We start from the raw sequence: 72,089 nt of genomic DNA, 5'->3' as shown, positions 1-72,089 counted from the left end.
TGTGTATGTAGATGACATTATTTTTGGGAGCAATGAAGAAGCTATGAGTCAAAGCTTTGCCTTAGTCATGCAGAAAGAATTTGAAATGTCCTTGCTAGGAGAATTGACATATTTCCTTGGTTTGCAAATCCAACAAAAGGAAGGAGGAATCTTTTTATCTCAAACCAAGTATCTCAAACAGATTTTGAAGAAATATGGTATGGAAGATGCAAAACCAGTATGTACACCCATGGTCACAGGATGTAGCCTTAGTGCAAATGATGAATCTGTAGCAGTACATCAACCAACCTACAGATCTATGATTGGAAGTTTACTTTATTTGACAGGTACCCGACCGGACATCATGCATGCAGTTGGAATAGTTGGAAGATTTCAGGCAAATCCGAAGGAGACTCATCTTCAGGCAGTGAAGAGAATTTTCAAATATCTTCAAGGGACTCAAAATTATGGCTTATGGTATCCTAGAGATACAGATCTTACACTTCATGCTTATACAGATGCAGATTGGGCCGGAAGCGTGGATGACAGGAAAAGCACAAGTGGTGGTGCGTTCTTTATGGGTCCCAGACTGGTATCTTGGTTCAGCAAGAAACAGAGTTCAATTGCCTTGTCTACAGCTGAAGCGGAATATGTTGCTGCTGCATCTTGTTGCACCCAACTTCTTTGGATGATGCAGACTTTGCAGGATTTTCAAATCACTTGTACACCACCAATTCCCATCTTATGTGATAACACAAGTGCAATCAGCATCTCAAAGAATCATGTTATGCATTCGAAAACCAAGCACATACCAATCAAGTACCATTTTCTCCGGGAACAAGTACTTGAACAGAAGGTCAAGTTGGAGTATGTTCCTTCTAAGGAACAAGTTGCTGATATTCTCACCAAACCATTGCCCAGGGACACTTTTGAATACCTCAGGCAAAAGCTGGGGGTTGTTGATGCATCATCTTATTGTTGAACCTTTTCTAATTGATGGTACAGGTTCAGGGGGAGCATATAATGCATTGTTGGCATTATGGAGGATGGTCAGAAGGAGATCTTGGAAATAGCTGCAATATGTCTCTATCTCTTTCATGGTGGATTATGGTTCTTTGTTGCAGATCTGGTTCATTTTCAGGGGGAGCATGATCTTAGGGGGAGCATACCCCTTTGCCCTTGATGTCAAAGGGGGAGAATGAAGCTGAAGTTTGTGAGGTTGCCATCAAGTCCAAAGGGGGAGATTGTTGGCATTATGTTTTTGGTATCGCTATATGTTACAGATGTTGTACTTGATGGCAACTCCCGTGGAAAGGCTCTCATTTTGTTAAAAATCAAGAAGTACGCAGGAAATCAGTTCAGAAGGTGCGTACCTGCAGGTACACCATGCAGGGACCGCGTCCAGATACGCAGGCCAGCCGTTCAGGAGGTGCGTCCCCCCAGTGCACACATTTCAAGGCAGAGAAAAGCACACGTGGGGTTTCTTATGTTTTACTCTTGGTATTTAGCCGACGGTATTGGGTTATTATGGTGTCAGCTCGTGGTATTGTTCCATGATTTTAGGAGGAGCTTGCCTATATAAAGCAAAGGAGATCACTTGGCTAAGTATCTTTTTGCAATTGAATATATTTAGATCTGAAATATTGGGTTATGGTCTTAAAAGCTTGATCTATATGAAAGGGAAGTTGAAGGCGAATCTGTGAAGGGTGATCTCTTGAGCGCATGATTAGATCTGAGAAACTGTGCCACTCTGGTGGACTGCCTATTCGGCCCTAATCCGAAGGACGCAGGTGTTTAACAGAAGAGCTGCGTGGGTACGCAGTACAGAATCAGGAGATCTGCGTGGGGACGTAGAGTAGAAACAGGAGACCTGCGTCGGTACGCAGAGAAGAAGAAGGAGAACTGCGTGGGTACGCAAAGCGACTAAGGTTCAGGTGCGTCCGCATAGTAAAAGTATGCGGCGCGATAGTATTTTTGGGTGCGTGCCTGCAGTAACAGTACGCGGCGCGATAATGTATCTGGGTGCGTACCTGTAGTAATAGTACACAGTGCGGTTGAAGGAACAGTGCGTGGGCACGCAGTGCGGCAGAAGGATCTCCGCGGGTATACGCAGGGAAGCAGAAGGTGAACTGCGTAGCGACGCAGGCCACAGAAGGGAAAACTGCGTATCTGTTCTGTTGATTGAATTTTTCTGTTGATAAGGTGTTCTGGGTTAGTTCTGTTATCGCTGATCTGATAACTGTAGTGGATTGTAACTTTTATGTACTTGATGATCATTTGATGCTTTATGAGAAGAAGTAGGGGGTTGTAGCTCCCTTCCAGAAGAGACTGGAAAACGAGAGAGAGAGAGAGAGAGTTGTAGCTCTCTGCAGGTTGCAGCCTGCGTACTGGTAAAGGACTGCACCAGTACAAAACCATTGTAAAAGAAGTTTCTAATTTGAAAGAAGATAGAGACATATTGCAGCAGGTGGTTTTCACCCACATTGGGTTTCCACCTTACATCTTGTGTTCTTTGGTGTGACTATCTGTTTTTCTTTGTTCATGCTCATTATTTTATGGTACTGACATGCAAAAATAATTCAAAGAACAAATAAGGAAGATTTATTAAAAGAATTAGATAATACTGATTCACCCCCCCTCTCAGTATTATTTTCAACAATAACTTTCTCTCTCAGCATCAAATTTGAATTTCATATGAAGAAACTAAAATTGAGAAGATTGTAGTTTTTCATGTATCATTTTTAGGGTCAAATGTCAAAACAGTGACACATGGTACTTCGTATAAGTTTGTTCTACTGAACCAATCTATAATCTCGTCATTGTGGGATATTGGGCATACATATTTCTTAAAGAGTACAATCTTGATTTTACTTATGGGGTTGTAAAGAAGACTTAGAGTGATACTACAGAAAAAAAAATTCAGACCTTGGAGATCTGAAATTGCAAAGATAAAACAGTTTCAATATTGAGCTCCTAAAAAGCAAGAAAAAGGTGTGTATTTTTTTAAAATTTTGCATAACTTTTGTTTGAAAAATCAGCTTGAAGTCATTCAAAGGGCATAGTGAAGAAATATATATCATTTTTGATTCCAAAATTCCTTCAAACGAAAAAATGGACACACCTACTAAGAAACCATAAATGTCTTCTATGACGCATAAAGAAGAGGAAGAAATGCAACTTGATATATCAAAATTACGAGACCAAGTGCAACAAATTTCACTCTCACAAAGAGTAACAAAAAATGAACTGGAAGGTAAGATGGATTGTTTGAAATCTGACATGGAATACATGATGAATGTCAAGATGGAAGGTTTAAAGGATGGTTTAAAAACAAAAATGAAAAGGGACCTGGAAGGTTTGACAAAGTTGCTACAACAAATTCTTTCTAGTCATGACAAGGTACTCCACGAAAATCATGATGAGGATAAAATGAATACAAATTATGATTTTAGAGACTCCCATAGTGGGTTTAATACTAACCACATTCCAAATATCGATATGAGGAAGTTTGACGGTAATGATCCAGTGACATGGATACTACAGATGGAGCAATTCTTTGATCTAGCAGATGTGTAGAACACACAAAAGGTACACATTGCATCTTTATATTTAGAACAAAATCAGTTTGTATGGTATCGATGGATTTGTTCTCATAAATCAATTATCACTTGGACAATTTTTGTGGAAGAATTTGTAGCACATTATGAGGATACAAAGAGCAACACCTTCTTTAGCCAATTGATAAATCTCAAACAAAAGGGTTCAATGGTAGAGCACATTGAGGAATTCCAAAGATTGAATATCAAGGTAAATGATATTCCAGAGGAGCATATGATTGATGTATTCATAGGGACTTTAAAGGATAACATCCAACATGAGGTTCGCCTTTGGGAACTTGATTCATTGGAGAAGGCATTCAAGGTGGCAAGAAAAGTTGAAAGAAAAATTATGGAAATGAGGAAGTCTACCACTCACAGTTATAAATATGGAAGTGTTGCTACTACTAGCCTTCCAAAACCTACAGGGTTGAAACCACAACAATTGGAGGAAAAAACAGAAAAATGGGTTTTTTATGGTTGTGATATAAAATACACTAAAGGTCATAAGTGTGTTGATAAGAAGTTATTTTACATAGATTATGAAGAGGAGGAAGAAAAGGAACAAGAAGCATAAAAAGAGGAGGATATACACCAAGAAACAACCCTAGAAAAAGAAGAAATGAATTTGACAATATCTTGTAATGCATTAAAGGTAATTACCACTCCCAAAACTCTCAAGATAGAAGAATATATCAAGAAGAAAAAATTAATAATGTTGATTGATTTGGGTAGTACCCATTATTTTATTCATTGTAAGATAGCCAAGGAATTGAATTTCTTTCTATATCCAACACCAGAGTGTCAAGTGATGGTTGCAAATGGAGGAACTATAAATTTCTCTAAAAAGTGCCATAATATCAAGCTAACTATGGGATAATATGTATTGAATAGACCAATGCTTTCCATTCCAATGGGTGGTGCTGATATTGTACTAGGAGTCCAATGGTTACAATATTTGGGGATAATAGCTTTGTAGGTTTTAACCTCGTACATAAATTACTTGCATACGAATTCTAAGAACAAAAACTAAACAATGCGAGAGCATAACACATAAAACACATATACACATAGATTTTCCCCTGGATCCCAAAATCGGGACTACCAGCATGATTTTTCATTATGTTCCTTTCAATGTTATAATACATATTTATACATGCCAAAGCATCCAATACCATGGACCGAAAACCATCGTGCCCAAAACCATATGCAAAAACCATGCACAAAAACTTTTAATTTTCAAAAACCTTCCATGAAATTTTTTTGGGAAGGAAAATAAATTGAATTAAGGGCTATCATAGTGAAACTATGGAAGATAATCAGCTCCAGCAGCATGAAAAAGCTTTTGAATAAAGAACAACGAGGTGTAATTGCACAATTATGCTCACTAGAGGTTCAAACATCGAAATCATATATTTCTCCATATCTCCAAAAAGTATTGGACAATCATTCCAAAATTTTTGAGAATCCCAAAGGCTTCCCACCAATTCATGATTATGATGATGCTATTCACTTGATTCTAGGAAGTGTTCCTTCAAACATCATACCTTACAAATATCCTTTTTCCCAAAAGAGTGAAATTGAACATATGGTTGTAGAAATGCTAGGTAAAAGGTAATCTTAATATATCTTCAAGGTAAAAGAAAATCACAATAGCCTTAAATAATTTTTGGAACAAAGATAATCTTTAAAAGAGTAGCAAAAATGGGTCACAAATATGTTGGGTTATGACTTTGAAATCATCTACAAGAAAGAAAAGAAACATGTTGTTGCATATGCACTCTCGAGAAAGGATGACGATTTGGAAGCATTGCTCTGTGCCATTTCTATTATCCAACCTGATTGGATAACTGAAGCAAGGGATGAATGGAAGAATGACGAAGAGGTGTGGACACTTATTCAAAAGTAGTAGCAAGATCCTAGTACATCAGATACATTTATCTAGAAAAATGATTCATTATGGTAAAAATATCAGTTATATCTCTGTAAGAATTCCAAACTCAAACACAATATTCTTTTGGAATTGCACACCTCCTCCTTAGGAAGGCACTCAGGATTTTTAAAAACTTACCACAGGGTCAAGAAATATTTATTTTGGGATGGCCTTAAATCTGATATTCAAAAGTTTGTAGAAGAATGTTTGGTTTGCCAACAAAATAAATTTGAGACAATTAAGATCCCAGGTTTTTTACAACCTTTATCCATTCCAAGTCAGTGTTGGGAGGAGGTCTCAATGGATTTTATCACAAGTTTACCCAAGTCTGAAGGAAAGAGTGTTAGCATGGTGGTAGTTGATATACTTACCAAGTATGCACACTTTTGTGCACTATCTCATCCTTTTAAAGGCAGTACAGTTTCTATTGCATTTATGGAAACAATTCAAAAGAAAAATGGAAACCCAAAGATTATTGTATGTGACATAGATCCCATTTTCATTGGAAATTTTTGGATGAAATTATTTTCTTGCCTTCGTACACAATTAGCTCATAGCTCATCTTATCATCATCAACTTGATAGGAAAACAAAGATAGTGAAAAAATGTTTGGAAGAATATCTTTGTTGCTTTGTATCTAATAAAAAAACACAATGGGTCAAGTGGTTACCTCTGGCTGAATGGTGGTATAACACTTACTTCCATACTGCAGAAAAAATGATGCAATTTATGGCACTTTATGGATATCATCCACCATCCATCACATCATCTTTAAGAGAAAATTCTAATGTTCAAGTTGTGGAAGATCACATCAAGAATCAACAACAAGTTCTCCATATCTTAAATGATAACCTCACTCTGACACAAAATCGAATGAAACAACAAGCAGATCAACATCGTTGTGAAAGAATTTTTATGTAGGCGACTGAGTATTTTTACATCTACAATCCTACAAACAAATGTCCCTTAAGCAAGATAAGAAGGATAATAAATTATCACCCAAGTATTATTGTCCTTATAAGGTGTTGCAAAAGATTGATACTATGGCATAGAAAGTGGAGTTTCCTACATCTTTCAGAGTACACCCAATTTTCCATGTTTCATGCTTAAAGAAGGTTTTTAGTGACAAGCTCCCAGTTTAAACAGTATTTCCAGAACTTGAAGAAGAAGGAAAAATCATATTAGATCTTGAACTAGTCATAGAAACAAGAACTTAACAACTATGGAATTGATCAATTTAAGCGTATCTCATTAAGCGGAAGGACTTATCCACTGAATATTCCACATGGGAGGGTGATAATTTTATATAAAAGCATCCAAAACTACTCAAGCGTTGATGAAAACACTTTTTCGAAGGAGAGGGGCATGTTATGTCCCTATAATACTAGTGTAGCCCCCTATTGTTATTGTTGTTTCCTTACATTATTATTTTAATGTAGGTCCCTTAGACTCCTATATATACTAAGGATGTATTTTCATTTGTACCATCCAAGAATTGTTCATTTATGTAATGTAAAGGAGGTTTCCCCCTTGAAGAGGACAATTTTTAAGTCGTTGATCTAACTCTTCTTTTGTTTTGTTAGCTAGTTGCATAACACCTAGTAATTGGAAGAAAGGTTTATACCAAACCTTACTTGCATTGCTTGTCTTTAGGAAAGCATTTCCATGGATTTTATGGGAGGTTTACCAACAACTAGAAAGGAACATGGTTACCTATTTGTGGTAGTTGATAGATTCATAATATGTGCATTATTATGACCTTTTAAAAGATAATTAAAAGGATGAATAGGCATGGTGCGCTTTGGGATACTAAGGATCATCATTTCATATAGGGACACCAAATTTGTTAGTGCATTTGGACTATGATGTGGGAGCTGATGGGCACAAATTTGAAGAAGTTTACAACATTCCATCCAAATAAAAATAGGTAGACATCAGTAATCAACAAGAATTTGGTACAACTTTTGAAGGGTTGCAATTAGATGCATTTGAAGACCTATGATGAAAAATTGGTCTATATAAGATTCTTATAATAAAGCAATTCAAAATTCTATTGGTAAGTTCCCTTTTGTAACTTGCTTTGGATATTTTCCACCTTCACCTTTGGATGTTGTATATGGATATCAAGGAAGAGTGAGAGAGGACCTCATAGGTGACACATTAAGAGTAGAAAAAAAATGTGCAAAATATTAGATATACCCATTTGCAAGTATAGGAGACAGTAAATAAGTTATAGGAAAAATATAAGTCCAAGTAAGATCAACATAGAATAAAGAAATTGTTAAGAGTGGGAGAAAAAGTGATTAAGGGACCGGGCGTTAAGGCCATTTGTGAACTTAGGGAATTCACTTAGGTGAGCTTAAAGCCCCCTTGCTCTTACTTAGACAACCTGGACCCGGGGGAAGAAATAGAGAAAGAATTACATATATATAACGACTTTTCTCATTTCGTAGAGAGAGAATAAGGCCAAGGATACCCGTACATAACTACATAGAAAACCTTCCATTAGTTCACGAAGGAAGAGGTATCAATCTGACGTCAACCCTCCATTGAAAGGGCCTTGCAATGACCAGACATGCCCTCGAAAGGCCCTTCGAAAGGCTCTTCTTCGCTTGATCATGGTAAGAAGATCAAGGCTTTGGAGTATGGTCCTTTTAAGATATTGGAAAACATGGGACGTAATGCCTATAGACTTAGTTTATCCCCATACATGTGCATTTACTTAGTAGTGGATGTGGAGAATCTTAAAATATTTGAGCCTTACATGTTGGTTAAGGGGAGGGGAAAGTATAACCTTCCATTGAGTACTTAGCACCAAATTATCAAGTAGATTTTGTAGATGACACAATTTTATTGAAGAGTTACGAAACTACAAAATAGGGACAACATGACCTTTAGCAGATTTGGTTGAAAGGATAAATTACAAACAAAATGGCACTCCAAGGAGAAGGTAGATGCAAAATTCCTCACCTCATTTAGTAAATATTTTAAGGACTAAAAGCTTCCCTAAATGGGGAGGTGTGATTCTAGAATAGATCATTATATTAGTTGTTATCTATCTAGATGCTTTCATAGTGGAAAAATTTGGAGGATTCAACTTGCAAGGTCATTTTAACGTTGGTTCCCAGTTTGGAGAATTAGGGTTTGAAACCTTTTGGTGCCATTTTAAGGATTTAAATGATGTTTTTCAGAGTTAAGAAAACTCTCACTTGCATCATAACCTCTATGAATATGTTGTACACTAAGAGACCGAGAATCATGTTAAAATTTTGTACACAAAAGTTATGCCTCCTGCAAGTTGACCCGCCATGTTGACTACAATGGTATGAGAGGATGTCATTTCAACCCCTATTAGTCATGCATATGGGGCTAGACACATTTGGAATTTCAAGAAGACACTAGAAGGTCCAAAATAATCAATCCAGTTGAGGTTTAAGGGAGTTAGATCTTACCCCTAGTTGGTTATCGATCTATGTTAAATACTAGTTTACTACTAGGAGGAATAAGGGTTCCATTCTATGCTACTCTATTTTGTTCCATAATTGAGCATAACATGTGGGAGTGGGAAATTAGAGAGAAATATAAAGGGGTTTAATATTATATCACAATGTTTTAAGCCATGGATCTCAGGTAAATCCAAAGTGAGTACCTATTTTTTTGTACTTCCACATTTTCCATACTAGAGATATAGGGGATTCACATTGTTGACAAATATTTTCACACATTCATTCATTAAAGAGTTTTTTTAATTTTAGAGGGGTGGGTAGAATCATAGGTATTTTGAGGTATAAAAAGGGTATATGATAAAAATAGGGGATATTTATTAAAAATGAGGTTATTTTTATTAGAAAAATATATTGGGAGGAGGTTCAAAAAAAGGATTTTGGGAGGTTTTTATCAATATATAGTGAGATTATGGGTACTATTTAATATATCATGGACGTAGACATTATGAAACCAATTGACTAAGTGGAGACTTATGACAATGAAAAAAGAGAGAAAAGCAACCTCACCTTCTAACTGAGTTTTCTTTTGTAATGGATTTCCAGGTGAAAAAATATCTATTGTGGATAGTGTGCGTATTTCTTTCTATTCTATATTTCTTGCATTTCAACAAATTTATTCATTTAAGAATAAAAAAATAAAATAAAGAATATGAGATCTAAAGGGAATTAACATTCATAGTAAATATTTTAGAAATTTTATTAGATATATTGCAATGAATTGTTCTAGTCGAATATCGATAGTAGTTTCTCGATGAAGAACAAGATAAACAACATGGAAGATAATAAGCTTCCTTAGTATTTTTTAAACTCCAATGGAAACCACCTATAACTAAAGTGGGGTTAACATAAAGATGTTGATTCTTGGCTAAATCATTGGGTAGTAAATGGATAGGTTACTTTAAATAATAATGCTAATGTTTAATATATTATACCAACTAAATTTAAGTAGAAATTGTGGTGCAATAAAGAATCAGAGGATAAAAGAAAATTAAGATACTATAAGGAGGTGATCAAGCCTAATCTAGAAGATCACATGTATCTCTCTATTTTGACTAGTGTAAGGAAGAAAACAAACATTGCTAAAGTAAGAATAAAATCTCATGAGCTCACAGTGAAAAAAAATGTTGAACAATTATTAAAACACAAAAAGAAATTGTCATGTTTGTGGCACTAAGAAAATTGAATATGAAAATCATTTTCTTAAATTGTCTTGGGTAAACCCACATTAAATAATAACTTCAAAATATCTATTACAATATCGACCTTCTTAACCTTTTATCTCATCAAGAATATGGACATTTAGGAACACTTCTCTTAAAGAAAACCATGTCATTCCTTGTCTCTTTTAAAATCCAATAAACTAATTTTGATCTCACTTAATGTTAATCATGAAATTAAAATATGATACTCCTATTTGTAACGTCATTATTATGAAATAAAAATGTCATTGGCTAGAAATCCATAATAAAAGGACTAAAAGCTAAGCTAGGTTGAGGAGATATCACTCAACAATGGACCAATTAAAATATGGTACTACTATTTGTAACATCACTATTATGAAATGAAAATGTCATTAGGGGTAGAAATCCATGCTAAAAGGACTAAAAGCTAAGGTATATTGAGGAGATATCACTCAATCATGGACCAATTTGTTTGTCTCAAAGTCATAGTGGAGGAGTGCCATAACAATAAAATTGATCCGTTTTGTTTTTTCACTGACTTCAAAAAGGATTTTGACATTGTTTCTAGGAAAAATCTTTGGAAGAGGCTAGAAAAGATAATGGTTCCTCTCAAGTTAAGGGTTGTTGTAAAAGGTTGTATGAGAAAGTTATTACCAAGTTTAGGCCACTAAGGTCTAGTTAGAAGAAATTGACTGCAATATCATAGTCAAACAAGCATTGTCCCTTGTCCCATACCATTTTTGGAATATACATTGATACACTAGAAGAGCATTAGGAAGAAGCAAGTTGTGTTAGCCCCATGCTCACTAGTATAGTCATAACTCTTTTCTTTTACGTTGATTATATTTTTATTTTGGAGAGGAGTGCTTGTGATCTTGGAAAGCAACTAAGAGTCCTCCAAGATCTTTGTTCTGAAATGAGCAGGACTCTTGATACTGAGAAAACAAAATTCATGATAATTAAATACAAAAAGGTCACATGATACTTTCATATTTGATGATAGCTTTGAGGATATTTCATATAAATATCTTATAATCGATACCCATAACAAGATCAAGTCAAATCGAATTATAGCATTGAGAAAAGGATAAATGGAGGATGGAAAACTTATTATGAACTTGAAAACAATTGCAAGTTATAATTTTTTTGGATATGGGATATATACTAAATACATATACACAAAAAAAGTTCCTCTTTGAGACTCTTGCCACCCCTATTATTTTGTATAAATGTGAAGTTTGTGGATGCAATATTTCCATAGATTCATGGAGGAAGATAGAACAAATCCAACTGTGGTTTACAAATTACAATCTTAATATTACAAAAAATGCAACATATCCCATCCTCCTCATCAAAGTAATATTTTCCCCATTGAAAGCATGACTATGACTAGGTATCTTCTGTATAAGAAAAGGTTGAACAACATGGAAGACAACCGGTTTTCTAAAATTGTCTTTAACCCTAACCAAAAACCACCACCTTCGGCTCATGTATGGATAGCAAAAGGATGCCCAATCTCGACTATACCATTGGAGGATAAAGGAGGAGATTATTTTGTAGAATAAGGATAATATTGCTACATCAAACTTTTAAGAGAAAATTATGGGGGTGATAAAGAGTTAGAGAAAAATAAATAAAACTAAGATAATATAAGGAGGTGATCAACCCAAATCTAAAAAATAAAACATATCTCTTTGTCTTGACTAGTGTAGAGAAGAAAATAAGCATTTCTAAAATAAGAACATATTCTCATAAACTGATGAAAAACACTAAGATTATCTAGCTTATACTCACATTAGATCGAAATTTCAAAATATTTTTCACACTACCAACCTCCTTGATTTTTTAACTTAACAAAATTATGGTGATATTGAAGAACTTCTCTAAATATTTTTCTAGCATAGAAACAAAATTATAAAAAGTTCTAAGTAATATCTTACTTGCTTAAGGTCTAATAAACTATTTAATTCTTAGTGGATGTTAATCATCATCGTCGTCATCATCATCTTAAAATAATTTCAATATTTTTTTCAGAGAAAAAAGACACACAAACACACACACATATTCATATAGTGGAATATATACATTGTTGCATTTGCATTCATCTGCCGTTTAAGGCTCTTGGTATAGAACTATACTTCAGAATATCCTAAAAAAAACTTGTATTCAAAATACAACTCCTGCTTCTTTCCAGCTTTAATTCTTGATAAAAATGGGATAACATCTACAAAACTACCATTAATAAAAACTGAGCAAAAAGAAGATAACAGTGGGGTGATAGAGAGAGAGTTACAAACATGTGTCTATAGATACTAGCTCTTCCTCATTGTTGTATTCCTACAAGCCCATAGAACCCGAGGGGAGCTCTATGCTTATTTGGAATGAGCATTTTGCTTCCTCATTTATTTCCCGTAGTATATGCTTATAAGAGATCCACTCTAAGGACTATGATCAACTGATTAAAACCAATATTTTGGACTGTAGCCCTTTTGTTGGCCCGGTTTATGACTAACTTGGAGTCGCTAAGTACCTATAGTATAGTGATATTTTTCTTTCTTGCTATTTCAAGGAGAAACCATAGCCTGATGAATTTTGTCTTATTGTTGGTTCCCTTGTTATGCGAATAATGACATTAAAGAAAGTGTGTTTGGTTTATATATAGGACTACGCCAACACCATGGCGAAGCAGATGTCCCTGGCTAGCTTCATCAAAGTAGCTCCATGGAATGTTATAATTAAGCTCTAACATGTGTTGCACAAACTATAGAGTCAAAATAATTTCAATATATGTTCTCTATCTTTTCTTTTCTATTTATTAAATTATATTTTAAATATAAATTAATCAAAATTAATCTAACTATTTATAAAAATGTAATCTAACTAAAATACATCAAAATTTTATTACAATTACAAGTTTGAAATTTATAATTTATATAATTCTAGTACCAAAAGTATTTTTAAATAAATTAAATTCATTTATACATTTAAAAATATAATTTAAATAATAAAAAAATACAATCTCATTAAAATTAAAATTATAATATTAATTTTTAAATTAAAAAACAAAAACTTATAACAATTACACCGTAAAAACATAACTCAAAACAAAAATCATATTCATTTTCCAATTTAATTCTAACCTAAATTTAATTTCATTATCATAACTACATCTAATTTTAATTTCATTATCATAATTGCGGAGAATTTGATTATATGGTTTGATTTCCAAATATACCAAATAAAATAAAACAAATCATTTATTTATTTGATTACAAGGTCTTATAATGTTCAAACAAAAATAAATAAATAAAACTACTTAGGACTCGGTAGAACCGATTCGTTATGACGAGTGATGAACACGAAAATTGTAAACAAAGTTCAGTGCAAACATAAAGGAAGGCGCAAAAGTCCACGGCACAAAAAATCATAGGGCCCTTTCGGAATTATATTTGTGGACAATTAAGTAAAACATTATAATATAAAATAATAATAATATTTTCAGCGAGGTCAATAAAAGCTAAATTTGAATATTTGTAAAAATAAAAAGTCAAGCCCTTTATTATCAACTTTACAAATTCAAAAATAAATATTTTAATTATAAATTTTATTATAATAAGATAGCATTTTTATTGTAAAAAACTGATGCTTGTTAATTACGTCTCTGTAGGGGTGATCATTGATGATGGTGATGATTATGGAAGAAAGATGGTGGTATTAACAAAATAATAAATTGTTATTATGGAATATAACAATATTCATGCTTCATTATATATATATATATATATATATATAATTTTTATTTAATTATTTGAATGTAAAAACATGTTTTATAATGCATATAATAAATATTTTAATAATTATATAGGGAGAAAATTATTTATTAAAAATATAATTAATTAAATATAAAAAAATCATGTTCAAAAGTGTGACTGAATGTAAATTCTGAACTTTTACAATATCTTGATGTTCCATTTTTATTCTTCCTCCTAGCCTAATTTACTAAGTGTCTTAATCGGTTCCACGAACTGATTTTGGGCACAATTATTAAAATGCCCTCTCTTTTAATACATACATATACATATACATATACATATACATATATATATATCATTGAATACAATGTCCTTGAAAACAAAACTTCGACACTAGAAAATATTTGGAATAGCCATGTTTAAATATTTGGACCTCCAAATCAAAGTAAAGTTAGTGTGGGCCCTATGTAAAACAACTTTTTGCCCCCGGGACCACCCATAGTAGTTTCTGGAACTTCAAAGGAGTGATGTTGGGTTGAATATTGACCATTGATTTTTTAGTGGGTAGTTTAGAAATACCGCCTTGCGAGACCACATTTTGGGTTAAACTTCGAGCATCTTGACCCACCGTGATCACATTGGATTGGAGCAAGAGTGCTATGAACTGTCAATTTTCTTGGCAAACCTGCTAGACCATATATCTTAAGGTTTAAACCGGTCATTGATATTTGGTAAAGAATGTTCTTGATCGCAGAATGATGGTGGATATCTCTCAGAGATAGATCAAAATTGATAGATACAGTCCAGAGATCATAGAGACAAGAAATGATGTACTTTCCTCCGAGTTTCTTTGATTACCAGTTGAGAAAAACTTCCTTTACTTTTGTTGAAACGAATTCGGCAATACCACAAACATCACCATCGATCAGTCCTTTCCGTTTACACACTTCTCAAGGTCAACATATATAGTTTGAGTCGAATTATATGTCGTATCAAATTGAAAGTCTGATTTCTCTATTTCGTAAGATCGCTTTGCTTCATTGCTACATGGAAGTAGTTTTTCTTTTCCCTTTGTTTTCACATCAGTGACCATATGAGTGCTTCCCTTCTCAAATTCATTGAGAATAGCATATACGGGCATGTCCGTTGGTACCCTCGACATTCTCCTTATTGAAACAACATTGACAAGGGTCTTTGTTTCAGGATGAATTGTTATAAAGGCATTTCGCCAAGAGAAGTTTTGGGGACTCCCTGAATATACAGGAATACGACTTTGGCCTTATACCAAAATATTTCCCATTGCTTTGTTGGAAAGGTGGAGGAGACAAAGCATAAATAATTCACACATAAAACACAAGTTGCAGCTCTTCTATTGATCACACAAAACATGATACTTACAATGAACCTGGTGAAGGGTATTTATCCCGACTAGAGACTTGCCTAAAATATCTGGACATGCAACCACACACTAAAAGTTTTTTATCACTTAACTTGAGTTGTCTCAACACTCAAACGCTCAATTATTCAATCACTCAATTAATTGACTCTCTATGTTTAACCAACTCTTCATGTAGGAGTAATTATCTTGTTTTAACACTCCCCCGTAATTACGACCGCTAAACTAAAACATGACTCATGATAGCTCAAACATGCCTACTGGTCTATGTCTCAGTTAGGCTTACAACACCCAAGTTTCTTCTATGAAACTCAAACTCATATTTTGCTAATGACTTAGTAAATATATCAACGAGTTGATCACTAGATTTACAGGGCTTCAAGTTAACTTCTCCATTGCTCACAAGTTTTCTAATAAAGTGATATCTAGTATCAATATGCTTGCTCTTCTAATGAAACACACTATTCTTGGATAGTGCAATCGCTGAGGTGTTGTCACAATATATTGTTGTTGATCCTTGTTGTTTCTGCTTTGGTCCATCAAATACTCTTCTTTACCAAACTGTTTGACATGTTGTTGATGTTGCTGCTACATATTCTGCTTCTGCTGACGAAAGTGTCACAATGGGCTGCTTCTTAGATGTCCATGAAATCACACCTGAACCAAGGTGGAACACAAAACCAGAAGTGCTCTTCCTATCATCCAAATTTCCCACAAAGTCATCACAATCTCTAGTTCCTACTATGTATCTCAAAATTCTTTTTCCTACACTCCAATGTGTGTCTTTTGGAGTCTCCATAAATCTGGAAATCAAACTCACTCCTTGCATGATATCCGGACTTGTAGCTATTAGATACATGAGGTTTCCAACCAATCTTTTGAATAGAGTTGGATTGACATATGATCCTTCATCATCCTTGCTTAACTTTGTACCTATTGCAACTAGTGTAGGGACAGGTTTGCAATTTTCCATCCTGAATCTTTTCAACAAATCTTTGGCATATTTATTTTGACAAATAAAAATTCCCTTTTTCAGATTGCTCAACTTCTATGCCAAGAAAATATTTCATGAGACCAAGATCTGTCATCTCAAATTCTTTCATCATGGCTGCTTTAAATTCATCTATCTCAAAATCACCTGTAAAAATCATGTCATCAACATATAAGCAAACAATCAAAATCTATCCATGCTCATTTACCTTTGTGTACAAGGTAGGTTCAATGTTGCTTCTGCAAAATCCATTCTTAATCATGTAGTTGTTGATTCTGCTATACCAAGATCTAGGTGCTTGCTTCAGTCCATAGAGCGCTTTCTTCAACCTGTAAACTTTCTCTTTGTTACTCTCAACTTCATATCCTGGAGGCTGTTGCACATAAATTTCTTCTTTTAGAATTCCATTCAAGAAGGATGATTTCACATCCATTTGATATACTTTCCACTTCTTTTGAGCTATTGTGGCTAGAACTGCTCTTACAGTGTCCAATCTAGCTACCGGAGCAAACATTTCTCCAAAATCTATTCCCGGTTGCTGTGAGAATCCTTTTGCTACAAGTCTTGCTTTAAATTTGTCAATTTCACCTTTCTTATTCAACTTTGTCTTGTACACCCACTTCACTCCAATGATATTTTTGTCCTTTGGTAAATCAACCAAATCCCATGTATCATTCTTTTCAATAGCTTCAATTTCTGCATCCATGGCTTGCACCCAATTTTCATCTCTAATTGATTCTTCAAACGAAGAAGTTTGGAATGACAATAATGCAAAATTTAAACTAACATCCAAATCATCATAAATATCTTTCAAACTTCTCATCTTTCTCTTACCATTGCTTGATTCATCACTTGATTGATTGTTAGGAGAATCTTGATCTGTTGATCTGTTTGAAGATCCATGCTACTTTGAAAATCTTGGAGTCCTTGTTGGTGTGTCTATGTTTGGTGTCTTCACCTATGATTCTTGATGCTCCTTTTCTACTACATCATCTTCTTACATCAATGGCACTTGTGCATCAACTGTTTTATCTACAGTTCCATTCCACGACTCTTTCTCTTTGAACACAACATCTCTTCTAATTATGGTCTTCTTTGTGACATGGCTATACAATTTGTAAGCTTTTGATTGCTCACTATAACCAGTGAATATGCATTTTTCCCTTTTATCATCCAATTTTCATCTTCGCTCTTTAGGAACATGTGCATAAGATACACATCCAAATACTCTGAGATGAGATATGTTGCAAGAAATACCTGACCATGCTTGTTCTGGTACTCTATTCATCACTCTATTTGTAGGATATTTGTTGATCACATAAATAGCACATGCAACTGCTTCTTCCTATTACTCACTAGACAAGTTTTTGCCTTTCAACATGCTTCTTACCATGTTCACAATTGTCCTATTCTTTCTCTCTGCTACACCACCTTGCCGCAGTGTGTACCTGGTTGTAAATTGTCTTTTGATTCCATGTTGTTTGCAGTAATAATGGAATGCCTTTGAGTCATATTCTTTCTACTATAATCATAAAAGAAAGTGAGGAAGTAACAACTTCCACCTTTCACCAACACTTTGTTCTTTCACGTCACATTTTTTTTAAGAAGTCAAACTTTGGTACTACGCTAATGCTTCCACACTACACTACGCTAACAATCTGTATTATTAGAATGGTATGCGTTAAATGCCGTGCACGATAGGGAGCAACATGTTAATGATTTAATGCATAAGGAATACATGGAACTAGCGTGCATGAAAAACAAGGTAAGTCCAAGACGATTAACGCGGCCCTATGTTACACCTTCAAACATTATAACGCCCTGTATATAACTATAGGATGCGTTAATGCTCAAATAACGAGAAAAAATAGATTTCTCTTCTCACACAAATTGTTGCTAATCCATTCTCCCTTGCTCTATGTAACCTCGCTTTGATACTAATTTGTTGGAAAGGTGGAGGAGACAAAGCATAAATAATTCACACATAAAACATGAACTCCGACTCCTCTATTGATCACACAAAACATGATACTTACAATGAACTCGGTGAAGGGTATTTATCCTTTTCCAACTAGCAACTTGCCTAAAATATCTTGACATGCAACCACATGCAACCACACACTAAAAGTCATCTATCACTTAACTTGACTTGACTCAACACTCAAACACTCAATCACTCAATCACTCAATTAACTGACTCTCTATGTTTAGCCAACTCCTCATGCAGGAGTAATTATCTTATTTTAACATGCTTCCCAATCTAGCTTTGAATCTGCATCCAAATAAAAGGTTAACTTAATGGGTGTCATAGCTTCCTCAACAATTTTCTTAGTGAGATCAAGTGCTCCACTTATAATAGTCATGTGAGAGCTCCCCTTGTTTAATTGCACTCATTGTGTCAAAGTATGCAATGAAGGACCTTCGATATTGGATAGGCAATAGGGTAACAAAAGAGTATAAGGATGCGCACAAGCCACAAAAAATTTTCACCAACAGAAAGTTTGTGTTGTGAACATATCGCTTGTGGAATAATCCCCCCAAAAGAGAGGACAAAAATCACTGATAAAATTGCAACAACTACAATGTTGAAGATCTTTTCCAAATAGACAAGAAATCCTCCATTGTCGTGGCATTACATAAGAGTAGTGTCTCCAAAAGTTGATGTTGTTTTATTACCACTAATAAGATAGCATCAGTTTCTCATGGTCCAGAACCTGAGTCACCTTCATCATTCATTCTCAAGACCACTGAGAGTACTTGAATTGCACCCCATCTAATGACATAAACTATTTCTAAAGTGATTGTAATTCTAATAGAATAGCGAGGCCATTGAAGCAACTCTAAGAACATACCCCAATCCCAAAGTTTAGAAAATAATTTGGGCTCTAGATGAAAAAAATGATAAGATGCCCATACAACATCCAATCAATGAAAAGATTATATTTTCATCATAGAGACGGAGTTATGAAGTTGGAGAAGTAGGAATGGAAATATCCTTTGAAGTAATAACTGAATCAAAATCACTGGGTTGATTTACACTGAATTCCAATGTATTAGATCATTTATATGCTCTCTATGGTGTTTTGTCATTTGGCGATAAGAAGGCGAATCAGTTTGGTGGTGTCAACTCTTGTATAGTTGTACAAGATTTTGGAGCTTAGCGTGGGCTTTTCCCTTGGTCCCTTCTCTGTTGGCGCAATTATATTTGCTTTGGAAATTTTCTGGTGCTTATATTGTTGGAGGCAGATATTATATATTGACACGTTGAATAAAGGTATCGTGGGATCCTCCAAATGCTTTATATGTAAACCTTACAAAGAGAGTTGTCATTTGTTAAGTTTTCTCGTTAGTTACTGGATTCCGATAATAATGTAGCATGGAAAATAATCTTTGAGATTAGCTTTAGGTTTTAAATCACTATGCTCTTTAGAAAAAAATTTGTATGGGTTTGGTTCAATGCTTACAAATTTTCTTGTTATGACATTGAGAAGTATACTCTGCACCAACCCTCTATCCCACTCTATTCAACTGAACTATGTTTTTTATTTTATATATAGGATTTTTACATTAGCGATCAACGCATTGTGCCAAAACAATTTGTGAAACTTCCTTTTGATACCTTGTATAAGTGTTGGCTCTTTATATCTATAGGAAATTGAGGACGCCAATGTGACTTTTAAAAGTTATTTTTGGCCTCAAATTAACACTTTGCATCACTTCATTTTTTCCTTTAAAAGAGATTATAAAAAAGTTACAAGCCATCAGTAGCTAGCTATGCTATGAGCTTTTCACTAGGAAAACCCTAAAAAAAAAATTTAGTTAAAATATTTGGCTAACCAATCTTTGATACGTTTACTTTGATACCTTTACTGAGCCGGATTAAGCTACAACATCTTTGCTTCGGCTACGGATAACGCTTTGCATGCAAAGAGCTGAAAATCGTAGACCAGTGGCCTCTGGTTGGGCATGGCGTCAAACCAAAATTGCTCCCTAAAATTTGAAATCACCCAGTAGATTTATTTCCCAGATTGTCACTCTTTATTGAAAACTATAAACCAAAATTAAAATTGTCGGAATTTTTCACACTGAAAAAGAGATGCTAAATTATTGAGCTTATTTATTTACACTCGCTAGTTGCTCAGGTATATGAAAATTTCCAAAGCAACCATGAGAGTAAAATTGTAAACGAAATGATTATTTTTGCATGGCTGACTAATGAAACCAAAAATAAACCTATACCGGGCCATAAAAACTTTGTCAGAAAATCATATCTATAGTTGGAAACTACCAATATGTTGAAATCTGCACTTTTTAAAAACTCAGAAAAATAATATTCCATGAAGTCTGTCACTGGATCTTCACCAGTTGATTTATTTCCTAGATTATCACTCTTTATTGAAAACTATAAACCCAAATTAAAACTCTCAATTGTTGAGCCTATTTATTTACACTCGCTAGTTGCTTAGGAATATGAAAATTTCCAAAGAAACCACGAGAGTAAAATTGTAAACGAAATGATTATTTTTTCATGGATGACTAATTAAACCCAAAATAAACTTGTACCGAGCCATAAAAACTTTGTCAAAAAAACATATCTATAGCTGGAAACTACAAATATGCTGAAATATGCACTTTTAAAAAACTCAGAAAATTAAGATTCCATGAAGTCTACCACTAGATCTTCAAAGGAATTTTTTATTTGTGTCGGCCTTTGCACAAACTTCACTTTTGAGGTTTGAATGCCAAAAATATGATTTCTATTTTCTACTGACAACCATTTAGGTTGAAAAGAGGAATCCAAATTTAGTTTCCCATAATGCTGATGTTTTTCATGCATTGCCAGCTCTTGAAAAAAAAATCCTCCTGCAACAACACTTGAGAGACTGTATTAGTTCCTCCTTTATTCACAAAATTACTAAACCTACATTTTCCTATAAAGCATTTCCATTTTTTTCTTGGCAAACCTTCTTGTCTTCAAAAATACTTTTTCTTTCCATATGATAAGAAAATTTTCCACAAGCCCATAAATTATCTTCAATTTCCTGTGCATAAAGAAACATCTGCTCCAATGTACAAGGCCTCCTCTCCTTGAGATAAAAGCCCAAGCCAATAGGATGATCCTTTGAATAATACAACATAGTGGCAACTTCAAGAGGCCGAATTTCTTTTGACATGTTGAAATAAATTCTCTCAAACCTCCTATGAAACTCAGTGACTGATTCACTGCTCTACCTCTATATAGTATATAATTCCAATAGGCATTATTCATGTGCCTTGTGTTGTCCCCAATATCTAAGAAAAATCTCCTAAAAACATGGCCATGAGCTAATAGAAATTGCCTTTAGATGTTGGAACCATTGTTGAGCATCATGCTGATGGACCTCTAAATTAGACATAAATTAAGGCCCATGTCTATGAATTAAACATAAATTAAGGCCCATATGACTATGAATATTGGGCAGTTTATGAAGATTTGGAAGTCGAGATAATTTAGGGACTTGCTCCCTACTATAGGAGGATCAATATTAAATAATAAATCAACAATATATTATGGAATTATGGCACAGATTGTGGAACTCCAATGATTGTGAAAATCTAGGAATGTATTCCCTCCCATTTAATGCAGATTCCTAGTATTGGGAACTAGATCCACTAATCAAGGTATTTTGGTAGGGAAAGCTTCCTCCTTTCATGAGGAATGATTCATAATCAATTTTTATAAGTACCAAGTCAAATTTTCCTCCAGGGAGATATTTTTATTAGCCTTCTTATGGAGAGAACTCATATTTCTGCAACTCCATTGTATTTTCTTGTAGGGATGTAATTGTATTGATGAAAATAATAAAGATTGGTGTCATGTTCAACTTCTAAATCTTGTTATCCTCCATAGGTCTCTGATTTTCCCTAGGTTTTGCCATCCCAAGAGCCTTAGAGCCCTTTTGTATCATTTTCTTTTCTTCTCTTCGCTTCTTATTCACATGCATCTCTTATTCTTATTTCTTTCCATTTTTGCAATTAGTATTAATGGTTTCTTGTTGTAGGATTGGGTTAAATGGTTGTTGTAAGTTCTTTTGCAGGATCAAAAGCATCATTTCATCCTTGGAAAAGCTTTGAAAGGTCATAGTAATCATTAAGATACTTGGATTAATCTTCTTATTCCCAAATTTAGATTTCTGGAACTCCTTTTTAGAAAAGAACAATAAATTTCTGCTATTTTTTAGAGCATGCTAACAATCTTCAATCGAGTTGGTTCCACTTGAATTATATCAAAAAAACATTGTATTTAATAACAAAATTTACCCCATTTCATTTTCACTTGATTAGGTTAGGCATTTGATAGATTTACTAGCTCACTAGTTCTTGAATTTCTGATTTTTAGACAAAGTAATTTTTCGTTATTTAATGAATATTTCCCATGTATAGATAAATTTGTGGATAGATGCAAACAATAATGTGTGTTGTTGCAAGAGATTCTACATTGCAGGGAGACCTCATCTCGTTTGCCTCATCCAAGCCTCATCCACCCATGTCGCCAAAGAAAAATTGCCATTTCCATTGAGCAAACCTACCCATCTTGAAGCCCTTTCTTGAGTTCTAGGTAGTGTCCACCACCTCCAGGCCTTATTCCTCCATTAGCCACATTTTCCAAGCTCCATTCCACCTTCTAGACCACTTCCACACTTTCGTCCTGCTTTTTGTATTAAAATAGGGGATCTTGTAGACGTCCTGTAGGAAAACTTGTAGTGGTCTGTTTTGAGCCTAAATTGAGAAAAATCATCACTAAAAGACAGGATTAGCCCCCTAGTTTCCCTCTAAGACATCTGAACCATTGTACTCCTTTTCCTCCACACCTGTCTCCCCTGCCAAAGAACCAAGCAAGATTAGCATTTACATTTTTCAAGCAAAAAAATAAAAAGGAAAAAGTTATTTTATATTTATTCGTGCACACAACAGTTAGCACTCTCTATATCAGATTCCATGCTCAGTTAGTTTAAATTATCACATGTGATAATTAGGGTTAATTTAGGTTTCTTTTACATTTAGTTCATAATCTTCATGCAATTAGAATATGTTTCTTTCCTTGTACTTTATTTCTTGCAATAAGTTAGGGTTCCCATTTCAGTTCATTTTCTGCAATTAGCTTAGGGTTTAATTTTAGTACATGCACTCCATTATATCATGACAGCGAAGGAATGACACATTGTATGTTGAACATATAGTGTCGATACCTCTTAATTTTGTACGAACCGCAGGTTGATAATTAAAGTCGGTAGCCTTGGGAGTTGCAACATTCTTGTTGCAATATCGAGGCTCGTCACTTTTGGCGCTATTGTCAGGGAGTTGTCAAAGTATGCATTGTTTTATTCCTTAGTTGATTCATTTCTTTTTACTTTTTGCAAAAAAAAAAAAAATACTTGCATTAGACATATTTCATTTCAAAAATAGAAAAGTGCATTGCATTAGTGTTTTCATTCAATCATAATAACAAAAAAAATTCCCAACACCAACCCACCCCCCATTTGATCACGTGGTGCAGTAAGAGCCACATCACCATTCACTTTTGCAGGTAGAAGAAGAAGATGACAAATATTGTAAAAGAAATGGATGGAGATGATGACAATGAGGAAGATCCTCTCGGATTTCCCATTCAAGATGCTGATGGTAGTGTGCACATGAAGAACATCCCTCCATCTTTTGTTCCAAAATTTCATAGTCTAAGGTTAGAGGATCCAGAAACCTTTCTCTTTGAATTTGAAATTTTTTGTAGATCTTATGATTACTTATTAAAAACTCAAAAATTGAGATTGCTTCTGGCAACATTGAAGGATAGAGCTCTTAAATTGTTTATGAGTTTAGAGACTAATTTAATAAGATCATGGAATGATATGAAAAATATATTTCTAGAAAAATATAAAGATCATGATCTTAAGGAATAAATATTTAGAATGAATCAAAGATAAGATGAGAGTCTAGAGGATCTAATAGAGAGGTTCATGTATAATGTTAATAGGGAAAAACTACATCATTTAGGATTCGACACACTAAAAACCCTCTTACTTAGAACAATTATGGATGAGTGGATTGATCTCCTTGATCTCATGAGTGGAGGTGATGTATACCAACTATCATTTGAAGAAATTTGTGAAACATGCAAACACATATCAAGAGAAAGGGCAAGAGTAAGTAAATCAACATCAAGATCGGTAAGTCAAGCTAAACTTGGAAATTTGTTTGATGATGTTAAACATAAATTCTTACCAATCTAACCAAACAAGTAGAAATGTTAAGAATGCAATATGAAGAAAAAGAAGATGTTGATATTTATGTTGTCCATGCAGCATCACATGATGTTAAATATTGTCCATCATTACCAAGGTTGAAGGAAGTTCACCAAGAGGACAATGAAGTAAGTCAATTGCCAATGCAACTATGTTATGTAGCTCCAAGAGGACCATGGTCGCCTATTCAACCTAGTATGATGCAAGAGCCTAATTCACAATTTCAAGGTTATGCATATGCACCTCAAAGTAATTGGAACACACCCTTTCCTTGGAAACATTGGCTATCTCATCCCCAAAACCAATCTTGGCAACAAGGTTGGCAAGGAACTTATGGGAGCCATCTACAATATCCTCAATATTTTCCTCAATATCCTCCATACCCAACTCCGTGTTATATTTGCCATTCACCTCCACCTCCAACACAACCCAAACCACATCCATCTCAAATATCCACTGCCAATCAACTACCTGTACCACTATTTCCAAACCCACGCATTGAAGTAGCTCATCCCACTTACAATGTTGAGGTACAACACTTCAAAATATCCCCTCTTGATCTCAATGGTATTCATCTCAGCTCAGGAAGAACATTACAAAAAAGCGATTATCTTGATGCCATTGAAGGACAACATGCAGAAAAAAGAATATTCAAAAGAGAAGATCAAAGAACCATGGGTTGCACTTAATGAGAGCAGACATCAAAATTAGAAATTGAGAAAGCTCCCTCATGGCTACCATCAAATCCTCCATGAATTCAAAAGAACAATCAACAAAAAGAGGAAGATTTGAAGGTCATGGTAGAAGAAGACATGAAGAATGATCCAGATAAGCAAGAAAACCAAGGACATGAAAGTTATATTGAGGTTTGGTTCAAGAAAGTCACTAAGTTGCAACAATACTCTCTTCTTCAATCGTGCTTGATATCATGAAAGTCAAAGCATTTGATCACTCAAATCTAGTTACATGTCAAGTCATATATCGCAAGCCTACACATCAGTTTTTCTGTCATCTTGATGTGGACATGGCTCCATTGGAAGTATTCTTATACTTGGAAGTGATTTTATTTTTCAAGTAGGGTAGGGTAGGGCAGCTCAAATTGGCTCATTGATTGAAAACCTCCAAGAGGCAGTCAATGGGTTGGGAAAAAAGAAAAGAAAAGATCCTAAGTGAAAACCTCCTTTGGGGCGCCTAAGCAGACCTACTATTTGAAAATCTCCTTGAAGTGGCTAGTAGGCCTAGAAAAGAAAAGAAAAGAAAAAATAATAAATCTTTGCTCCATGTGTCTCTTTGATGAATGCATGTACTCTCCAACAACTGCAAGCAACAAGAACAAGTTGGTACCAAAATAAAAAATTGGTCAAGCCTAGTCAAAAGAAGTCAAATTTTGACTTTCTCCCCTTTTGCTCAAATGCTCCAACAAGGCCAAGGCCATGCAAATCAATCACCCTCATATATTTCCACCATGTACCTATCATTCTCAAGCTTTTCTCATTCAGTTTGCTTGTTGTCCAAAAAAACTACACGAATGCTCTGTTTTACTACAAGAAATAAAAATACATAGAGCAGAAATTTATTTTTTCCATAACTTGAAAACCATGCATCCATTTTCCAAGATGTTTCATGGAGAGATGCATATGGATGACATGCTCAAGCAATTTTAGAAAATTCCAGTACACGGTTTCCAAGAAATCTGCCTCTATCACCTACAACCATTTTTTAATTTGCTCGACATCCGTGCATCCATTTAAAATGATGCTTCATGGGGAGATGCACATGGATGATGGTAACATGCCCAAGAAATTTTAGTAAATTCCAATGCACGGTTTCCAATAAATTGGCCTTCATCACCTTTAGCCATTTTTTAGTTTTTTCTCGAGATTCGTGCATCCATTGGCCAAAATTTTTTTTTGGGGAGGTGCAAAATGATGATGGCCACATTATTATGTTACCTGGGCCACCTTTGTTTTCCTTCAAGTGAGCATGCCAGGCTGATTTGGGAGGCACACTACAGTTGGGTCACAGGACACTTTGGTGTGGAGAAATTTGTGGTTGTACTACAAAAGTACTTTTACTGGCCCAAACTCTTACTAGATGTTGGGAAATATATCAGATCCTACGCCATTGCCAAGCCAACCATTAAGAAGCAAGGTCATTAAATCCAAGGAAGGCCTTTTCAAATGGTTGGTTATGCCCTTTGGGTTGACAAATTCCACGAATGCTTTTATGAGGCTAATGAATGACATCTTGCAGCCCTTCACCAACTCGTTAGTGATGGTTTATCTGGATGACATCCTCATCTTCAACAAGAGTTCGAAAGAACACTTCCAACACATTCGACATGTCCTTCAAACCCTTCAGTAGCACAAACTATGTGCCAAGTTGGAGAAATGCACCTTTGGCATGAGCCTGATCCAATAATTGCATTACATAATAGATGAGCGTGGTGTGCATGTGGACCTAAATAAGATCCAAGTTGTTCGGGATTGGCCAGCCCCAACCACACTAACAGAGCTTCAAAGCTTTTTGGGCCTTGCAAATTTTTATCGGAGGTTCATGTTTGGATTCTCCCAAATTACTTGGCGTTTGAAACAGATTAATAAGGGAGGGGCGAAAGCAAATTTTTCCTAGTCCGAGTCCCAACAAAAGTCGTTCATTGAGTTGAAGCACTGCCTCTACTCTGCATCGGTGCTCACACTACTAGACCTGCAACATCCATTTGAAAACGAGATAGACACCTCAGACTATGTTATTGGGGTAGTCCTCACCTAGCACGAGCATCCAATGACCTATCATAGTGAGACACTTTCTGATACAATTCGGAAGTAGCCCACCTATGATAAAGAGATGTATTCCATCATGCAGGCCATCCCATAGTGGAAGCACTACATTCTGGGGAAGGAGACGGTCATCCACACTGATCACCAACCTATTTAGTTTATATAGACATAGGGGAAGTTGCAGAGTGATTGCCATGAGAAGTGGTCTACATATTTGCAACAATTCCACGTAAGCATTAAATACAAAAATGGTAGCACCAATCATGTTGCAGACTACCTCAGTCGGCCCCTAGTCGCAACATTGACTTTTTTTCTCAAGCCTTGTGGTCATGAGACATTTGGATGGCTACAACTATACAAAAATGATCCAGAGTTCACCTCAACATGCCAAATGCTAGTAGATGGGAAGCAAGTTCTTGATTTCCACCACCAGGACACATTATTATGCTACCTGGGCCACCTTTGTGTTCCTTCAAGTGAGCATGCTAAGATGATTTTGGAGGTGCACTACAGTTAGGTTGCAAGACACTTTCGTGTGCAAAAAACTGTGGTTGTACTATAAAAATACTTTTATTGGCCCAAACTCTGACTGGATGTTGGGAAATATAACAGATCCTACAAAATTTCCAATCCAACCATCAAGAGGAAAGGTCTATACACTCCTCTGCCTACTCCCAACCAGTCATGGGAATCCATCTCCATGCACTATATGTCTGGCCTCCCTTCTACCAAGCATGGTAATGACTGTGTATTTGTGGTCGTGGACAGATTTTCTAAGATGGCTATATTGGCGACCTGCAACAAGAGTATCATCGTAGAGGACACTACCAAACTCTTCTTTGAACGATTATGGGTACATTTTCAGATCCCACAGACCATTATATCATATCGAGATAGAAGGTTCCTGAGCACATTCTGGTCAAGCCTCTGGACACTATTGGACACCAAGCTCACCAGGTCGACTGCCTTCCATCCCTAGAATGATGGCCAGACGGAGGTCGTCAATAGGATGATAGTGCACATACTCCACATGTAATACTCCAAGCATCCTTGAACCTGGGATGAGAGTCTTCCATATCGGCAACACAATTATAATAGATCTCTCCATAGATCGACTGGTCACAGTCCCTTTCAAGTTTGTCTATGATTTCAACCATTGTGTTTGTTTGATGTTATCATGCCTCACATGACTACACAGACATAATCCACACATGTATTGTCTGAGGTTGATAAAGTGACCATAATTATTGAACGCATCCAACACATCTGCCATTAGGTTCATGACATCCTGCAGAAGTCAAATGCCAAGTACAAGGAGCAATATGATCAACGTCAGGTGCCACACAAGTTTCAGGTGGGTGACAAAGTTTGGTTGCATTTGCAGAAAGAATGCCTTACTGGAACCCATCGAAAGCTCATACCACTCTGACATGGTCCTTACACCATTATCAAGGTTGTGGGAGACAATGATTTTGAGCTCATATTACCCTGATTCCTTAGCCTGCACCCAATGTTCAATGTGGACCGCCTTCGGCCATACTTCCCACCATTATGCGACACATCAGACATTGCAGAACAACTCACACAAACAGAGTTAAACCTAGACTACATGGAACATGCCACAACTGATCGAATTATAGACACACAGGTCAAGAATACTCAAGAGTAGAATATTCAATAGTATCAGGTTGTCAAAGCTAGCCAACTCCTACACCAAGGCAAGTGGCTCATCGGGGACCAGGTTCAACAAACATTTCCTCACCTCATGGAAGCTCTATACACAATGGGTACCATTGCTTCCTAAAGGGGGAGGAATGATCCGGGTGGACATTGGTGGCCACCCACCTATTCCACTTAGGACTCCAGTCGGTTTCACTTGTTTCCTTGTTTATTTCAGCATTTACTATTTTTCGTAGTTTTTCGGTCCTAAACTTCTGGAGTAGTTTTGACCCCCTAAATAACGTTTTTTTGAGGTTTTCTACAACCCACCGCTACAAGCTTGTAGAAAATCTTGTTGTACTTAGAGAGACCTTTCCAAAAAGGTATCATACACATCAAATGAAGATAATATAACCATGTTATGACCCCAGGAAGTTGGCTGCCCAACTAACCTCAATGAGGCCCACAAACTCTTGGCGTGAGATCTCTTGGGGTTAAGGTTTTGGTTTTTTATGGTTTTCTCATGTTTTTCAAAAATAAATAGGACCTTGAGCCTCATTGTAACAAAGTTTAGAGGCATGTAGCCACCACATCTCTTCTAAGATATAGGCTACCATTGCCCAAGCCTAGGCTTATTTCCATTCTGTTTGTAAGCATATTTCTGTAATTTTTTGGGTTCTTGTTTAAGTTCGGATCATTGGTATCAGAGCAGTTTTATTTTTCTTTGTTTTTCTTTGCATGTCCCCAACAAAGTTGGGATATAAGGTGTTAGGGCTCGAACTGGTTCAAATTTTGCAAGACTAGACTTGCAAATCCCGACAGCTTCCCATGACGGAAGATAAGAAAAACGACGAGGTAGCAAATCATTTCAAAATCTTGCTTAAAGAAGCCCTCGAGTGACAAAGGAACAAGATGATGGACAAATTTGCTCAGATCCTTCGGCGGCTACCCAAAGGTGACGCATCTACTTCTGACAGCTACTCTAGAAGCGTCACACCCTTTAAGGTACAAGTTAACTTTGACATCCCCATATTTGAAGGTCAAATAGATGTAGATTTCGTAGATAAATGGTTAAATCTCCTAGAAGGATATTTTTTTGTTCATGATTTTTCCAGTTAGAAAAATATTGCTTTTGCACTTCTCAAATCCGCCCCCCACTTCAAGGACTAGTGGGAAACCTACTGTGAGAAGAAAGATGAAAGTACACCCTCACTGTTTTCAGTTGCACCCACTTGGAATTCATTCCGGGATGCCATCAAGGAGAAGTACTACTCCATTGGGAGATATGTGGATAAATACATAAAGTGGACCACACTGCGGTAGGCAAGAGACCAAGACGTGCCAAAGTTTACTAATGTTTTCCATGCCCTGCGCACAAAGTTGGGTATCAAGGATTTTGAGAAACATTTGGTACTCAAGTACTGCGACTGCCTACACAAGTATATCCATGATTAGATGGAGTTCTTTGACATCTCCTTGCTCGACATGATGTACCAGCAAACTGTCAAGATTGAGTCGAAGTTTAAACAAAAAAAGTGAGGCTTTGTATTTGCGAATCCGAAGCAAGGGAAAGGCGCCTCTAAACCGCAGAACAAAAGGCAAAGCAAAGACAGGGCGACCTAGGATAACATGTCGAAGCCGCAAGCAAATAACAACACAACGAAGATAAAGAAGGACACGAGAAAGTGGTGTGAGTTCCAAAAGAGCTTCACTCACAACACAAGTGAGTATCGGGCCAAGTAGTCACTTGTGGCTGAGTTGAAGGCTTCTGAGTCAAACGCATGTTATGACTCTAAGTCAGAACCTGATAAGGGGAGTGACAGAGGGAAGAAGATCATTGACGGGGAGCCCAGTGCCACTATGGCCACCACCAAGATCAAGAAGATCGAACCAAGAAGACAAAGGGAAGAAGATCATTGACGGGGAGCCTAGTGCCACTATGGCCACCACCAAGATCAAGAAGATCTTCTGAGTCAGAACCTGATAAGGGGAGTGACAAAGGGAAGAATATCATTGACGAGGAGCCCAGTGCCACTGTGGCCACCACCAAGATCAAGAAGATCGAACCTGAAGATCCAAAAGAGGGGGAATGCCTATTCCACTCATAGATGTGGGTGAAGGGTTCTCTGTTGCAGTTCATTATCGAAAATGAGAGCCAAAAGAACCTCATTTCAATAGAGTTTGTGAAGCGGCTGGACCTACTGATTATATCACATCTGTAGGTGTACACTATTAGATGGCTTCACCAAGGACGAGATCTTTGCATCAGCCAGCTGTGTCTCCTTCCCTACAACATCAATCCCTTAACAGATGAGGTATTGTGTGATGTTGCTCCTCTTGAAGTTTATGATGTATTATTAAGACAACCATATTTATGGAAGCAACATGTTGTATATGATTCTAAACCTCACTTTGTTATTATTTCTTTGGGTAGTAAGTTATACAAGATATTGGAGGTAGCCCCACCTACCGTCATCTCCTTAATATCTGCCAAGAAATGCAGTAAGGTCATCTCCTAGACTGGGAGATTTATTTTCTTTCTGATTTTCTCTCAAAGTAAGGGAAAGGTCATAGCCACATCGATGGCCCCTAGGAAGGGTTCCTCCAAGAAGCAGAAGTAGGTGGATATTGTCATGTTACAATACAGAGACATCTTCTCCTCGCCCACAGGGGTACCCTTGCATTGTCAGGTGAAGAATTCAATCGATATGACTCTCGGAGCACCTCTACCCAACAGACCGATATATCACTACTCCATTCTGGAAAATGAAGAGATCAAGCGAAAAATCCAGGAGTTGCTGCAAAAATGGAAAATACAACCAAGTTCCTTGCCTTGTGGGAGCTTGATTGTACTTGTACAAAAGAAGGATGGAACCTAGAGGCTCTGCATTTATTATTGGGCATTAAACAAAATCACTATTAGGGACAGGTATCCAATCCTACAGATTTATGACCTGTTGGACCAACACAAGGAGGCCTAGTATTTCATCGAGATCGATCTAAAGTCTAGTTATCAGCAGGTTCCAATAGAGCCCACAAATGTAAGGAAGGCTACCTTTAAATCCATGGAAGGAATTTTCAAATGGTTTTTTATGCCCTTCGGGTTGACCAATGCCCCTGTTGTTTTTATGAGGCTAATGGATGACATCTTGCGGCCCTTCACAAACTCATTCATGGTGGTTTATCTGGATGACATCCTCATCTTCAACAAGAGTTCGGAAGAACACTTGCAACACATTCGGCAGGTCTTTCAAACCCTTCGGTAGCATAAACTGTTTGCCAACTTGGAGAAATGCACCTTTGGCATGAGCTTGGTCTAATACTTGGATTACATCATAGATGAGTGTGGCATGCATGTGGACCTAACTAAGATCCAAGTCATTCGGGATTGGCCAGCCCCGACCACACTAATAGAGCTTCAGAGCTTTTTGAGTCTTGCAAATTTTTATTAGAGGTTCGTGTTGGGATTCTACCATATTACTTTGCCTTTGAGTTAGATTACTAAAGGTGTGGCGAAAGAAAAGTTTTCTTGGTCAGAGTCCCAACAAAAGGTGTTCGTTGAGTTGAAGCACAACCTCTACTCTGCACCGGTACTCACACTGCTAGACCTATAGCAGCCATTTGAAATCGAGACAGACGCCTCAGAGTATGCTATTGGTGCAGTCCTCACCCAACATGGGCATCTGGTGGCCTATCATAGTGAGACACTTTCCAATACAATTCAGAAGTACCCCACCTATGATACAGAGATGTATTACATCATGTAGGCTTGCCGATAGTGGTAGCACTACATTTTGGGGAAGGAGACGGTCATCCACACCAATCACCGACCTCTTCAATTTATACAGACACATGGGAAGTTGCATAATGATTGCCATCAAAAGTGGTCTATATATCTGCAACAATTATTCCACTTGAACATTAAATAGAAAAAGGGAAGCACCAATCATGTTGCAGACTGCCACAGTTGGCCCCCAGTTGCAACACTGACTACTGTTCTTAACTCTTATGTTCATGAGACCTCTGGATGGCCACAACTATACAAAAATGATCCAAAGTTCGCCTCCACATACGAGATGCTAGTAGATGAAAAGTAAGTTCTTGATTTCTACCTCTAGGACACATTATTATGCTACCTGGGCCACCTTTTTGTTCCTTCAAGCGAGCATGCCAAGTTGACTTGGGAGGTGCACTGCAGTTAGGTTGCAGGACACTTTGGTATGGAGAAAACTATGGTTGTACTACAAAAGTACTTTTATTGGCCCAAACTCCGATTGAATGTTGGGAAATATATCAGATCCTACACTGCTTGTGCCATTGCTAAGTCAACCATCAAGAAGCAAAGCTTGTACACTCCTCTTCCTACTCCCAGCCAGCCGTGAGAATCCATCTCCATGGACTATATGCTTGGCCTCCCTTCTACTAAGCATGGTAATGACTGTGTATTTGTGGTTGTGGACAGATTTTTTAAGATGGCTATATTGGCAGCCTACAAGAAAAGTATCACTGTAGTGGACAATGCCAAACGCTTCTTTAAACAAGTATGGGTACATTTTGGGATCCCATTGACCATTATATCAGATCGGGATAGTAGGTTCCTGAGCACATTCTAGTCAAGCCTTTGGACACTATTGGACCCCAAGCTCACCAAGTCGATTACCTTGTATCCCCAAACTAATGGCCAGACGGAGGTCATCAATAGGATGATAGTGGACATACTCTGCATGTACAACTCCAAGCATCTTCGAACCTAGGATGAGAGTCTTCCATATGTGCAGCAAAGTTATAATAGAGATCTCCATAGCTCGATTGGTCGCACTCCCTTTCAAGTGGGTCTAGGATTTCAACCATTGCGTCTGATTGATGTTGTCATGCCTCACGCGACTAAATAGACAAAATCCACATATGTATTGTTCAAGGCTGATAAAATGACCATATTTATTGAACACATCCAACACATCCTCTAGCAGGTTCACGACATCTTGGAGAAGTCAAATCCCAAGTACAAGCAGTAGCATGATCAACATCAGGTGCCACACAAGTATCGGGTGCGTAAGAAAGTTTGGTTGCATTTGCAAAAAAAAATGCCTTACTGGAGACCATCATAAGCTTAGACCACTTTGATATGTTTCTTACACCATTACCAAGGCTATGGGAGACAATGATTTTGAGCTCAACATTCCCCCATTCCCTATCCTGAGCCCAGTGTTCAATGTGGACTGCCTTCGACCATACTTCACACCATTACTCGACACTTGAGACATTGCAAGACAACTCACACCAACATAGTTAAACCTAGGATGCATGGAACATGCCACAACTGATATGGACACACAGGTCAAGAACACTCGCTAGCAGAAGATCCAACTATATCGGGTTGTTAAAGTTGGCCAACTCCTACACCAAGGCAAGTGGCTCACCAAGGACTAGGTTCAGCAGAAATTTCCTCACCTCATGGAAGCTCTACACGCAATTGGGATCATTGCTTTCTAAGGGGAGAGAAATGATCCAGATGGATATTGGTGGCCACCTATCTATTTCACTTAGACTTTCATTCGGTTTCATTTGTTTCCTTGTTTATTTGAGCATTTATTGTTGGAAGCAGATATTGTATATTGATACGTTGAATAAAGGCATCCTGGGCTCCTCCAAATGATTTATATATCAACCTTACAACTAGATTTGCAATTTGTTAAGTCTGCTCGTTATTTACTAGATTCCGATAATAATGTAACATGGAAAAAAAATTCTTCGAGATTAGCTTAACTTTTAAATCACCCTTTCTCTGTGCTCCTTAGACAACATTTCATATGGGTTTGGTGCACTGCTTACCAATTATGATATTGAGACGTATACTCTGCGCGAGAGCTTTATCGCACATCTATTCAACCAAACTATTTTTTTTTGTTTCATAAACGAGATGTTTGTATTATCGACTAACGTGTTGTGCCAAAACAATTTGTGAAACTTCCTTCCGATACCTTGCATAAGCGTTGGCTCTTTGTAGCTTACCAATTTCCTTGAAAAGTATACTCTGCGCCAGTCCTTTATCGCACATCTATTCAACCGAACTATTTTATATGTTTCATAAACGAGATGTTTGTATTATCGACTAACAGGTTGTGCGCCAATTTTATTTATAATAATTCTTCTTCACCCGACATTAACATTTTTGGGTGACTTCATATTTTTTTAAGAAGAGATTATAAAAACAGTGGCCAGCCGTGAGTAACTAGTAACTGTTATAAAAACAATCGTGAGTGTTTTTTTTTTAAAAGATTATAAAAACATTCGCGAGCCACAAATAACTAGTAACTGCTTTTTAGTCACGAGCCATGAGTAATTAGTTATGTTCTGAGATTTCATGTTAATTAGTATAATTATATTATTAAATCAGTGATGCTATGAGATTTTATGTTGGTTGTTAATTAGCACAATTACATTAGTAAACCAGTTATGTTATGAGATTTTATGTTGGTTGTCAATTAACACAATTACATTAATAAAATAGTTTATTTAAAAAAAGAGATTATAAAAACAATCATGAGTTATGAGAAACCAATTATCATGTTGGTTGTCAACTAGCACAATTACATTAATAAACCACTTAAAAGAGATTATAAAAATAAATTATGGAACCAATTATCATGTTGGTTGTCAACTAGCACAATTACGTGAATAAACCACTTAAAAGATATTATAAAAATAGATTATAAAAACAGTAACCAATTATTTAAAAAAAAAAAAAAGAGATTATAAAAACAATCATGAGCCATGAGTAACCAGTTATGCTCTGAGATTCATGTTAGTTGTCAACTAGCACAATTACATTAGTAACCAGTTATGCTTTGAGATTTCATGCTGGTTGTCAACTAGCATAATTACATTAATAAAGTGGTTTATGTACTCCAATCAACATTATTTTCCACTTTTCATATGCCAATCAACACCATTAAATTTAAAAAGTGAAAAATTATGTGAATCAACATGTAACAGCCACTTTATTAATGTGGTTGAGCTAATATTACTATTGCAATCAATAGTAGTTAGATATATGACAAAAAAAAAACAATATCAAATGGAAGAGGAGTTAAGAAGTCCATAATTGACATGAGTGCTTTCCAATATGGGGCATGATAATGCCCATCCTTAGTTATTACCTTCATCTAATGTGTGAGAAAATAAATTTGATATTAAGAAATATCACAACTTAACTCAATTTAACTTCCTGATGATAATGAAGATTATTTATAAATTAAAAGAGAAATTATATAATTGTTATCTATTCTTTTAAATACATAATTTATGAATTAAAAAAAATCATATCTTTTATCTATTCTTTTAAATACATAATAATAGTAATTATTATTATTATTATTATTTAATTTTAAAGTTTTAATTAAATTAAATATGAAATTAATATTTAATTTTTAACACAAAATTTAAATTGATTGCAAAATATATAATAAATTAATATTATTTATATTATGAATCTTTATGTCCTTGGTTGAAAATTTCACAATATCAATTTAAACAACTATATTAAATATCGTACTAAAACAAGGAGTTATTTGATGTTTAATTCAACATGCTCATTTCTAATATTATGATATATTTAAATTAATGTGTGAATTATGGTCAATAATAACAATAATAATTTATTTTAACAATTATAATCAAGCCACACACCAAATTAGTGTATGTATATAAGACATTTTTGTTTGTATAATAAATAACCATGTAACAAGTAACCTGCCTTTGTTTATATATTTATTTCTTGGAATATATATACTCTATCCCCTCATTAAATAAAAGTTTTCCTATTCTTAGCCTCCCAGTAATAATAATGCTTACGGGAAAGACCTTTGAGGAAATTTTTCTTACACGATAAAAATCACACATTCTTAAATATTAAGCCCATTAAATAAAAAAGGAAAACTATCTTTACAAGGAGAAACACTTTTCGGAGATTGAGAAACACTTTCAGCTTTGGTTGAAGAAGCTTTACTCAAAATCCGTGAAGTCAATCCAAAATTGAATATAAAGAAACCACATATTCGTTAGGACCATATATTTTTCAGGGAAATGGGTGATACAACAATTCGATTCCTTATTAACAGCAGGAGCGTTATCCCAGGATATATGAAATAGGGCCATTTATTATTTGTATTGTTCAGTGTCATAATCTGCATTGTTGAATCCAGATTTAATTCTCCATTCTAGGATTGCAGACCTAAGTGCATGATTTGGAATGAGGAACTTATTGTCTAGGCTCTGGTTAGTCATTGGGGACGTATTCTTGTTTTCGAGCCAAGTGTTGATGGTGCTGTACTCGTATGTGAAACCATCAGCCGCGATATGGGGATCGTCCATGACCTCCTGCATACGACAAGGCCAACATGTCCACATTCAATATTAGAAATAATAGCCAGATGTTCATGAGTAATGTATATTTAGTTCTGTTAATGGAGATGGGTTTTATTTCAACTTAGGTTATGATAGTCACTGATCCTTTCTTTAAATGAAGCCTGGATGAGAAAAACTAACCAGGTGTATAGGACAAAGGAAATGCTTTGGGGGCGTAGCATCCATTTCCTCTCCGATATGTCTGCTTTGAGCATTGGCAAAGGTTTTGAATCTGTCAAGTTCTGGTAGAACATCCTTTTCCAAGTCTGGCCCGTCCCTGCGCTGAAAATCCGCACATTTCAATCCTAATATTGCCAATTCGCGGGCCTCGCCAATAGGCCAATTTCCAGCACTTTTGTCCAAGATCTGCCTAAATGAGCCATCCTTAATGGCTGTTTCAACAACATCTGTTAGAGTCATAGGTGGTTTTGCTGTCAGCAATTGCAGAATGATAATTCCCAGAGCATACAAATCTGACATGGGGCCAAGACCACTAGTCCTTTGGCACTCAGGATCAATATAACAAAATGTGTCTGCAGGGGCGGTGTCATTGTACTGGGTTACCATGGTTGTGGTATTTGCAGGCACAAGCCTGGCAAGACCTGCATCACCAATTTTGCTGACAAAGTTGTAGTCAAGTAAGATATCTGCAAGCTTCAAAGCACGGTGAACAATCGGTTCTGGCTGTGCACTATGAAGAAAAAGCAATGCAGATGCCACTTCCCAAATGATTCTGAAGCGTGAAAACCATGGTAGAGGAGCACTGTTGTCTCTGCAGAGCAGACGGTCTTCTAGGCTACCATTTTCCATGTACTCATATACCAAATACCCATGCTCAGGGCACCCTCCAAGCAAAATTACCATGTGAGGATGACGAATTCGGCTCAATATCTCAATCTGAACAATTTCCAAACAAAGATTAAAAGAAAAGCACCCAGCCAAATATTTAAAACAAAATCAGCATAAACGCCAGTATTAAAATCTTCTTCCGATCCATCATTGAGTTTTAAATTTAAGAAATAGGTAATATTTCAAATTTGTTGTTGAAGAACTTAAGATTCCACAAGTAGCTACTCAACTTTCGAGTAGAGGGCAGGGGGAGATAAAAGGGAGAAAAAGGCAGAGGATTTAGTACCTCCCGTTGAAATTGGTGTATTCCTTGATTTGCTTCATTTTTAAGAACTCTGATGGCCACTTTTGTATGTTTGAGAGTGCCCATGTAGACAGCCCCATAACCTCCCACTCCTATCTTGAGTGAATCAGAGAAGAAATCCGTGGCAGATTGAATTTCTCCTATTGAGTATCTTCTGTATCCTTGATGGGTATATGCAAGAGCAATCTGTGCTTTCATTTTCTCTTCTGATTCTTTTTTGGCTCTTAACTCTGCATCTCTTCTTTGTTGGGCCTCCCTTTCAGCAAGTTGTCTTGCTGTCTCAGCTTGCCTCATGGCCGTTTGACTCTTTGCTTTCTCTTGCGCGGCGATTTTTCTTGCTATCTCTTCTCTTACTTTTGCTTCCTCGACTTTCCTCACTTCATGTATCCTTTGGACAGATAGTTCATTGACCTGCCACCCACATTTAGCTCATAAACATTAGCCTTCCTGTGTACTGCCTAGTACCCACAACTACATATCTGATATTCAATTCGACTAGATTTTTTAAGGCTAGATAGACAGATAAACTCACTGTGATTTTTGCGTTCTTTACTTCTTCCCTGGCTACAGCATACATGCTTCGAGTATGCTCTAGCTCAAGTTTCAGCTTTTCTACCTCCTCCATCATAATATTCTGCTCATCAAATAACGGAATCAGATTAGATCAGACCAAACCCATCATATAAGTCCTCATATTGCAAAAATTTTCAGCCAGAGACACAATTTTATGATAAAAATGAAATCAAATTTGTTATTCACTTATTACTCAGAGTGATCTAACACAGGAGAAAACCCAGAAAATACCAATTTGTACATTGTACCTGTTCCTGTGACAAGTGTTCATTATTAGATGCTGATGTTGTTTTGATACCTGCCGTGACCAAGTTAAATTGATTTCTGCTGGCAGAAAAGGTATCAATTTCCATGAATGAGTGGTTTCCAAATGATAGGGCTGGAGTACGTGGTAATCGTGTGTTGCCTGGAGATTCTCTTTCCTCTATGCTCATTGTACTGGAGTTGTCACTAAGGAAATCCGATCTTGATGTTCCACTGTCATAAATTACATCAATGCATGAACTTTGACTTCTCATTGAAATTGAAGCAGATCGACTCTCGACATTTGAAATTGTGCTTGCTGGAATTGAGGCGCTGCTTCTTGTAACTTGAATAATATTCGAAAGAGATTGATTTCTCTGAAATGACAGGGGTTGAGGGTAAACGTGAATGGATACATCAGATTGGGACTCTGTCCCGCCTGTAATTTCCAAAATGACAACAGACAACGCATCCCATTAATTGCCTGTACAAAGATAACTGGAAAGTGGTTCATTTGAAAGCTAGTCACATTCATTTTGATTCATCAACAGAAGAAACAGTAGAAATTTAAGCCTACTAATCATGATCAATAAGGCAAGAAATTAGAGTGCAGCAGATCCTTTTGTTTTTTTATAAGACAAAAAACGAATTAGAGTGCAGCAGATCCTTTTGTTTTTTTATAAGACAAAAAACGGAATCCATTAGCATAATTTTGGAGTGTAGAGAAAAATGGTTTCTGTAGATGGACCTGTTCTGGGAGAGCTCCAGTCAGTCATATCTGAAAAGCCACTGGGATGATTACTAGAATCCTCTGTATTGCCAAATTTGAACTCTGTAGATGAAGTTAAGTGGACAGAACTAAGCTTGCATTTTGGTGCAATGTGTACGGTACAAAAATTTGGGGCATTTTTCAAAACGAATGCCGGTACATCATGGGGTTTGAATCTCCTGCAGAAAAGCAAGATTGAGGGACAACACAGATATGCGTTAACCAGATGTAATAGTTTAAGTAAATAAGTAAATCCTTCAAATGAGGCAAACATTAAAGATTACAAATCAAATATCTTCGAAGTATGGACCTCATAGGCCACCATAAAAAATGAAATCCTTCCCTAAACTCATTGTCTTCTCTTATTTTGTTTAATTACATTAGCACTTTACCTGAATAAAGAATCGTGTGATAAATCTTTATATGAAAATTTGCTCAAACACAGTACTGATATGATCACCATTGTGTCAGTAGTTGAAATAGATCGACAACAAATTAGACTAATTTCAATAATAATAGTCTATTAATATAGATTTCAATAATCCTTTGATAAATAAAGTAAAGATAGAAGATCATTAACCTTAAACTACTCCTACCTCTAAAGTAAAATTGATGTTAAAATCCTTTCATCCGAGGGAAGAATATAATGAAAATTCTCAACATAAATCGTTAGAAATTGAGATATAAATATGTTATTAATATTTTTAGTATAATCATATAAATTAAATGGTTGATATTAATATTAATAAATACCAGTTTATAATAAGTATTCAAATATAAATATCAAAATATGATATATTTATAAGTATTCAAATATAAGTATCAAAATATGATATATTTTTTATTGCTAGAATATAAATTTTTTATTATAAAAATTAACTAAATTTTGTATTTATTTTAAATTATTTTTATTAAAAGGAAATAATTAAAAATATGTGACAAAATTTTTAATCATGGATATTTATCTTATTTTATTGTGTAAATTCTTAATTTATAAATAAACTTTGTTATAATATCATGTGCTAATATTATGTCTTATCAATACCACATGCTTAAAAAATCATAACTCATTTAATATGAAAATTGTTCATATAATATTTCTTTTAATTAATCAATTTAATTAAAAAGGAAGAAAGGCATAACTATTTTGGAAATAAATTTCAACTATTTGATTTCTGAATTCTATTAAAAATATTCTACGATATTAGTTATAGATTAAATCTCTACCATATACCTAAAATTCCGGAAATCCCATTCCAAAATATATACACTTATTTGCATAACAAGTGAAAATTTATTTACAAACAAGATATTTCAATTTAATTAATTAACAAAGATGCAATAATTTTAATTAATTAACAAAGATGCAATATAAAAAATTATGAATCTTTTCTATATCTAAATTAAAAAGTCAAAGTGAAATTAATAATAAAAATTATTGTACAAAATGTAAGAATGAACATTTAATTAAACAAAGAAAAGGAATTGAAAATTTATAGGCTCAATGGAACTTATTATGTAAAAACTTAAAAAGTGACATTAAAGATGTTATTAAAGATGTTTTGAATTGAATAATAAAAATTTAAATATTCTTAAAATAAATAGTAATCAATTTACATCAATTTAAAAAATATATATTATTATTATTATATGATTTTAAGATCACCTCGGCCTAGCCATTTGACTTCTAAGTCTATGAAGGCATACATACTCTACCCCGTCTAGTTTTGAACCTGTAACTTTTTAGGAGGAAACACATGCTTTTAACCATTAAACCCACTTAATAATAATAATACTAATAGTATGCTACTTAATTAAATTGAAATTAATAATAAAATTTACTATAAACTTATAAAGAAAAATACTCAAATATAACTGGAATAGTATTACTTAAACTTATATTATAAAAAACACTCAAAAAAATAAAAAAAATAAAAAACTTCAAATACAATTAATTACATTTACCTTATAAATAATAATTAAACAATAATATACATATGTTTTTCTTTTAAAATAGACTACCAAACATATAAAACTAAAACACTTTTAATTAAACAAAACAATTATTTAAACATTTTAAATATTTTAAAAATAAATTATAATAATTTAACTTTTCAACTTCTAAATCAAATTGAGTTAATATAACTTTTCAACTTCTAAATCAAATTGAGTAAATCATAAATTCACTTGATTAAAAAGATCCCAACTAACATTCGCATGTATTTTAATCACTTTAATGTGTTAGAAATATTACCTTTTAATAGCGCTGCTGGAAGATGATCCTATAACAAGTTTAGTAATGCCATAACTTGAGATTTGCTCAATAATTGCGGATGCCACATCATCACTGTTTACGATTGCCAACCTACTTTTCACCTGCATATCAACTACTAGGTATTAATAATACAACGTAACCTATTATAGATTATTTATGATAAACCAGCACAGAAATAATTCAAGAATGACCTTTCTAGCATTGCATAACCGTTCGTAGGTTGAGAACTTTTCATTTCTGTGTACACGAATTCCCACTGCAAAAAAAGAAAGTCAAAGAGGTTAATGAAATGTATGCAAGGAATATGTTATTTTTTGGAGGAAGCCTTTCTTTTTTATTACTTAAGTAGTTAGAATGATAAATTAAAAAATTTAGAAGAAAATATATTACTATGAATAATATTTTATTATAAAATAAAATTCTCCATTCATATTTTCAAATGAAGGAGCTTATTGTTTAACGAGTTATCAAGATAGGCATATTTATATTAAAACAAATATCGTATTTTAAAGTAAAACATTTTTCGGCGTTTCAAAAGGCAATGAAAGTTTTTTTGGGGCTTATATTTTCATTTTAATTTTATAAATATTTAATTGCTATTTAACTTATATAATTGGGTTAGTTAAATAAATTTCAGGACATACAAGCAATTAAAAGTCCATAAACCAGAATACAGTTTTATGTAAATTCATCATAATGTTTACAATTAATTAAAACAAAAATGATAAATGAACATTAATTCTGTGAAAACTCATTATATAAATAAATGTTATAATATATTTAAACAAGAAAAATAATAGAAAATGACAAATGGTGCTACTCAACAAATACATATTTAAAATCACTTTAATATTATAAAAGTTTAAGTGTAAACCTCTCTTCAGTTATCTCACATTGTTAAAATTATAAAAAAAAAAAATCATAAAATTAGCTAAATTATAAGTTTAATTTAAATTCTTGTCAACAATAAAAAAAAATTAATATATAAGCTAAACAATATACATTTAAAAAAACGTGGAATTAGATTTTTATCCACTAACATTTCTCTCCATTTTACCATTGAAATTTTTAATTTGTAAACAGGCTTTGTCACAATACCATGGGTCAATATCATAGCTTATCAATGCCACATGCCTAAAAAACCATAACTAACTTCATAAAGCACTCGTTCATAATAACATATTTTTAATTAATCAATTTAATTAAAAAAAAAAATCGCATAACTACTTTAAAGATAAATATCAACCATTGATTTGTGTATATCAATATAAATATTCTAAAATATTTAATGGAGGTTAAATTCCTACTATGAGCATAGTAATTATTGATAATTAAATTGAAATTTTAGAAGTCATATTCCAAAAGGCAAACCTATTCACATAATTACATAATTTAAACTACTAATAAGTATTGTACTAATAATTATTGTAAGGCACTCAATTTATTTACTTCCATTTAAATTAGAAATTATATATTGGGAAAAATAACATTAAAAAAAATTGTAACTTATATTAAAAATATTATGTATTGAGAAAAATAACATAAAAATTTGAAACTTACATTACTCAATGCTAAATTAACAGTGTTCAATAAGTAAATCAAATTCTATACTCTAGTTCTAAAAATAACTAATAAATTGAAATATATGTAAATAAATTAATGGATTATTCTCTCACAAAATTTAGAAAGCCATAAACACTAATAATTTTATCCAGTTGCTACCCTTAATAAATAGGACATCCTTAAATTGATTGCAGATTCCTAGAATATTCATGAATCCGACTGACATATTCCTTAATATTCGGAAAATCTACAATCGACTTAAGCTCAAGGGAATAAATATCAATATCAGTGAGTCCCACTTCTAATTGAAATGTTTCGAGACAATTCTCCCAAGATTTCCTTTAATGCGACAAAGCTTTTGCCGGGGTTTTCTCGCTGAACTGAAACAATTGTCTTAAAATCATTTGTGTCCGCAGCGCGCTATCGAGCAGCAAAATGGCAAGCAAAGAGGATATTCTGGCTGCCAAGGTTGTCAGGAAACAGTGACCTCAGCATGATGAGACTAAATCCGGAGCCCAACGGGTTTTCAAAGGCCAACTACATCGAAGGGGAAGGGGACTCGCTATGTATGGTTGTGGAAAACCACTTCCATGATTAATGAAAGAATTTTAATAATATTTAATATTTTTTTCAGAGTAATTTAATAAGGTTATAATTTTATTTTGAAAATAGTAGAAATTTTGATAAGATTTTAGTCAAAATTTTGTGGGAAATTTGAATTATAGTTTTCAAAATTCAAGATTTTGGTAGCTCTCTGGCTTTTTGATGGTGCTAATCCATTTTCACCATCAAAAAATGATTTAAACTCTCCTATGGTTGGATTTTGTGACAAAAAAAATGGCCAGCGAAAAATAGATTTCTGGACAAAATTGTGGCCTCAGTCAGCAGACACTGCCATTTTTTTCTTCTTTTTGTCAAATTATTTTGTATAAAAAATTACATATTCTATTAATGTGATGGTTATTTAGTGTATATAGTAGTCTAAATTCTTCTTAATTCTGGATCTAGCAAGTGTTCAGAAGATCTAATCAAATTTCTCAAAGGTATAAATTTATTTTTTTAAGTGCAAAACTTGAAGAAATATTTGGACTTATAAAAATTTGATCTTTCTAAACTCTTGATAGATCTAAATTTAAAATAAATTATATATATTCAAAATGTTTAAATAATATAATTTTACAACATTTTTTGGTTCTAAGTTGATTTTTATTTTGACAGATTTAAAATGTTTAAAAAAACATATACGTGACTAATTATTAGAAGTTTTGTAGTTTTTGCGCAAAACTAGCCAGGAAAAACTAGCTTTACTGGTGCAGCTCTGGCATGGAAAGGTACTGGCTAAGGTTTGTCAGAGCAAACAGAGGTACTGGTGCAGCTCTTATTCTATGCTCTGGCATGGAAGCAGTCCATCCAAAACCCTAAGCGATATTACTCCGAAAATAAGAGAAAACTTGAAATGAAAAGCAAAACATTTTTTCATTATCCATGCTAATTGCGAAGAACTGTTAATATCGTTTCTAATCTATTCCCATTAAAAAAAACCAAAAAAATAAAATAGTTAAACTATGCTCTTTTAAATAACCATGACCAATATCATTTCAAGTAATGATATCATTTGAAGGAGTAAGAATATTCAAAATTTAGATTTTCAAAATATAGGTTCGAACTGAAAAAAATAAATTGGAAGTAATGGGTAAGTCATTAATTCTTAACTTGCTATTTGTGATTAAGATTCCTATCTCTCGAGAAGCTACGAGATACGAATTAAAAATGATATAGTTTTATTATTTATATTTTTATAAATTTTAAGGAAAACTTTGAAAAAAAACCACAGGTTTCAAAACTCCGCTAAAAGAATCCAACTTTTAGGGAATTGTTAACCTTCTTTTAAAAAGCATAAAAATAGGCCATCAAAATTTCTTATTGGAAGGTTGTTTATTTGGAAATATACATGAATGGGTTGTTTTTGCTAATTTGTTAAGTTATGAATGAAATTAAATCTTAAAGTTCTGTTTTGAAAATAAATCACATTAATTAATTAGTTTGACTAAATTTTAATAATATGATTAATCATAAAATCATTCTCATTCACTAATAAAATAATGTATATCAATTCTCTTATTCAAAATGTAAAGAATTTATGAGATTTAGTTGCACTTGAATTTATGAGGTTTAGTTGCCGTTGTAATTATTCTGAGTGGGATTTACAAGTTTATTACATTGATCGGGGTTATACTCGACATGGGAATTCTTCGGCGCAGTTCGAAGATTTGAGGAAAACGCTACCAGTTTTATGGTCTACAGCGTCATTTGAGGAGAGGGCTACCAGGTTTATGGTGTGCAGCATCATACTCTTAGTCATAGTCTAAGTTACATGTTAATTTTGTTGAGGTTTGTTATTACACTAAAAATTTAATATGTAGTGTCCGGTTTAATTTAACATTTTTTAAACATGATTCAAAAGAATAGGCCTTTGCACCATAATTTATTAATAAATTTTCAAACACTTAACATTATTGGGTTATTAATTCAAATGGCAGCAATTAATCCAACAAATTATGAACAACCCCTTAAATATTCTAAATAAGGTAAGTTACAAAGATTTAAATATAATTAACATCTAAATATTCTAATAACTTAATTAAATTCTAAATTTCAAACTATCCAACAAGTTATGAACGACCCCTTAAATATTCTACATAGGGCAAAGTTACAAAGATTTAAATATAATTAAAATGTAAATATTCTAATAACTTAATTAAATTCTAAATTTCAAACTATTTCAGAATTTTGATGAATATGAAAGAGCTGAAACAATCAACTTTTTTCATATCCATCAGTGAGCTTCTCTCATGTCCCTTGGATTTCTCAAAAGATACAAACTACATGACGTGGCATATATGGAACAAAACTATATGACGTGGAATAAAAGGAATACATGCCGTGTTCTGTTACATGGCATGGCTCACGAAACTATATGACGTGGAATAAAAGGAATACATGTAGTGTTCTGTTACATGGCATGGATCACAGGCAAGAGAGACGTCAGTTTTCTGAGAAACGATGTCATCGCACCGTCAAATCTCTATCGGCTAAGTCGGAGTACTGGGCGATGCTAATTTAACTATCGAGAGATTGAAAGATCAAAGCAGATCATGGTATTTAATTATTTTCTAATAACAACAACGATGTCATACAACGTCGTTTAAGCGAAATAAATAAATCTTATTGTAAGTTAATAATAATAATAACAACAACCTTATTATTTTTTTTTATGGGTGGGAGGGTTTAATAATAATTTTTCTATCAAGATTCCAATTGCATATATCGTATAATACGTTGTGGTGACGCAACTATATGTAAAAATGATGTAATTGATGAAATATATGAAACAATCTTCTTCCCAAAGTCACACCCCATTTAAAAAAAAAGTTCAATAGAAATTTTATTAAGCTTACTGTAAGTCCATAGTGAGAGATCCGAGTTTTATTTTAACGTATGACCATGTGTGAAAAGAGTATTTTGGGTTGGTTTGTTTAGCACAGAGAAATGGGTCAGACATTTGATTTGGTTTACGTGATATGGGATTGATTTCGACTTAAATTCATATTACACGCATTAAACTGAAAAATTTAAACCTCGAACTATATACTTTGCACTTCAGGGACATAGCCAATATCATATAGACACAATAAATTGAAAAATTGAAAACTGGAACCATATACTTTGCACTTCAGGGACATAACCAATATCATATAGACACAATAAATTGAAAACTGGAACCATATACTTTGCACTTGCAATAACCAATCAAGCTGCAAAACCATACCAAACGATAAAGCGTTAAAGCATACCAACCAAACATGTAAAGTAGAGTAAAGCATAAGTGAGGATTCATACCTGGGGTCAGAATGGTGAGAGGGCGCTGCTTGACATGCAAGAGAATCAGAGTTCCGCCTGCAGACATTAAATTTTCCAGCGCCCACTCGACAGCAAACGTGCTATTATCTCCCTTCTTAACTGCCACCGCTATTGCCATGGGAGTTGCCACCGTTTCATTCTCATGCGGCACTTCTTCCATCTCAAAGCTGTCCATTTAAACAGATATTAAAATAAGCAGAGCCTGCACCACAAGAAGAAAAGGAGACCAACCTAGCAAGGAACTAGCACTGCCAAACGGACCAAAGATACCCAATTCAAATGCATATATAGAGCGCCACCCCATGTTCCCCCGACTGAATGAGGCCTCTTTTTCGATATTAAAAGTCAACCCACCTGAATAATGCTTCTTTTGTCAATACAAAAAGTCAACCCTGTTGCATTGTCCTAGTTGGTGCGTGCGGATTCCCGGTTTTTAGTTTAGTCCCAAAATACATATTCATTATGTATCCATCATTACTTTGTAATTATCCCATATATATAATAGGGAAGTTTGCTTAAATTGTATTTTTAAACAATTTAAATTTTAACTTATAGGAGTTTTCAAATTAGGAATAGGTTAATGGCTCAAAATTTAAAAATATATGGTAAAATAACAACGAGTGATGATGTTTTCGCTACTAGTTTAATAACTGAATTATAAAAGTCTTTCTTACAATTTAAAATTATATATGTGTGAGGCTATCACCACTTTATAAAAATATTATGCAAATTTAAAATTAGAAATCTAAATTTCTTACTCCATAAAAACACCTATAAATTCACCCCAATGTTATAATAATAGTTAAAATCAATCCCATCTCACATGACATGCCCAACTAAAATTACTATATAGAAAATTTAAATTTACAATTCCAACCAATTTTAATTAAAATTAAAATTAAATTAATAAAAAAAATACACTAAAAAAGTAACTACTACTTTAAATGACCGAAGTTTTTGGTTAACCCGCATGAATCTCGATCTGTGACGTCAGCTGTAGAATCATTCCCGGCGTGGCGCCACTCGTGGCCTCGGCAAAAGCAATGGCGGAGCTTTTGGATTTTTATAAGGCCACTTGCCGGGGTTGTCGTCGGATCTTCCGGGAATGTGCGTCATGGTCACGGCCACATGGGACCCGACGCCCTCCGACCGCGGCAAGTGACGCGAATTTTGATAATGTATTTGTGAGGGATGTAAAGGACCGTCCCACAGACAAAATCTCTCATGTCACACACAATATCTAGGTTTTACAATTTGATTAAAATGCCTATGTTTGATATATAATTAATTGAGATTTTAATATACATTAATGTATTTCATTATTAAAGTATTTGTATTAGAGCGCTGTTATTTATTATTTATTAATATAATAGTTGATTACGAAACAATAATGTATAATTAATTAAAATGTAAGTATCATCTTACAAGTTTTGTTTCTTTAATATGATTATAAATATATATGATATATGCAGTAGAAGTTTGAATTTTGAAGTTTTTGAAATATTTATAAAATGGGATTTTATTTTAAAAGATTAAATAAAATTAAGAAATGATTTTTAAAAATTAAGAGAAAAAGGATAATAATTAGGAATAAAATATTGTTAGTAAAGATAAATCCAATCCTAAAAATATTGTTAAGTATCTGTTATTATGGAGTGTTATTTTCCATAAATTTTAGTGTTGATTTTATATTTTTCTCTTAAATTAAGAAATATAGTGAAGGTTTAAAATGACGAGGTTGAGTATTAAGCTTGATTATGAGGATCTTAACATATTCATAATTTTATTTCTTTCATTTTACTATGTCAATATTTGTTTGTACCAATGTGAGTTCTTTTCCTATTTCAAAATAGGTCAACTAATCAAATATTATAGAGGAAATAAAAGACATGTTTTTTGTAAATTTGATATATGTCCAGAAAAATTAAAGAAAATAATAAGTGTGTTTAGCTTCATAAGCAATAAACACATAGAGCATATACTCAAACATGGTCGAAAATTAGGAAGTTGTAAAATGGTTGTGTTTTTGTTTATGAAGGCCAAACCAAGAGGTTTGTCAATCCAACCCTAAATCTAAAGTAGCCACCTAGTCCAATACATAATTGAAAAATGTGTTTCCACCATATATTTTTGAAATTAATAAGGCCTGCCCATTATTAATAGACACCCATTTTATTAATGTGTGTACATTCAACTAATGCTCACATAGTTTATATCATGCACACATATTTTTCTCCATCATTCACCATCTTTATGAATTGCCTTTAGCCCCCATATCTCTCTCCCCCTTTTCCCTAACCATCCCCCCTCTCCTTCTCTCTTTCCCTCTCTATCTTTCTCCCTTTCTTTGTCCATTTCTCTTTGTCTCTTTCTCTATCTCTTCCTATGCTTCCCTCTTATCTCTCTCTCTACCCCAAGCCCACCCCCCCTCTATCTCTCCCCCTCTCCCTATCCCTCTTTCCATCACTCTTTCCTTTTCCGTATTCCCCTCCCCTCTTCGTCTTTTCATTTCTACATCACTCTTTTTATCTTTATCCCTTTCTTGCTAGAGGAAACTCGACTTGATTAAAGATTCAATCAAAGTTTTTAGGTCCACATTGGTGGTTTTGGGCACATGGTTTTGGTGGCTGATGGTATTAGATCCCATCGGATACATATGATAAAGCCTTTAAAAATATTTGGGATTCTCCATTGTAATGTGCCTAAGTTGAGTTGAGGGCTCACTTGGCTAGACTAGTATGTTGGCCAGCTTGGATGCATTTAAGTTAAGGCATGGTTGTTATTAAGGCATGAGGAATAGTAGATCTATTATTTGCGATTTATTTTCCCGCAAGGGTTTCCAGGGTAATGTTATTGATGTTTATGTGTTGTTATTGGTTTATTTCTCTCTCATTTTTATTAACAACTAGCAACAGAGCCAAGGGATTGTGACCTATACAAGAAGGTTATGGTCGTAAATATTAACACATTATATGTTGTGGCTAAAGCTAACAAATAGAAGCATGATTGGGATTTGACTTGCATACATGAAGTTTGTCTGAGAGGAAATAGAGGTCCAATAGGTTGAGATGCAACCACATGAGTGAGATTTGGTGAGGAGAGTACCTTGTGTGAGTAGGTGTAAAAACATGAGAGAATGGCAACAAAAGTGTTAGGTAGCAATAACAACAAAAAATAATACTTTGGAGATGAAATTTGTAACTTACATGTATATGGGCATGTGGTTGTAAGACTTGGTTAGGCATGCATACTGCTTTTGATAAAAGCTTGGAGTAGACCTAGGTAATAGGGGAGGAGAACATGTGTAGGGCAAACTTAACTTGGAGAAAGAGTCAAAATTTTTAGGTCAATATTGGCAATTTTGGGAAAATGGTTTTAGTGGCCTATGGTATTAGAGCCCATAGATTACATGTGATGAAGCCTTTGAAAGGCTTGCGGATTCTCCATTGCAATGTTCCTAAGTTGATTGGAGGGCTAACTCATCTAGTCGAGGATGTTTATTTCTCTCTAGTTTTACTATCATTTATCTCTCTCTCTCTCTCTCTCTCTCTCTCTCTCTCATTTTATTCCTCTCTCTCTCTCTCTCTCTCTCCCCCCTTTTATTCTATCTATCTCCCCCCATGTCTCCATTCGATAGGGCCTCTCTCTCTAAGCCCCCCATCTAGCTACCCATTTTCCTATCCCTTTCTATCTCTCCCTCTTTTGTTATCCATATTTATATATATCTCTCTCTTTATCCATTTCCATACCCCACCCTCTCTCTCTCTCTCTCTCTCCCTCCCTCCTTTTATTCTATCTATCTCTCCCCCATGTCTCCATTTGATAGGGCCTCTCTCTCTCTCACTTTCACTAAGCCCCCCATATCTCTACCCCTTTTCCTATCCGTTTCTATTTCTCCCTCTTTATCTCTCTCTCTCTCTGTTTCCCTACTCCACCCTCTCTATTTTCCTTTCCCCGTCTCTCTCTCTCTCTAATCGTACATCTCTCTTTACCCCTTTCCATATCCCTTTATATCTCTCCCCTCTCCCTGTCCATATTTCTATCGCTCTCTTCCTTACCCTATTCCTCGCCTCTCTTTTTCTTTCCCCATCTCTCTCTCTCTCTCTCTATCTCATCCTCTCTCTCTCTCTATGACATACTCTCTATATAACCCCCTATTTTCCCCTCTATCTATGTTACTTTTACGTATCCCTCCTATGTAACTCTCCCTCCCCTTCACTAAGCCCCCCTCTCTCTGTCTCACTCTCACCCTAGCCCCCCAGTCCCTCTCTCTACCCCCACCATCCATTTCTCTCTCTCACTCTCCCTCTGTTTCTATCCTCTTTCTCTACCCCCATCCCTTTCTCTCTTTCACACTCCCAATGTTTCTATCCTCTCTCTCCCCTCCCTATCCTTTCTCTCACCCTTTCCCCATCCCTTTCTATATATCTCTCCCCATTTCCCTATTTCCTCATCTCTCTCTCTCTCTCTCTCTCTCTCTCTCTCTCTCTCTTCTTATGTCTCCGTACTATCTCTCTCTCACCCCAAGCTCCTCCCCTCCCCTCTCTACCTTTTACTATCTCCTCGCCCCCCCACTCTCTCTCCCTATGTCTCCCTCTTTCTCTCTCTACCCATTTCCATATTCACCATCTCTCTTCCCCATTCAACCATTTCTCTCTACCCCCTATATGTCTCCCTCGTATATCCCTCTCTTTCTCTCTTCCCCACTCCCCGTATATGTCTCCCTCCTCTCTTTCTCTCCCACAATTGTATGTATTTCTCTTACATCCCATATTTTATCTCCCCCCACCTCCCCGCTTCCCCCACTCTTTGTAACACATATTCTCTCTAACCCCCCTCTCTTTTTACCTTATCTCCCTACCTCTCCCTCCTCCCTCCACCTCTCTACTATTTCTCTCCCTCCCTTTCTCTCTCCCCCCCTTATATCCCTCTCTCTCTCCACATCCCTAAGCCCCTCCCCCCCCACCTCTCTATATATTTCTCTCCTTCCCCATAAATCACCCCCACTCCCTCTCTCTCCCTATCTTTCTCTCTCTCTCTCTCTCTCTCTCTCTCTCTTCCCTGACTCTCTCTCTCCCTCATATATCTACCTACTATATCCCTCTCTTTCTCTCTCTCTCTCACCCCCCCTACTCTTCCTCTTACATCCCCCTCTCTTTCTCTTCCCCCCTCTCTTCCCATTTCTCTCTCCCTATCTCTCCCTCCCCCCTCCCTCCTTTTTCCCCTCTCCCCCTCCCTTTCTCTCTCTTTCCCTATGTCTCTCCATATATCCCTCTCTCTATCTTCTTTTTTTCTCCATATCTCACCTTCTTTCCCCATTCTTTGCCCCCTCCCTCTGTCTCTCTCCCCCTCTTTTCCCTACCCTCCTCTCTTTCTCTCTTTCCCTCTCTCTCTCTCCCCCGTTTATCTCTATCTCTTCCTATCCTTCCCTCCTTTATGTCTCTCTCCCTCCCTTAAGCCCCCTTCATGGGGGATTCACTGGGGGAGAAATACCATACCACGTGCACTCATATTGGAGGATATATATTGAAGAAAAAATTACATAATATATTGAGCATATGATAGGGGATGAAGGGTTGTTATATTGATAGGTATAAAAAATGTTGCTCAAAGTTAATGAAAAAATATAAAGGGGTATAGAAAATGTTTATGAAAAAATGGATACCTACAACATCCGATGAAAGTAGGGGTTTTCTAAATTGGGAAGGGGCATTGGATTCGTATTGGAGTGGGGTTAAATAATATGATTTTTATAGGTTATTTTCAATATGTACTCAAATTAAGGGTATTTTTTAGTATGACACGAACACACATGATATGCCATAGGTTCATTCAATGAAGCCCCATGCCCCCTTTCTCTCTTCCCCTTTCTATCTATCACTCTCTCCCCCTATCCATTCCCCTATATATATATATAGAGAGCTTTAGCGCACATCTATTCAACCGAACTATTTTTTATGTTTCATATACGAGATGTTTGTATTATCGACTAACACGTTGTGCCAAAACAATTTGCGAAACTTCCTTCCGATACCTTGCATAAGCGCTGGCTCTTTGTATTTATATGAAAATGAGGGCGCCATTTTTATTTATAATAGTTCTTCTTCACCTGAAATTAACATTCTGCACCACTTCATATTTTTTTAAAAAGAGATTATAAAAACAGTGGCCAGCCGTGAGTAACTAGTAACTGTTATAAAACAGTCGCGAGTTTTTTTTTTTAAAGATTATAAAAACATCCGCGAGCCACAAATAACTAGTAACTGTTTTTTAGTCACGAGCCATGAGTAATTAGTTATGGTCTGAGATTTCACGTTAATGGTTAATTAGTATAATTATATTATTAATCCAGTGATGTTATGAGATTTTATGTTGGTTGTTAATTAGCACAATTACATTAGTAAACCAGTTATGTTATGAGATTTTATGTTAGTTGTTAATTAACATAATTACATTAATAAAATAGTTTATTTAAAAAAAGAGATTATAAAAACAATCATGAGTTATGAGGAACCAATTATCATGTTGGTTGTCAACTAGCACAATTACATTAATAAACCACTTAAAAGAGATTATAAAAATAGATTATAGAACCAATTATCATGTTGGTTGTCAACTAGCACAATTACGTTAATAAACCACTTAAAAGATATTATAAAAACAGTAACCAATTATTAAAAAAAAAAAAGAGATTATAAAAATAATCACAAGCCATGAGTAACCAGTTATGCTCTGAGATTCACGTTAGTTGTCAACTAGCACAATTACATTAGTAAACCAGTTATGCTTTGAGATTTCATGTTGGTTGTCAACTAGCATAATTACATTAATAAAGTGGTTTATGTACTCCAATCAACATTATTTTCCACTTTTCATATGCCAATCAGCACCATTAAATTTAAAAAGTGAAAAATTATGTGAATCAACATGTAACAGCCCCTTTATTAATGTGGTTGAGCTAATATTACTATTGCAATCAATAGTAGTTAGATATATGACAAAAAAAAAAACAATATCAAATGGAAGAGGAGTTAAGAAGTCCATAATTGACAATGAGTGCTTTCCAATATGGGGCGTGATAATGCCCATCCTTAGTTATTACCTTCATCTAATATGTGAGAAAATAACTTTGATATTAAGAAATATCACAACTTAACTCAATTTAACATCTGATAATGAAGATTATTTATAAATTAAAAGAGAAATTATATAATTGTTATCTATTCTTTTAAATACATAATAATAATACTAATTATTATGATTATTATTTAATTTTAAAGTTTTAATTAAATTAAATATGAAATTAATATTTAAATTTTAACATAAAATTTAAATTGATTGCAAAATATATAATAAATTAATATTATTTATATTATGAATCTTTATGTCCATAATTGAAAATTTCACAATATCAATTTAAACAACTATATTAAATATCGTACTAAAACAAGGAGTTATTTGATGTTTAATTCAACATGCTCATTTCTAATATTATGGTATGTTTAAACTAATGTGTATGAATTATGGTCAATAATAACAATAATAATTTATTTTGAAAATTATAATCAAGCCACACACAAAATTAGTGTATATATATAAGACATTTTTGTTTGTATAATAAATAACCATGTAACAAGTGACCTGCCTTTGTATAATCATAATAATCTGATTATTAAAATTTCTTGAAATATATATACTCTATCCCCTCATTAAATAAAAGTGTTCCTCTTCTTAGCCTCCCAGTAATAATAATGATTACGGGAAAGACCTTTGAGGAAAATTTTCATACACGATAAAAATCACACATTCTTAAATATTAAGCCCATTAAATAAAAAAGGAAAATTATCTTTACAAGGAGAAACACTTTTCGGAGATTGAGAAACACTTTCAGCTTTGGTTGAAGAAGCTTTACCCAAAATACGTGAAGTCAATCCAAAATTGAATATAAAGAAACCACATAATATATTTTTCAGGGAAATTGGTGATACGACAATTCGATTCCATATTAACAGCAGGAGCGTTATCCCAGGATATATGAAACAGGGCCATTTATTATTAGTATTGTTCAGTGTCATAATCTGCATTGTCGAATCCAGATTTAATTTTCCATTCTAGGATTGCAGACCTAAGTGCATGATTTGGAATGAGGAACTTATTGTCTAGGGCCTGGTTAGTCATTGGGGACGTATTGTTGTTTTCGAGCCAAGTGTTGATGCTGCTGTACTCGTATGTGAAACCATCAGCCGCGATATGGGGATCGTCCATGACCTCCTGCATACAAGGCCAACATGTCCACATTTAATATTAGAAATAATAGCCAGATGTTCATGAGTAATGTATATTTAGTTCTGTTAATGGAGGTGGGTTTTATTTCAACTTAGGTTATCATAGTCACTCATCCTTTCTTTAAATGAAGCCTGGATGAGAAAAACTAACCAGGTGTATAGGACAAAGGAAATGCTTTGGGGGCGTAGCATCCATTTCCTCTCTGATATGTCTGGTTTGAGCATCGGCAAAGGCTTTGAATCTCTCAAGTTCTGGTAGAACATCCTTTTCCAAGTCTGGCCCGTCCCTACGCTGAAAATCCGCACATTTCAATCCTAATATTGCCAATTCGCGGGCCTCACCAACAGGCCAATTTCCAGCACTTTTGTCCAAGATCTGCCTAAATGAGCCATCCTTAATGGCTGTTTCAACAACATCTGTTAGAGTCATAGGTGGTTTTGCTGTCAGCAATTGCAGAATGATAATTCCCAGAGCATACAAATCTGACATGGGGCCAAGACCACTAGTCCTTTGGCACTCAGGATCAATATAACAAAATGTGTCTGCAGGGGCGGTGTCATTGTACTGGGTTACCATGGTTGTGGTATTTTCAGGCACAAGCCTGGCAAGACCTGCATCACCAATTTTGCTGACAAAGTTGTAGTCAAGTAAGATATCTGCAAGCTTCAAAGCACGGTGAACAATCGGTTCTGGCTGTGCACTATGAAGAAAAAGCAATGCAGATGCCACTTCCCAAATGATTCTGAAGCGTGAAAACCATGGTAGAGGAGCACTGTTGTCTCTGCAGAGCAGACGGTCTTCTAGGCTACCATTTTCCATGTACTCATATACCAAATACCCATGCTCAGGGCACGCTCCAAGCAAAATTACCATGTGAGGATGACGAATTCGGCTCAATATCTCAATCTGAACAATTTCCAAACAAAGATTAAAAGGAAAGCACCCAGCCAAATATTTAAAACAAAATCAGCATAAACCCCAGTATTAAAATCTTCTTCCGATCCATCATTGAGTTTTAAATTTAAGAAATAGGTAATATTTCAAATTTGTTGTTGAAGAACTTAAGATTCCACAAGTAGCTACTCAACTTTCGAGTAGAGGGCAGGGGGAGATAAAAGGGAGAAAAAGACAGAAGATTTAGTACCTCCCGTTGAAATTGATGTATTCCTTGATTTGCTTCATTTTTAAGAACTTTGATGGCCACTTTTGTATGTTTGAGAGTGCCCATGTAGACAGCCCCATAACCTCCCACTCCTATCTTGAGTGAATCAGAGAAGAAATCTGTGGCAGATTGAATTTCTTCTCTTGAGTATCTTCTGTATCCTCGATAGGCATATGCAAAAGCAATCTGTGCTCTCCATTTCTCTTCTGATTCTTTTTTGGCTCTTAACTCTGCATCTCTTCTTTGTTGGGCCTCCCTTACAGCAAGTTGTCTTGCCGTCTCAGCTTGCCTCATGGCCGTTTGACTCCTTGCTTTCTCTTGTGCGGCGATTTTTCTTGCTATCACTTCTCTTACTTTTGCTTCCTCGACTTTCCTCACTTCATGTATCCTTTGGACAGATAGTTCATTGACCTGTCACCCACATTTAGCTCATAAACATTAGCCTTCCTGTGTACTGCCTAGTACCCACAACTACATATCTGATATTCAATTCGACTAGATTTTCTAAGGCTAGATAGGCGGATAAACTCACTGTTATTTTGGCGTTCTTTACTTCTTCCCTGGCTGCAGCATACATGCTTTGAGTATGCTTTAGCTCAAGTTTCAGCCTTTCTACCTCCTCCATCATAATATTCTGCTCATCAAATAACGGAATCAGATTATATCAGACCAAACCCATCATATAAGTCCTCATATTGCAAAAATTTTCAGCCAGAGACACAATTTTATGATAAAAATGAAATCAAATTTGTTATTCACTTATTACTCAGAGTGATCTAACACGAGAAAACCCAGAAAATACCAATTTGTACATTGTACCTGTTCCTGTGACAATTGTTCATTATTAGATGCTGATGCTGTTTTGATACTAGCAGTGCCCAATTTAAATTGATTTCTGCTGGCAGAAAAGGTATCAATTTCCATGAATGAGTGGTTTCCAAATGATAGAACTGGAGTACGTGGTAATCGTGTGTTGCCTGGATATTCTCTTTCCTCTATGCTCATTGTACTGGAGTTCTCACTAAGGAAATCCGATCTTGATGTTCCACTGTCATAAATTACACCAATGCCTGAAGTTTGACTTCTCATTGAAATTGAAGCAGATCGACTCTCGACATTTGAAATTGTGCTTGCTGGAATTGAGGCGCTGCTTCTTGTAACTTGAATAATATTCGAAAGAGATTGACTTCTCTGAAATGACAGGGGTTGAGGGTAAGCGTGAATGGATACATCAGATTGGGACTCTGTCCCGCCTGTAATTTCCAAAATGACAACAGACAACTCATCGCATTAATTGCCTGTACAAAGATAACTGGAAAGTGGTTCATTTGAAAGCTAGTCAGATTCATTTTGATTCATCAACAGAAGAAACAGTAGAAATTTAAGCCTACTAATCATGATCTATAAGGCAAGAAATTAGAGTGCAGCAGATCCTTTTGTTTTTTATAAGACAAAAAACGGAATCTATTAGCATAATTTTGGAGTGTAGAGAAAAATGGTTTCTGTAGATGGACCTGTTCTGGGAGAGCTCCAGCCAGTCATATCTGAAAAGCCACTGGGATGATTACTAGAATCCTCTGTATTGCTAAATTTGAACTCTGTAGATGAAGTTAAGTGGACCGAACTAAGCTTGCATTTTGGTGCAATGTGTACGCTACAAAAATTTGGGGCATTTTCCATAACAAATGCCGGTATATCATGGGGCTTGAATCTCCTGGAGAAAAGCAAGATTGAGGGACAACACAGATATGAGTTAACCAAAGTAACCAGATGCAATAGTTTGAGTAAATCCTTCAAATGTGGCAGACATTAAAGATCACAAATCAAATATCTTCGAAGTATGGACCACCATAAAAAAAAATGAAATCCTTCCCTAAACTCATTCTCTTCTCTTATTTTGTTTAATTACATTAGCACTTTACCTGAATAAAGAATCGCGTGATAAATCTTTATGTGAAAATTTGCTCATACACAGTACTGATATGATCACCATTGTGTCAGTAGTTGAAATAGATCGACAACAAATTAGACTAATTTCAATAATAATAGTAGTCTATTAATATAGATTTCAATAATCCTTTGATAAATAAAGTAAAGATAGAAGATCATTAACCTTAAACTAGTCCTACGTCTAAAGTAAAATTGATGTTAAAATCCAATATACTTTCCTGTGAGGGAAGAGCACATTGACGATTCTCAACATAAATGGTCAGAAATTGATATATTTCTTATAACTAAACTATAATTTTTTTTTAATAAAAATTAATTAAATTATATATTTATTTTAAATTATTTTTATTAAAAGGAAATGATTAAAAATATGTGACAAGATTTTTAATTATCGATATTCATCTCATTTTATTGTGTAAATTATTAATCTATAAATAAACTTTGTTATAATATCATGTGTTAATACTATGTCCTATCAATACCACATGGTTAAAAAATCATAACTCATTTAATATGACAATTATTCATATGATATTTCTTTTAATTAATCAATTCAATTAAAAAGGAAAAGAGGACATAACTATTTTGGAAATAAATTTGAACTATTTGATTTCTGAATTCTATTAAGAATATTCTACAATATTAGTTGTACATTAAATCCCTACCATCCACCTAAAATTCCGGAAGTCCTATTCCAAAATATATACACTTATTTGCATAACAAGTGAAAATTTCTTTACAAACAAGATATTTCAATTTAATTAATTAACCAAGATGCAATATCAGAAATTACAGATCTTTTCTATATGTACATTAAAAAGTCAAAGTGAAATTAATAACAAAATTTATTGTAAAAAAGGTAAGAATGAACATTTAATTAAACAAAGAAAAAGAATTGAAAATTTATAGGCTCAATGGAACTCACTGTGTAAAAAATTAAAAAGTAACATTAAAGATGTTTTGAATTGAATAAGAAAAGTTTAAATATTCTTAAAATAAATAGTAATTAATTTACATTAATTTAAAAAAAATATTATTATTATTATTATTATCTGATTTTAAGGTCACTTCCGTGCAGCGATTTGATTGCTAAGTCTACCAAGGCATGCATACTCTACCTCTTCTAGTTTTGAACCTATAACCTTTTAGGAGGAAACACATACTCTTAACCATTAAACCCACTTGATAATAATAATACTAATAGTATGTTACTCAATTAAATTGAAATTAATAATAAAATTTACTATAAACTTATAAGAAAAAAAAACTCAAATATAACTTGAATAGTATTATTTAAACTTATTTTATAAAAAACACTCAAATAAAATTAATTACATTTACCTTATAAATAATAATTAGAGAATAATATATATATGTTTTTCATTTAAAATAGACTACCAAATATATCAAACTAAAACACTTTTTATCAATTAAGCAAACATTTTAAATATTCTGAAAATAAATTATAATAATTTAACTTTTCAACTTCTAAATCAAATTGAGTAAATCATAAATCTGCTTGATTAAAAAGATCCCAACTAATATTCGCATGTATTTTAATCACTTTAATGTGTTAGAAATATTACCTTTTGACGGCGCTGCTGGAAGATGATCCTATAACAAGTTTAGTAATGCCATAAATTGAGATTTGCTCAATAATTGCGGAGGCCACATCGTCACTTGTTACGATTGCCAACCTACTTTTCACCTGCATTTGCAAAAATCAACTACCAGGTATTAATAATACAACGTAACCACCTATTATAGATTATTTATGATAAACCAGCACAGAAGTAATGCAAGAATGACCTTTCTAGCATTGCATAACCGTTTGTAGGCTGAGGACATTTCATTTCTTTGTAAAGCCATTTGTTGCATATAAGAAACAACCAAATCTTCCGGTGCATGTGAAATTGGTACACGAAGTCCCACTGCAAAAAAAGAGAGTCAAAGAGGTTAATGAAATGTATGCCAGGAATATGTTATTTTTTAGAGGAAGCCTTTCTTTTTTATTATTCAAGTGGTTAGAATGATAAATTAAAAAATTTAGAAGAAAATATCATTATGAATAATATTTTATTATAAAATAAAATTATTCTCAGTTCATATTTTCCAATGAAGGAACTTATTTATTTAACGAATTATCATGATAAGAATATCTATATTAAAAAAAATATCATATTTTAATAATATGATATTAATAAATTTTCAAACACTTAACATTATTGGGTTATTAATTCAAATGGCAGCAATTAATCCAACAAATTATGAACAACCCCTTAAATATTCTAAATAAGGTAAGTTAAAAAGATTTAAATATAATTAACATCTAAATATTCTAATAACTTAATTAAATTCTAAATTTCAAACTATCCGACAAGTTATGAACGACCCCTTAAATATTCTACATAGGGCAAAGTTACAAAGATTTAAATATAATTAAAATGTAAATATTCTAATAACTTAATTAAATTCTAAATTTCAAACTATTTCAGAATTTTGATGAATATGAAAGAGCTGAAACAATCAACCTTTTTCATATCCATCAGTGAGCTTCTCTCATGTCCCTTGGATTTCTCAAGAGATACAAACTACATGACGTGGCATATATGGAACAAAACTATATGACGTGGAATAAAAGGAATACATGCCGTGTTCTGTTACATGGCATGGCTCACGAAACTATATGACGTGGAATAAAAGGAATACATGCCGTGTTCTGTTACATGGCATGGATCACAGGCAAGAGAGACGTCAGTTTTCTGAGAAACGATGTCATCGCACCGTCAAATCTCTATTGGCTAAGTCGGAGTACTGGGCGATGCTAATTTAACTATCGAGAGATTGAAAGATCAAAGCAGATCATGGTATTTAATTATTTTCTAATAACAACAACGATGTCATACAACGTCGTTTAAGCGAAATAAATAAATCTTATTGTAAGTTAATAATAATAATAACAACAACTTTATTATTTTTATGGGTGGGAGGGTTTAATAATAATTTTTCTATCAAGATTCTAATTGCATATACCATATAATACAAGATTCTAATTGCATATATCATATAATACTTTGTGGTGACGCAACCATATGTAAATATGATATAATTGATGAAATATATGAAACAATCTTCTTCCCAAAGTCACACCCCATTTTAAAAAAAAAAGTTCGATAGAAATTTTATTAAGCTTATTGTAAGTCCGTAGTGAGAGATCCGAGTTTTATTTTAACGTATGACCATGTGTGAAAAGAGTATTTTGGGTTGGTTTGTTTAGCACAGAGAAATGGGTCAGACATTTGATTTGGTTTACGTGATATGGGATTGATTTCGACTTAAATTCATATTACACGCATTAAACTGAAAAATTGAAACCTCGAACTATATACTTTGCACTTCAGGGACATAACCAATATCATATAGACACAATAAATTGAAAAATTAAAAACTGCAACCATATACTTTGCACTTCAGGGACATAACCAATATCATATAGACACAATAAATTGAAAAATTTAAAACTGGAACCATATACTTTGCACTTGCCATAACCAATCAAGCTGCAAAACCATACCAAACGATAAAGCATTAAAGCATACCAACCAAACATGTAAAGTAGAGTAAAGCATAAGTGTGGATTCATACTTGGGGTCAGAATGGTGAGAGGGCGCTGCTTGACATGCAAGAGAATCAGAGTTCCGCCTTCAGACATTAATTTTTCCAGCGCCCACTCGACAGCAAACGTGCTATTATCTCCCAGCTTCTTAACTGCCACCGCTATTACCATGGGAGTTGCCACCGTTTCATTCTCATGCGCCACTTCTTCCATCTCAAAGCTGTCCATTTAAACAGATATTAAAATAAGCAGAGCCTGCACCACAAGAAGAAAAGGAGACCAACCTAGCAAGGAACTAGCACTGCCAAACGGACCAAAGATACCCAATTCAAATGCATATATAGAGCGCCACCCCATGTTCCCCCGACTGAATGAGGCCTCTTTTTCGATATTAAAAGTCAACCCACCTGAATAATGCCTCTTTTGTCGATACAAAAAGTCAACCCTGTTGCATTGTCCTAGGTGGTGCGTGTGGCTCCCGGTTTTTAGTTTAGTCCCAAAATACATATTCATTATGTATCCATCATTAATTATCTCATATATATAATAGGGAAGTTTGCTTTAAATTTTAACTTATAGTAGTATTTAAATTATAATAGGTTAAGAGTTCGTTCTTTTTAAACGAATAGTTAATTCAAAATTTTTAAACATAGGGTAAAATAACAACAAACATAGTAAAATAACCAAGTGATGATGTTTTCACTACTAGTTTAATAACTGAATTATAAAAGTATTTTCTACAATTTAAAATTATATATGTGTGAGGCTATCACCACTTTATAAAAATATTATGCAAATTTAATATGAGAAATCTAAATTTAATAGAAACACATAAATTCACAAGTTATAATATTTAAAATCAACTCTCATAATAATAGTTAAATATATCTCATATGACATGAGCAACTAAAATTACTATAGAAAATTTAAATTTACAATTCCAACCCATTTTAATATAATTAAAATTAAAATAAAATCAATAAAAAAATACACTAAAAAAAGTAACTACTATAGAAACACATGTAAATTCTATGTAATAGTTAAAATCAAACCCCATCTCATCATGACATGAAAGCAACTAAAATTTACTTCAGGTGGAAAATTGATAAATGATTAACTGACATTGCAAGCCAATTTTAATTTTAAAACTTAAAATTAAAATAAAAAAAAAAAAACAAAAAAACAAAAAACAAAAAACTACTACGTTAAATGACCGAAGTTTTTGGTTAACCCGCATGAATCTCGATCTGTGACGTCAGCTGTGGAATCATTCCCGGCGTGGCGCCACTCGTGGCCTCGGCAAAAGCAATGGCGGAGCTTTTGGATTTTTATAAGGCCACTTGCCGGGGTTGTCGTCGGATCTTCCGGGAATGTGCGTCATGGTCACGGCCACATGGGACCCGACGCCCTCCGACCGCGGCAAGTGACGCGAATTTTGATAATTTATTTGTGAAGGATGTAAAGGACCGTCCCACAGACAAAATCTCTCATGTCACACACAATATCTAGGTTTTACAATTTGATTAAAATGCCTATGTTTGATATATAATTAATTGAGATTTTAATATACATTAATGTATTTCATTATTAAAGTATTTGTATTAGATCGCTGTTATTTATTAATATAATAGTTGATTACGTAACAATAATGTATAATTAATTAAAATGTAAGTATCATCTTACAAGTTTTGTTTCTCTAATATGATTAAAACTATATATGGTATATGCAGTAGAAGTTTGAATTTTGAAGTTTTTGAAATATTTATAAAATGGGATTTTATTTTAAAAGATTAAATAAAATTAAGAAATGATTTTTAAAAAGTAAGAGAAAAAGACAATAATTAGGAATAAAATATTGTTAGTAAAGATAAATCCAATTCTAAAAATATTGTTAAGTATGGAGTGTTATTTTCTATAAATTTTAGTGTTGATTTTATATTTTTCTCTTAAATTAAGAAATATAGTGAAGGTTTAAAATGACAGGTTGAGTCTTAACCCTGATTATGAGGATCTTAACATATTCATAATTTTATTTCTTTCATTTTACTATGTAAATATTTGTTCGTACCAATGTGAGTTCTTTTCCTATTTCAAAATAGGTCAACTAATCAAATATTATAGAGGAAATAAAAGACATGTTTTTTATAAATTTGATATATGTCCAGAAAAATTAAAGAAAATAATAAGTGTGTTTAGCTTCATAAGCAATAAACACATAGAGCATATACTCAAACATGGTTGAAAATTAAGAAGTTGTAAAATGGATGTGTTTTTGTTTACGAAGGCCAAACCAAGAGGTTTGTCAATCCAGCCCTAATACATAATTGAAAAATGTGTTTCCACCATATATTTTTGAAATTAATAAGCCCTGCCCATTATTAATAGACACCCATTTTATTAATGTGTGTGCATTCAAATAATGCTCACGTATTTTATATCATGCACACATATTTTTCTCCATCATTCACCATCTTTCCGAACGGTCTTTAGCCCCCATATCTCTCCCCCTTTTCCCTAACCATCCCCACTCTATTTCTCTCTTTCCCTCTCTATCTTTCTCCCTTTCTTTGTCCATTTCTCTTTGTCTCTTTCTCTATCTCTTCCTATGCTTCCCTCTTATCTCTCTCTCTACGCCAAGCCCACCCCCCCTCTATCTCTCCCCCTCTCCCTATCCCTCTTTCCATCACTCTTTCCTTTTCCATATTCCCCTCCCCTCTTCGTCTTTTCATTTCTACATCACTCTCTTCATCTTTATCCCTTTCTTGCTAGAGGAAACTTGACTTGATTAAAGATCCATTCAAAGTTTTTAGGTCCACATTGGTGGTTTTGGGCACATGGTTTTGGTGGCTCATGGTATTAGATCCCATCGGTTACACATGATAAAGCCTTTAAAAATATTTGGGATTCTCCATTGTAATGTGCCTAAGTTGAGTTGAGGGCTCACTTGGCTAGACTAGTATGTTGGCCAGCTTGGATGCATTTAAGTTAAGGCATGGTTGTTTTTAAGGCATGAGGAATAGTAGATCTATTATTTGCGATTTGTTTTCCTGCAAGGATTTCCAGGGTAATGTTATTGATGTTTATGCGTTGTTATTGGTTTATTTCTCTCATTTTTATTAACAAATAGCAACAGAGCCAAGGGATTATGACCTATACAAGAAGGTTATGGTCGTAAATATTGACACGTTATATGTTGCGGCTAAAGCTAACAAATAGAAGCATGATTTGGATTTGACTTGCATACATGAAGTTTGTCTGAGAGGAAATAGAGGTCCAATAGGTTGAGATGCAACCACATGAGTGAGATTTGGTGAGGAGAGTACCTTGTGTGAGTAGGTGTAAAAACATAAGAGAATGGCAACAAAAGTGTCAGGTAGCAATAACAACAAAAAATAATACTTTGGAGATGAAATTTGTAACTTACATGTATATGGGCATGTGGTTGTAAGACTTGGTTAGGCATGCATACTGCTTTTGATAAAAGCTTGGAGTAGACCTAGGTAATAGGGGAGGAGAACATGTGTAGGGCAAACTTGACTTGGAGAAAGAGTCAAAATTGTTAGGTCAATATTGGCAATTTTGGGAAAATGGTTTTAGTGGCCTATGGTATTAGAGCCCATAGATTACATGTGATGAAGCCTTTAAAAGGCTTGCGGATTCTCCATCGCAATGTGCCTAAGTTGATTGGAGGGCTAACTCATCTAGTTGAGGATGTTTATTTCTCTCTAGTTTTACTATCATTTATCTCTCTCTCTCTCTCTCTCTCTCATTTCATTCCTCTCTCTCTCTCTCTCTCTCTCTCTCTCTATTCTATCTATCTCCCCCCATGTCTCCATTCAATAGGGCCTCTCTCTCTGAGCCCCCCATCTCAATACCCATTTTCCTATCCCTTTCTATCTCTCCCTCTTTTGTTATCCATATTTACATATATCTCTCTCTCTATCCATTTCCATACCCCACCCTCTCTCTCTCTCTCCCTCCCTCCTTTTATTCTATATATCTCTCCCCCATGTCTCCATTTGATAGGGCCTCTCTCTCTCTCACTTTCACTAAGCCCCCCATATCTCTACCCCTTTTCCTATCCCTTTCTATTTCTCCCTCTTTATCTCTTTATCTCTCTCTCTCTCTATGTTCCCTACTCCACCCTCTCTATTTTCCTTTCCCCGTCTCTCTCTCTCTCTAATCGTACATCTCTCTTTACCCCTTTCCATATCCCTTTATATCTCTCCCCTCTCCCTGTCCATATTTCTATCGCTCTCTCCCTTACCCTATTCCTCGCCTCTCTTTTTCTTTCCCCATCTCTCTCTCTCTCTCTCTCTCTCTCTCTCTCTCTCTATCTCACCCTCTCTCTCTCTCTATGACATACTCTTTGTGTAACCCCCTCTTTTCCCCTCTATCTATGTTACTTTTACGTATCCCTCCCATGTAACTCTCCCCCCCCTTCACTAAGCCCCCCTCTCTCTGTCTCACTCTCTCCCTAGCCCCCCAGTCCCTGTCTCTACCCCCACCATCCCTTTCTCTCCCTCACTCTCCCTCTGTTTCTGTCCTCTTTCTCTACCCCCATACCTTTCTCTCTTTCACACTCCCAATGTTTCTGTCCTCTCTCTCCCCTCCCTATCCTTTCTCTCACCCTTTCCCCATCCCTTTCTATATATCTCTCCCCATTTCCCTATTTCCTCATCTCTCTCTCTCTCTCTCTCTCTCTCTCTCTCTTCTTATGTCTCCCTACTATCTCTCTCTCCCCCCAAGCCCCTCCCCTCTCTACCTTTTTCTATCTCCTGCCCCCCACTCTCTCTCCATATGTCTCCCTCTTTCTCTCTCTACCCATTTCCATATTCATCATCTCTCTTCCCCCATTCAACCATTTCTCTCTACCCCCTATATGTCTCCCTTGTATATCCTCTCTTTATCTCTTCCCCACTCCCCGTATATGTCTCCCTCCTCTCTCTCTCCCACAATTGTATGTCTTTCTCTTACATCCCATATTTTATCTCCCCCCACCTCCCCCCTTCCCCACTCTTTGTAACACATATTCTCTCTAACCCCCCTCTCTTTTTACCTTATCTCCTTACCTCTCCCTCCTCCCTCCACCTCTCTACTATTTCTCTCCCTCCCTTTCTCTCTCTCCCCCTTATATCCCTCTCTCTCTCCACTTCCCTAAGCCCCTCCCCCCCCCCCACCTCTCTATATATTTCTCTCCTTCCCCATAAATCACCCCCACTCCCTCTCTCTCCCTCTCTTTCTCTCTCTATCCCTCTCTCTCTCCCCCAACTATCTATCTCTCTCATATATCTACCTACTATATCCCTCTCTTTCTCTCTCTCTCTCACCCCCCTACATGTCTTCCTCTTACATCCCCCTCTCTTTCTCTTTCCCACTCTCTTCCCATTTCTCTCCACCTATATCTCCCTTCCCCCTCTCCCTCCTTTTTTCCCTCTCCCTCTCCCTTTCTCTCTCTTTCCCTATGTCTCTCCATATATCCCTCTCTCTATCTTCTTTTTTTCTCCATATCTCACATTCTTTCTCAATTCTTTGCCCCCTCCCTCTGTCTCTCTCTCCCTCTTTTCCTTACCCTCCTCTCTTTCTCTCTTTCCCTCTCTCGCTCTCCCCTGTTTATCTCTATCTCTTCCTATCCTTCCCTCCTTTATGTCTCTCTCCCTCCCTTAAGCCCCCTTCATGGGGGATTCATTGGGGAGAAATACCATACCACGTGCACTCATATTGGAGGATATATATTGAAGAAAATATTACATAATATATTGAGCATATGATAGGGGATAAAGGGTTGTTATATTGATAGGTATAAAAAATGGAGCTCAAAGTTAATGAAAAAATATAAAGGGGTATAGAAAATGTTTATGAAAAAATGGATACCTACAACATCCGATGAAAGTAGGGGTTTTTTAAATTGGGAAGGGGCATTGGATTCGTATTGGCGTGGGGTTAAATAATATGATTTTTAGAGGTTATTTTCAATATGTACTCAAATTAAGGGTATTTTTTAGTATGACATATATCTATATGTATATATGTATATGTATACATATGTATACATATATATCTATACATATATATATATATATATATATATATATATATATATATCCAATTATCTCTCTCCCCATGTATTCACCCCCCATAAATTCCCCCACCTCTCTCTCCCAACTCTCCCCCTTTCCCTCTTTGCCTAAAACACATTCATCCTCTCTCTCTCTCTCTCTCTCTCTCTCTCTCTCTATATATATATATATATATATATATATATATATCCCCATGTGTCTCCCCACATAAATCCCCCCACCTCTCTCTCCCAACTCTCCCCCTTTCCCTCTCTGTCTAAAACACATTCACCCCCCTTCTCTCTCTATGTGTATGTCTCCATACAATATCCCTCTTTCTATATTTTTTACCTAAGCATCCTTCTCCCTAACTCTTTTCCTATTTCTTTCTATCTCTCCCCCTTTCCATATCCCTCATTTTATCTCTCTATCCCTTTCCCTACTCGCCCCATTCCCCCACTCCATCTCTCTCTCTCTGTGTCTCTCATACAAACACACTCTCTCAAGGATCATTTGGGTTTCAAGGACAAACCATGGGGGTTATTATAGAAAGAGGGGAGGTATGGGAATGACACATCCCATCATTCAATCGCCTTTCTCCCCACCCCCGCCCTCTCTCATCCATCCCTTTCTATCTCCCACCCTCTCCCTTGTTTCCTCTCTATCCATATCCATTTCTATTTCTCTCTATTGGTAAAACCATATCTCTCTCTACCTATTTCCTCTATATATTTTCTCTCTCTCCCCCTCTCACCATCCTTATTTTTATCTTTCTCTCTCTCTCCCTTTCCCTAATCCCCCCTCTATTTTCCTTTCCTCCTCAACCACTCTCTCTCTCTCTCTCTCTCCTCTCTCTCTCTCTCTCTCTCATTTTTGAACTCTCCCTCTTTATCTCACTCTACTCTCCCATCTCTCTCTCCTTACTCCTCCCTCTATTTATCTCGTCATTTTTACAATTAAAAAAAATCATTTAGAATTTTGCAATTGTTTATTTAATTTAAAAAAATACATGAGACTTACCTCTACCCATGAAACGTCGAACCTATACTAGGAGCACATGCATATTAAATCCAAGTTAGAAAGATTTCATTCAATAGTTTAATTGCAGTGGGAGGGGGGATGATGATATCTCATTGGCCTCCCTTTTTTTAATGGATCAAGAAACGCATGTGCTATTTTTTAAAGCATGTGAAAATTAAAATAACATGTGTGCACTTTTTTAAAAAGTAATGTTTGTGTGTTTCTTAGTTCTTTCATAAGATCAATGTGGAGGTTTGACAAGGGATGAAGCTTTAAAAAAGATAGTGTGCTCACATTTCTAGGTATGCATGTGCATTCCTGAAAAAATCACTTGTGTAGTCATGTTGCACCAAAATTGGGTAGCATCTTCGTGCGAGAACCTTCTACCTTATAGAAGAAAATGAATCTTGAAAAAAGTTGTCGTTACAATTCCTTAGAACAAGATAGTTATAATCTATCCCATGGGGTGTAGAACAGATGGTAAAGGGATGCACAATTAAGGAACTAGGTTTGTGTGATGGTCACTAGTTTGAAATCCTGTGGGTAGTCCCATCACTTAGCCTTAAAAAATATATATACTTATAATCTAATGAAGGAGGTATTATTTTGCTAGGAGACTTAAAAGGTATAAAATCAACTAATTAAACTATTATTTTAAGAAATGTTTCCAACCGTAATCCTTTAGGGATAGATGATGACCTTATGTTATAGTAAATATAAAAAGAAAAGAGTTTGAAGACTTGGTCAAGAATTTTTCTAGCATAGAGATAATCAAGCTTTGCAATTCTCATAATGTAATATTTGTAATGGTCTAATGAAGTGGTTGAAATCTAATTTTATGACTTGTATTGATGGTCTTGGAAATAGTATCGTAGATTATATGATATATGATATCCCCATATACAACCATATAGTAAATTTTGACCTCTCAAGGAACCATGAGTCTAACTTTGATCATAGATCATGGGGGATTCACCTTATTGACCAGTATCTTATCATGTTCATTCATAAAGGGGATTGTGAAATTGTGAAAAATAGATTCAATATATTGTAGGTATTGGTGGGGTAGATATGGGCTATGGGGGAGTTTATAGGGATTAGGCGGTGTAAAAAATTATTTCTAGTACAAATATAGCTTATTTTTATTGGAAATATATATCGATATGGGGGTTGAATAAAAGGATTTTAGAAAGTATTTATCAATATATAGTTAAATTAAAGGTATTATTTAATAGCCCATGAATGCACATGATATGTCACAAGTTAATTGAGTGAAGACCCATGTCATAGACCTTTAACCCGAACTCTAAACTTTTCCATGCAATAAATCCCATTGAAGAGAATTTTGATAGCCAAAAGCACTTGATTTTCAACAAAAATAAAGATGACGTTCTTTTAAAAGGTTTGAAAAATGGATTAAATCTCCTAGCAAATAAGGAAAATATTGAAGACCTCGATCATAATTTTATGACAACCCTCTCTAGTTACATTAACAAGTTCTCTATTGTAGTGTTGTGTAAAAAGGAAGAATAGAATGGCCAACCATTGATATGATAAAGAATGTAATATTTTTAGAAATTCAATTAGGGATGTTTCTCATGAACCTTTAAAATATGACAAGATAAATAGATTTAATCTCCTAATTAGAAGGAAAAAAATGTACTATATATATAGAGAACAAGAGAAAAATTTTCACCTATCGAGGCTAGATATTAAAAAAGTTTGGAGACAAATGTTGATTTGTAAAACTAAAAAAAGATATGTTTCCCTTCAAGGATTGAAATTCCTAGCTTAAAAATATTTACAGAACTCATAAAGTCATGGAAAATATTTAAACCACTTCTATAAATAAAGAGTTTTTTTTTTAGTAGAAGGTATATACTTTGGGGTAAAGATGCTTGCAAAAAGTAAATTTAAGGACATCAAAGGCTACCAAGTAGAAATCTTAAAAAATGGAGGGCCTATCCTCACCCCTCATATACATAAGTTCTTCTATTTTTTTGTCAAGTAGAGCTTCCTTAAACCATGGATTCAAAGCCT

General features: G+C 34.8%; 2 protein-coding genes and 1 pseudogene across 2 annotated transcripts; all 3 read right to left on the bottom strand.

Annotated features, from left to right (window-relative positions):
* Positions 1 to 14,872: 14,872 nt before the first annotated feature.
* Positions 14,873 to 19,070, bottom strand: LOC149262082 (DUF21 domain-containing protein At4g14240 pseudogene; annotated as a pseudogene).
* A 17,952-nt stretch (positions 19,071 to 37,022) lies between these two features.
* On the bottom strand, positions 37,023 to 48,224 carry LOC149262081 (U-box domain-containing protein 35-like). The gene is made up of 9 exons (XM_089383251.1): positions 47,935 to 48,224; positions 42,663 to 42,727; positions 42,451 to 42,572; positions 40,176 to 40,375; positions 39,433 to 39,866; positions 39,144 to 39,245; positions 38,594 to 39,022; positions 37,600 to 38,355; positions 37,023 to 37,431 (listed from the first exon to the last, which is right to left on the bottom strand). The coding sequence occupies exons 1-9, from the start codon at positions 48,128 to 48,130 to the stop codon at positions 37,213 to 37,215; spliced, it is 2,523 nt and encodes an 840-aa protein (XP_089239377.1). The 5' UTR covers positions 48,131 to 48,224; the 3' UTR covers positions 37,023 to 37,212.
* A 7,566-nt stretch (positions 48,225 to 55,790) lies between these two features.
* On the bottom strand, positions 55,791 to 63,305 carry LOC149262080 (U-box domain-containing protein 35-like). The gene is made up of 9 exons (XM_089383242.1): positions 63,000 to 63,305; positions 61,164 to 61,285; positions 60,941 to 61,062; positions 58,919 to 59,118; positions 58,224 to 58,657; positions 57,937 to 58,038; positions 57,387 to 57,815; positions 56,393 to 57,148; positions 55,791 to 56,227 (listed from the first exon to the last, which is right to left on the bottom strand). Exons 1-9 carry the CDS (start codon positions 63,196 to 63,198, stop codon positions 56,012 to 56,014), a joined length of 2,580 nt encoding a protein of 859 aa, XP_089239368.1. The 5' UTR covers positions 63,199 to 63,305; the 3' UTR covers positions 55,791 to 56,011.
* Between the last annotated feature and the right edge of the window lie 8,784 nt (positions 63,306 to 72,089).

Source organism: Pinus tabuliformis, chromosome 6 (genome assembly GCF_031772625.1).
Source record: "Pinus tabuliformis cultivar Carrire ecotype Pingquan chromosome 6, CPIR1, whole genome shotgun sequence".
Taxonomy (NCBI): Eukaryota; Viridiplantae; Streptophyta; class Pinopsida; order Pinales; family Pinaceae; genus Pinus; species Pinus tabuliformis.
Note: the sequence above shows the minus strand (reverse complement) of the source record. Positions and strands in the feature narration are given on the sequence as shown.

Excerpts from the sequence above, each read along its gene's own strand:
- LOC149262081 (XM_089383251.1), bottom strand. The coding sequence starts at position 48,130 with ATGGACAGCTTTGAGATGGAAGAAGTGCCGCATGAGAATGAAACGGTG. Across the intron at positions 39,867-40,175 it reads CTGGAGCTCTCCCAGAACAG|GCGGGACAGAGTCCCAATCT; the intron begins GTCCATCTACAG and ends TGGAAATTACAG. Across the intron at positions 37,432-37,599 it reads TCCTTTGTCCTATACACCTG|GAGGTCATGGACGATCCCCA; the intron begins GTTAGTTTTTCT and ends TGTCGTATGCAG.
- LOC149262080 (XM_089383242.1), bottom strand. The coding sequence starts at position 63,198 with ATGGACAGCTTTGAGATGGAAGAAGTGGCGCATGAGAATGAAACGGTG. Across the intron at positions 61,286-62,999 it reads TCTCACCATTCTGACCCCAA|TGGGACTTCGTGTACCAATT; the intron begins GTATGAATCCAC and ends CTTTTTTTGCAG. Across the intron at positions 56,228-56,392 it reads TCCTTTGTCCTATACACCTG|GAGGTCATGGACGATCCCCA; the intron begins GTTAGTTTTTCT and ends CCTTGTATGCAG.